Raw genomic sequence first — 56,833 nt, 5'->3', positions numbered from 1 at the left:
CTTGACTTGTCAAAGATGTGTGTTTACAATCTGAGTATACAATACAAACTTTTCATTAACTTGAAATGAACCCGGATTTACCATAGTATCAAATACACTGTATTTACCGTAGCATATCAAATGTATTGCATTTTCCAACGCAGTAGACCTGGGCACGACCAGGTACGCTTTTAATTCTTATTAGGCTAAGTAAAAAATAAAACATGTTTCACGTCCGGGTTTTCGAAAAAAAATGAGGAAGAGGGGGCTTTTTATTTTTTATTTTTTATAGCAAAGTTGGTGTAAATACCCATACGTAGAGCTGTTTTAGCGTACAATCCGTACATACAATAATGCCTGGAAAAAGGAGGAGGCTCTTTTTTATTTGTTGTTCTGAGAGTTACACCCCCTCTAATGATCACAAACCTTCCTAAAATGTTTCTTGTATCTTAACAAAGCTATAGAAAGCATCCCAACTTCCTAGACATATTTTTTGAAAAGTTATAACTGAATTTCAAAAAATAAAAATTTATTTGAGAAAACCTCAAAAAAGGAAGCGGGAGGGGACGTGAAACATGTTTATTTTTTTATTTGGCCTTACATTAGTTAGTTAAAAATAACCATGACATCATTGTCTGTGCCTGGTATAAACAAACCAATAAGTATGCGTACAGTGTTATTGACACCAACAAGTAAATAGATACTATGAGTTCTCAAGGTCCCTTTTTATATGTTAGTTCGAGCGGCGTGCCAAAAAGGCTTCACTTGCTTCCCCTCTCAGGTTGCCAAAAAAACTTTGCCCCCCCTGCACATACTATATGTTTGGGATCTCAATTTTACCCTCCACCCAGGGCTCATAATATTATTGCACATCCCCTTAGTGTTAGGGTAAGGGTAAGGGCTAGTATTAGGGTTATGGTTAGGATCAGTGTAGACCTAAGGGATTAGTGTTAGAGTGGGATTGGTTAGGGTAAGTGTTAGAGTGCAATGGGGGTATTCTATATTGTTATTTTGCCATTTATTTCTTTAAAAAATAAAATGATATGAAAAACAAAAAGAGACACAAATAGGATAAATAGGATTTTTATTTCAAAGGCACAATATACAGAGACAAAAACATTTTATAACCTAACAAATCTGAACCCGGATTTTCCTTTCAAATAGAACAGTTGCTGAGGTATTCCATTTAAAATCCACACTACCCCTGTGGAAGATTTTGGAAATATCTTCCACAGGGGAGTATAATTTCAAATGGAATGAGCACGATTAGCAGCTCCATTTGAAACTCACTCTCCCTCAGGGAAAGATTCAGGTTGAATCTTTCTCAGAGGGTGTATGAAATTAAAATGGAGCTGCCTAATGTGCTCATTCCATTTGAAATTCATACTCCCTCTGTGAAAGATATTTCCAAAATCTTCCACAGGGGTAGTGTGAATTTTAAATAGAATAGCCCAATACACAGACACGTTGGTTACCATGGCAGTGAAAATTGTTTCATTTAACTTGTTCATTCTTCTGCATCAAGGTCAAAGTTAAACAATTTCTTTTCTTTTTCAAAATCGTCAATCAGATATAAAGAGACATACACAACGATAGCTGCTGTGTGTAAAATATGTACAATATGATATAGTTTATTGTGCATATTTAACACATGGCAGCTATTGGAATTATGAGGTTGACTGCCATAGCTGCTATGTGTAAAATATGTACAATACAATATATTATATTGTGCATATTTAACACATAGCAGCTATTGGTTTGACAGAACAGCATGCAGCAACAACATCCTGTTAGGTATAGTTAGTTAACGCAGTCAGATTTACAAATAACTTGACAGAAGTCAGACGTATAAACAGAATCTTCATCCAGGTAAGTCCATAGTCAAATATGTGTATAATATATAGTGGGTTTGTGCACATTTCTTATTAAACCTGATTTTTTGACATACTTGTAATGCTTACACATTCCACTTACAACTAACTGGAATTAGCCAAATTTGTTTGTAGCAGAATAGAGCAGTTTTATAATAATATTATCATCCTATAATTCCACTATAGAGTTCCACAGTTAAACAGATTAAAGTAGATATTTTTCATTTGAACTTAATATTTTAGCTTTGTTTTGTGACATTTTTTTACCAGTACTTTTCTAGGGTACTATTTATAAGTTTTGTGAAACAATAACATAATTAAAATTTGTCAAAAATTATATCTTATAACTTTAAGCATATGGTCTATGCTTTAAGGCTAATACCTATGCTTGATTAAAGTGTAGAGAGAAGGCAGTTGCCTTAGTGACATAGTTTCTCTCTTTTATTTCTTACAGAAAATTCAACCAACACTATCGGAAAGGAGAACCGTTCTTCTTGATGAGAGCAGCCAACAAAAACAAGATGGCCGCCATCATCTTTGTCCTATCCCTCATTACCATCTGCTCTTCGGTTCCTATAAACAACAAAGACATCTGTCCAACAGGATGCAGGTGCAGTGTCCTGCAGGAACCCTCTTCAGCAATGACTCCAGCCATCTTTGACCAGATTGAGTGTTACCATGGTTACCTAATGACCCTTTCACCAAACTCAACATTATCTGAGTCTTTACCTCCTGTACGACACTTTCACTTGAATTGCGCAACCAACGACACCATCGATGGCGCTGTATCATTGTCAGATATTCCGCTTGCGCATCCATCCATCTTGGAAAAGCTGTCCTTCACATCCTGTGACATCACAACGAAGCAAGAATGGCCACATTTTAATTTGTCTTCCTTGATCATGCTGAAGTCATTTGAGATTACTCACAGCAACATTACTAGCTTTGAACTTCGGGTATTATTTCAAAGCTTACCATGTGATAATCTGGAAATCATTCGTCTCTCCAACAATATCGGTTTAGATTCATTGATGGCCAATTCAGGAATGGACAATCGAATGATGACAACACCAGAACCTGTCTACCAGAATCCCTGTTCCTCATATAACATCACCCTACTGGACCTCAGCAGTAATGGACTAACCCATCTTGATTGGTCAATTTTCCCTTTTGTCCACGTGCTCAAGACAATCAACTTGGAAAACAATAGTCTCTCAAATCCACCGTCATTAAAAGGATTTACGGAGATCAAAACGATCAAGCTAGCTCAAAACAACATATCCGACATTCAGCATGATTCCTTCATCGATCTTCCAAATTTGAGATCCATTGACGTATCCCATAATATGATCTCTGACCCCTACATGAACTTATCAGGAACACCAAACGTAAACATTGTTGACTTATCCTACAATGGTATAGAGTATTGTACAGTTGAGTTTTTCCAAGAACTCAATGCAGTTGAAGAGTTATACCTATCGCATAATGGTATGATAGCAATAACCAACACTACCGAGGACTATACCTTCGCCTACTGTCCACAACTTCGCATTGTAGATTTGTCGTTCAACTTACTCGTAGATATTGATTATTGGGTTTTTCAAAATCTTCCAAATCTGCACACAATTGATCTTAGCAACAATCGGATCACATATATATCACAGAATTTGTTTTATCAAGTGGGGAGTCTCCAGCATCTGAACCTTGCAAACAACAGATTTACCAATTTTCTGAAGTTTCCGTATCTGGTCACAGATAATTCCGTCGTTGATGTGGACATGCTGGGAAATCCCCTTGACTGTGATTGCAACATGGATCATGCAATACATTCTATTGGATATGATGAAAGTTTGTATTCAAACTGGCCGCACCATGTAGATTTTGCAAATCAACGTTTCTTGAACCACACCTTGCTATTCTGTAATAAAACCCATGGTTATGGCTTTGATTCTGTTCCCAGACCCATATCTGTAGCAGTCCTACTTGAATCTCAAATTCAAAATAACACACAATTTTTCTTGTGTGATTACGCTTGTCCATCTCCATGTTTGTGTTTTGGGTATCTAGATGCATTAAAAGAGGAGATCACCACTGCTTGTGTACAGCTCAACTTAACTAACATCCCAACAGATGTGTATAATGGTACTAAGGTTCTTGAAGTGTTAGATAATCCTATACAGCTTATTCCATCTCACATTTTTGCAGATTTAAATTGTTTGATAACGCTTAGTCTCCGTGGGAACAACATCACAATAATAGAATATGATGCGTTTCTCGGATTAGGCAATTTAACATTACTGGAACTGTCTGGCAACAATTTGAATGAAATAAAGTTGTCATATTTTGCGCACCTAAAACTCCTCATTCAGCTTGAACTCCAATATAATCATATCACGCATATTGATCCGGAAAGTTTTGCGCAACTCAACTATCTATATCATCTGGATTTGTCTTATAACAACTTGGCTATCCTTCCCGATCCATTTCTGCAAACAAAATATATAACATACCTAGCACTGAACAATAACTATCTAGAAACACTGCCAAATATTTGGATAGATATTAGCAATGTCAGTTATGCCTTTGAGATTCAAAATTACAGAGACCAATTTACACCAGAACTATTACTTGAATACAACCTGCTGACCACCGTTCCTCAAGGACTACTTGATACCAGCAACCTATATCCATGGGTAAATGTATTCCTCAACAATAACCAACTCACCCATCTTCCAAAACAATTATCCAAAACTAAAAATAGACATCTAAAAGCATTTACTCTCAAAAACAACAGTCTGACAACATTAACGGAAGGAATATTTGATAACTTTCAATCCGATATATTTCTTGATTTGCAAAACAATCCATGGAACTGTAACTGCAGCTTATCATGGCTACCCAACTTTTTGGCTGGGAATGAATCGCAGATACGCTACCGCAAGGTATATTGTGAAGTGATACTCGGTGAAGCTAAGCATGTGCCGTTGCTGAACTTAACACATGACCAATTTTGTCCACCTGCTAATCCAATGGATAATGGAGTGGTTGTGATAAGCGCTAGCAGTAGCATGGGGTGTCTACTTATAGTGGTTATAGTTGGGACCATTGTGGTATACCACAAACGACGGTATATCCGTCAACGTTTACGTCATTATCGTATTCCAGGATTGGCGCCAATTCCACCCACAAAATTTGAATATAAATACGATATTTTTATTTCTTATGCTTCACAAGACAGAGATTTTGTACTAGAAACACTGCGCCCAAAGTTTGTAGAGGAGAAGTTCAAAACGTATGTGTTTGAAATTAACAGTATACCCGGTACAAACCAGTTAGAAAGTATCCAGGAAGCGATTGAGGGCGCTCACCGAATCGTAATCATCATAACACAAAATTACATCAACAACGAGCAATGCGCAGAGTACGAATTCAATCAAGCATTGATACAATCAATGCGAGAGCGTATGGACACTTTACTCATTATTCAGTTAGAGAACCTTGACCCAGAAGTAGTTCCGATAAATATGAGAGAATACATGGGGAAGAAGAACTGGATCAAGTACAGGGAAAGGGACAATGCATTCTGGGATAAAGTTTTTGAGCAATTACCCAAACCACGGAATGATTTGAAACCTGATGCTATGGATATCGCTCTTCAGAATCTGCCACTTGCAGGTGGACCACTTGGAACTTATTTGTAACTATTTTTCATTGGATTATCTTAAATATCAGTTTTGATGTTGGAAATTGTAATGCTTAATATGTGACATGATCAAGGGGAATGAGTCATGTGTCGTTTTCTACATCATTTTCTGGCAGTCTACAAATGCTACATTTTGGAGCAAACCCCATCAAAATCGGACATTTGGTTACCGAATTATGAGCAACTCATCAATGGCTGAAAACAATATAAAACAAAAGAATTTGAACACTGTATTTGCCAATATCTCAAAAACAATATTAGTGACATCCAAATCATTCCACTTGATCATATAACATATCAACTTCTACCTGTCCCCCACCCCAAAAAAAGATGTTCTGGAATAATGTAACATAACACAAGGAAATGTATGTAATGTAACATAAGGAAATGTATCATATATAATGTAATGTAATGTAATGTAATGTAATGTAATGTAATGTAATGTAATGTAATGTAATGTAATGTAATGTAATGCAATGTAATGTAATGTAACTTAATTAAATGTAATGTAAGACTAACAACAATTTAACTAAAATCATATGTAATGTAATGTAAGGTAATGTAATTGTACGTAACATATTGTAACATAACATAATGTAATAAAGAGAAGTCATACTGCCTTAAAGCTCCAAAGCACAATGGTTGATGTCCATTAAGATTGAACCCAATCACAGCATATTTTAATTTGACCCCACACAACCTTTGACCTTGAATGACCTCTGCTTGATTTTCAACACCTTCTCCTCAGGTTTATGTCAACCAAATTTGAGCCCAAATCTCAGCAATTTTAAAATTTGACCCCTTGTGGCCTCATTTGACCTCTAGATGACATTTGACCTATTAACATCTCCACTCACCCAATGTTCTTATACCAAAAGATTATTATCACCACTTTGGGTTGACTTATAGTGGGAATTCCAATTGAATGAACGCAGCTTTCAATAGCGTGACGAATTTGTGCGTACACTGCGCGATGTACGCCAGCGTGTGCGACTGTGCGTGAGTAAGCGCGAAGTGAATCAACCATGCAAACGCACTTTTCGTGATTGGATAGCATTGTATCCAAGGTCGTGCGTTCGCATTGTAGTTTGAAATATGCAGTATACGATCGCGGTTGGATCGAGTGCAGCTGTTAAAAGCTGCGTTCATTCAATTGGAATTCTTACTATAAGTATGTCAGCAGAAGATATATGACCATTAATGGTTTTGACAAACACACACCCACCCACCCCACACAATGACGACAAGGTTGCTATGTCTGCACGCAATGTAGGTAATAAAAGTGGTTTTCCAAATAAAGTGTTGGATGCGTTCTGTTAGACCAATCAGGCCTATAAAATAAATGCAGTGTCAGACAAAAGAAAAACGGTTTCTCTGAAAAATAAATCTCTTTTAAAAGACCAAAAAATACAATTTGTTTTTTCTTTTATTTTGTACCCCAAATGAACTCATTTCTCTGAATAGATTTCGTAATGGAGTAAAATCAACATCAACATCAATTATATCAACACCGTTTTCATAACATTAACATTATTTCCACCCCAATAATTACTCAGGTGCATCTATGTGCCTTTTACATCACATTTTCTCTAAATTAAGATAAATTGCAAATTGCAAGCAGGGAAAGGAGGGGAAAAGAGTTCATTTTCATCATTGTTTGTTTAACTCCGGGCTATTTTGGTTTGGTATCCCAAAAGAATATCATGTCTTCCCATGATGCATTGGTATCACACAGGGAACCTTGCTATACTTGGTATAGCAGTACTGGGACAATGCATCATGGGAAGGCATGTTATTCTCTACTGTGTCCCTCTCCTGTGCCATCTGATTTGTAAACTATAAAATCCTGTCTTCCCATGATGCATTGATGACACTGCACTAAATCACACATGTAACCTTGTTATACTTGGTTTATAGAGGCACTGGACTAATGCATTATGGGAAGACATGTTATTATCTACTGTGTCACTCTCCTGTACCTTCTGATTTGTAAACCATAAAATCCTGTCTTCCCATGATGCATTGGTGACCAGTGGTGGTAGTACGGGGGGATTTTCCCCACCCCCCAATATTTTTATTGTCCCCAAAATCACACAAATTTCCACTTTTTGTGGCAATTTTGTACAAAATTGGTTGATTTTGCCCCACAAAATCTTAAATATCATGGCAGCCATCATTATTCATACCATAGGAGGGGACAAGACTTCTCGGGTGGGTGGGTGGGTGGGGGCATATGTGTAATGCGCTAGTTTATAGAAACACTTGACTAATGCTTGATGGGAAGGTGATATTCTCTGGTGTGATTGCATAAGAGCAACAGAGTCGTCACGTCCCTCGTTAATTTGTGGTCGTCTATTTTTGTTTGATTACGAAAGAAAACATGAGGTTCTCAAGATTCTAGGGAGTATTTAGCGCATGATGCTGCAATAAATATCCAGCTAACAGAGGTATTCAGATAGGATTGGCGTTAAAATCAATACAAAGATTTGTTTATTTAGTATCAATATGCTGTCCCTGCATGATTTGGTGAGTCATAAAGAATTGTTAAACAATATTAATTAGGCCAAGTAAAATAAAATACAAGTTTCTCGTCCCCGCCCGCCTCCTCCTTTTTTTTACTATTTACTATTAAAAAAAATATTTAAAAAAAAAAAAAAAAAAAAAAATCAATTAAAAAAGTTTTTAACTGTTTTTCCTACCCTTCCCCAACTCTAACCCACCCCAAACCTTACTACATGTATACCAACCCACCCAAGCCCAACTAGCCATACACCCTTGCCCCAACCCCCAAAAGGGAATTAGGGGTAAAAAAATTGATTTCACCTCAAAATCGGACCTATATTTAGCTTTTAAACTTAGTAAATGCATGAATATATTAATAAAGTTTTAATTACTTTAGTTAGCCTCATCTCATCAAAATGGCAATTTTTATGGCTAATTATAGGAAGAGAAAAACCTTTCACATGATTTTGGAAATTTAAAAAAAAAATCTAAAATTCTAAAAAATACAAAAAAAATACATTCAAGTGCAAAAGCTTTTTTCTTCTGGGTAAGAATTTTTTTCTTACGTGCAACAGCTTTTTTCTTGCAGGTTAGAAATTTGATAAATAGGCCCATGCATGCATTTTGTATATGATGACCTATTTATCAAATTTCTAACGTGCAATAAAAAAGCTGTTGCATGTAAGAAAAAAATTCTTACCCAGAAGAAAAAGCTTTTGCACTCGAATGTATTTTTGGGTATGTTTAGAATTTTAGAAAAAAATGTTAAATTTCCAAAATTATGTGAAAGGTTTCTCTTTTATTTTGTTAGCAAAATAAAGTAATTAAAACGTTTGTCAAGCTGAACAAATGTACATTTTCACTGTTTCTGAATTTTGAAACATGCTTAGCCAAGTGGACTAAAAATGTTACAAATCATTTGTTTTATCATACATTGCATCAGTATACTCAAATAGCACAATATCGGTGATTAAATATACATTGAACAGCCATATTTGGCATGGCGGCCATCTTGGAAAAAATAGCAAAAAATTGAAAAATAGTAAATAGTAAAGCCCTGCCTCCTCCTTTTTTGAAAAAGTCCGGACGAGAAACTTGTTTCTTTTTTTACTTGGCCTTAAAGAGTCACCTTTTTTTTTTTCAAAATTCAAAGAAATCTCTACAATTGACACTATTTGGCATTTTTGTTTATGTTTAGAGCCATGAAAGGTGGTGAAATATTTTCCTTTTAAAAATAATTTATTTTAAAACTCAATGAACTTACTGCCCCTTAAACCTAGGGAGGGAGAACCATCTAAATAACACTATACATAATGCTGTGCATGGAAAGCTAATACTGTGTATTGGGGGGGGGGGCACAATTTAAGAGGTTCATGTTTTTAGTAACGTCATCCGAGTCTTGCTTATGAATTTGGTGCATTCAAAACCTTATTTCCTAATCTATCAAAATATCAAACAAAGTACATTTTTGACAGATTCTCCCAGTTTTGAGCTAACAGCTCACCTTTACTTTTTACCAACAGTACCATCTTGATATTAACCATTAACTGAACAGATGTGTAGATCTCAATGTATTACAGCCAGGCTGGTACTGAATGATATCATCTCCATCCAGCACATCTCTGTTGTTTTGACACCTCCGGCTATCATCAGTAGATAGCAAATTTACTCACTCTTTTTGTTGATTTTACTCAAATTTACTCAGTTTAAATTTGAATCACCACAGTGGTTTGTTATGACACAGTGTGTTTATTTATGTGTTTATTAGAAGAAGGTGCATTAAGGGAACAAACCAAAAGATCGATGACGTCCTGAACGTAACTGATTTCGTTTAGGGGGGAGGGGGTAAAAATACTTGATTACGTTTGTACAAAAACATTGGTCTAAAAAAATGTGTTGTTATAATTATTATGTCAAAATTTTCAACATTTTATTATTACTTTTCTTGCAGGGAGGGAGGGGGTCGGCTAAGAAACGAAACCAGTTATGTTTAAAGGACGTCATCGAAATTTTGGTTTGTTCCCTAACTTTGATGATGGATATGTGACTCAATAGAATCAGGAAAATGGGTCAGTTTTAAGAAGTCAATATATAAAAATTCAATCTTTATCCTATTTGAGAATCTCATGATACCCAACTCTGTTGAGTGTTACCAATTTTGTCACATAGATTTTTAAAAAGAACTTTGTTGATGAGCAGGAAAAATATCCTATGTGTCATTGGCCCCTCAACATGTTTAACTCTTTTCACGCGGGTGTCGACTGCAGACGACAAGTTTCAATTTTTAGTTAAAAAATTTAAAAATTTCAGAAATGTCATTTTCATGACCATATTTGGAATCAGCATGAAAAAATGCATTAAAACGAGTACAAACAAGCCTAGTATTGATTCAGTAGTTTTTAAGATAGCTCTTGATATTTTGAGAAAATATTTCAAAACTTGAACTTTTTCTGTTGATGAAGCGCATGGCTAGCATGCAGAGCATTAAAGTAAAATCTTGTATGTAACATAGGCATAGATCCTGGGGTGATAAATCCCCAATATTTTACCAGGGGATGGTCCATACAATCATCCCCCCCTCAATGCTGACGCCTATATGTGGGTTTCTGACCAAATTAACCTCATATTTGGCCACTTTAGTGTGAATTTGTGCGCGTTGCGCACGTATATATTCCACTTTTGCACCATTTTTTATGTTTTTAAGAAGACAACAACCTTGTTGAATCTTTTGTCCTATTTGAGTACAGTGGCGTGTCCAGGGGGAGCTTTGGGTGCTGAAGCCCCCCGCACTTTGTTCAAAATCATGTAAAATCAGCCGTTTTTTGGCGATTTTAGCCATCAAGCCCCCCACATAAATCTGAAAGAGGGGCTGAGCCCCCCGCAGGAAAAGATCCTGGACACGCCGGTGGAGTATACCATCAATAAGGGCCCAAATACTCCATGTATTTGTTGAATGTTTGTGCAACAAGTATATTCAATCTGTTCAGTGTGCTTTGACTATATTTATAATTACACATTTATAAATATAGTGAAAGCTATAAACTGCTGTTTCAATAAAAGTATTTAAAAAAAAATGACTAGAAATAGAATGGAAATAGATTGAACATACTTGTTCCATCAAATAAAACTTCAATAAAATACTTCATATTTTCAAAAAGAATACTCTGCTCCTTTTGCAGAGATAATGCTTCAATGTGACAAGAAAACAATTAACATTAAATGTGACATGTATAGAATCTCTGAAAAAACAGGCCCCATAAACAAAACTTTATTCTTGCATTGGAGGAACCTTGACTGTCCCCTCTGCAGTCTGCATGACCTCTGGGTCAGTGCATGCCAGGATCTGTGGTTTGGTATATCTGATATAAAGCTCCAAACCTGTAAACTTGCTATATACAGTGCCTACATGTAGACTTTAGACACCTGTGTGATAGAGCATCTATAAGCTGGATCTATAGTGAAGGAGATAGAAAGCTATAGAGAGAGATTTCTTCACATTTTGTGTTATTATATTACAGGTATGTGTATTATCAAAACTTTGCTGTATTTTACTTTAGTAGGTAATAATAATATTGGGACACATGCTGGATCCCTGGATGGGGGCACATGCTGAATTTCTTGCCATACAAATGGCTTCAATTGGTCCTTCATTTTGCAAAATTTTCCAACTTATCAGGGGAACATCCCCCCTCAGACACCCCCTGCGTATGTATAAAGAAGTTACCCTTTCCTTTATACTTTGGATATAACCGGAACTTTATTATGTTTCAATTGAATTTATACAATAATATTGAAAACTTGTCCACGAATAGGAAATGAGCCGTCATGGTCATTTCACAAATTTTCCGTTTTTTCAAACTCAAATTTTAGACAATCATCATCATCATCAGTCGGCTGCGGAGCAGGCGACTACAAGCTTTCTCCAACTGTTGCGATCTTGGGCAAGCGAAACAATTTTGTTTGGCTGCAACATCCCTTCAGTATCTCCCAGGAGGTGCTGGACATACTGTAAGTACAGTGTCGCGGCCGTCCCGGTTTCCTCTTCCCATGTGGTGGAATGTAAAGGGCATATTCTTTCACAGGCTAAATGCGTCTTCAAGACGCAGTATATGGCCGAGAAATTTGAGTTGATGAATCTTGACTCTGGCAACCAGTGGAGTGGTGTTGGTCAGATTGTAGATGGTTTCATTTGGAATCCGATCCACACGCTTGATGTTTAACATGACTCTGTAATGCACTTATCAAATGCAACCCCGGCCCCTGGGGACCCGGGGATGGCCGGGTCGTGGGCCGTGGATTTTGGGTTTAAAAGTTCAAGTCCCGGGTAAACACCTGGCCAGTCCCGGACCCACCCGGACAAAACTCTCAGCCACTCCCCCCCGGGTGAATATCTGATGCAAGCGGATGCAAACCCGGGTATTCCCGGCCCAAGTTCCGGCCTTGAGCATCATAGGCTTGGATCTTAATATGGTTTTAATATGGTTTTAATATTATTGCGGCAATCGTGTCATGCGGGCTCAAATTTCGACTGCCGAGCTCTGGACATGCTGGGTGGATTCAAAGGCTTCAAAATATGTGTGTCCCATTGCAAATACGTCAGTTACTCACCATGTTGCGGAACATCTAAAACCGATAAACAAAATTATGTTACCTAGATTCTCGTCAATAGCGCAGAGCAGCATAATTATTTCCTCTCCTTCCTATATTAGGTTTAGGCCTATATACTTGCTCAACTGTTTGAGTATCAGCATACGGGCTTCAACGTGCACAGTTTACCTATGGATAGGCCCGAGATAGGCATGGAATCTAAAAATTTGATATAGACCTACCCTTTTGGTTTGGAATAGATCAAAGTACATCTGATGTCTACGTTTGGAAATCATAATGTCTCTAGTAATTATTGTTAAACGCTCCAACATGAAAATGTAATATCGTTTTAAAATTCTGTATATTAACACAATATATAGAATTCAATTTTTATATCATGTATGTAGCCATGTAGCAGTCGATCATCGAGATGTCATAGATTCTTTTATTATCACGGTCAGTTTTGTTTTTGAGTGTAGGCCTAATAATTTAAAACTTTACTCTCGGCAGGTGCTTAAAAACTTTTAAAAAACCCCAATACATTTGGCATAAATAAGCGTACAGCAGGCTCTCGTTTGCACATGCATATCCAAAAGCCAGTGTGGTCTGGTTAACCATGCTAACTTTAGAGTCCCGCTAAATAACAGATACATGGCCTACTGCAAAAAGATTTTGTTTTTGGAATGGATTATGAACAGTAACATTAATTTGGCGACTCAGTGGATTATTTATAGTATATATCCACGGCTCAAGTGCGGCCAAGTGAAAGGATTCCCGGTCCATAAATACGGGCATCCTTACTATCAAACCATGACCATGTTCACGGCCCATATTTTACTGGTTGGAAAACCCGGGTATGTTACGACATAATCCCGGCCCTCCCCTGGGTAAGTCCCGGCCCAATTTCCGGGGTTTTAGGCGACGTCAATTCTTATACCAGTCCGGCCAACACCGGCTCCCCGGGACACTTTTTGAATCAAATCCCGGGTCACATGATGTCAAGTCCCGGACCATCCCCGGGTCCCCAGGGGCCGGGGTTGCATTTGATATGTGCATAACAAGATGTTGCAAAGGCATTGATTTTGTTTTCCATGTCCTTGGTGATTACCCATGACTCACACCCGTACAGAAAGACAGTAACGCAAGTTGTCTGAAACAGCTTGATTTTTGTTTCGATTGGCAGGGATGGGCTTCTCCAAAGGCGTTCCAGTTTCCAGAATAGTGTCAAAATGGTCCACCAAATGGCCTCAATTAGGTCTTCATTTTGCAAAAGTTTCTCACTTTGGAGGGGGCACATCCCCCCCTCACACCCCACCCCCCTGCATCGCGCAAGCAATTGAATTTATACAATAATATTGATAACTTGTCCACGAATGGGAAATGAGCTGTCATGGTCATTTCACACATTTCTGCTCTTTCAAACTCAAATTTTACACAATAATAGTGTCAAAATGGTCCACCAAATGGCCTCAATTACATGTAGGTCTTCATTTTGCAAAAGTTTCTCACTTCTGAGGGGGCACATCCCCCTCAGACACCCCCCTGCATCGCGCAAGCGCGACACGATGACCGCTCCGCGGCCATATGGTTCGTCGCCCTCTACAAATCTCATCCCTATTTTGCGCCCCCCATATTTTTTTCTCTCTGGATCCGCGGCTGTGCAAGATAATGTTGCATTCAATTACTTTTATTGTCACTAATCATCTGATATTCTTAATTCTTTATGACCATTTTACTATTGAATACTTTAATTTTAATAAACATCAGTATAATTTTGAGTTCAACGAAATGGCTTCATCATGACTAATAATAACATATTTTAATAAAATTCGACTACCCCAACAAGTGTTTGTGAACAGTCCCTTATAACCATTTGTACTTGTACCTTATATTAACTGTCATATACCACCAGGGAACTACTTACAGTAGGGATGCCCACTCTCAATACAGTTTCCACTAGAACGATTTTTCATTTACTGTGTGCGTGCACTCACACACGTATTGTCTATGGAGAAACTGATCGATACAAGAAATCCCAGGCATGTTAAATGGCGTACATACTTGTTTTGATCCAAATGTAGGCCTATATCAGGGTGTTTCAAGAAATTCCTGATTCCACCAGAAAACATTCACCAAACTTTTTCCTGTTTGGTCAGTAAATAGAGAGGACCTTCCTGCATGAAGAGATCAACTTTTTTTAATGAAAAATTTAATGAGATGAGAACTACAACAGGTTGAAGTGACACCATTCCGTGCATCAGGTGTTCAAAGCATAATTATCTCCAAATTTGGAGTGAATCAGACAAGCAAACTTACATACTCATAAAATTTAACTATTTATGAAGACAAAATGTGTAGGATGTTAAGAAATTTAAGAATGTTTAAGCCTACATGCCCATCTCAAATCATGCACTTCCCGTGCACTTCTCACTACCATGTCCATTTCATAGGGAGTATAAAACCGGGGACCATCATGGCTTCCATGCACACAGTGTATTGCTCAATGTAGTAAAGATAACCTTTGAGTTGGAGCAAATTTCTCAAAATTGGTAGTGATTAATGTTACCAAACTTATGCCATGATGAAATATAATAATTTTTGAAGATAAAATGTGCTGACCTTAAAAGATTGAACAATGTTTAAGACTACCGCTTTTCATTTGAAATAATGCACTTATTGTTCATCTCCTCTAAGGAGATATTTTCCATGGCGGCCATCTATGATCATGCTTGAGGTTTCAACAAACAAACCATGGGTTTTGAGGTCTTATAGTTTTTGTTGTATGTCAACAAAATCGATTAAATTTTCAGGATGATCTTATTTTCATGTTGTTATAAGCAAATATAATGTTCCAGATAAGATAGTTAATAAATACATTAAGAAAAAGTACCTTAAAGTTGCACTTTCTGTTAGTATTCCTTTTTGGACTTTAACTTTTTAACATGTTCTAGCAGCCCTATATAAAACCGTGACACTCGAAAGGACATATCTCTGGAATGAAATGTCCGATTAAGATTATTTAAACGCCAAAATGTTTCTTTCATCAATTCCCATCCAATAAGTTAGGTCTGAATCAATTTAAAAGTACTTCAATTTTTAGTGGACATGCCTACTTACAGGGTGGTTAATATCAGTGGAGTAGCCAGTGGGGGTGGGGGGCGGTGCCCCCGCTCATCACGGCCATTGGTTCAAAGGCTGTCGGTAGATGGAAGGCGGTGGTGAAAAAAAATGGGTGAACAATAGATTGACTTTTTTACCCAGGTTGATAGAAAAAAGGGAAAAATTGTAAAAAAAAAGTTCAACATTCATGGCTATTTTGGAGATGTACAACAAAATAGTTTCTGATTTAAATAGTAACCAGCACACTGTTGGCATCTTCCTGGACCTCTCTTCTCTCGAAACTAACACATTGCAGTGTACATAGCATTGCCTTTGAGTGGTTCAGGAACTATCTTACGAATAGATCACAATATGGTTCTTTTAATAATGCTAAATCATCTCATGTGGCGTTCCTCAAGGATCAATCTTAGGCCCTTTACTTTTTATTTTATATCTGAATGGCATTGTCTACTACTCTAATTTTTTTTTTCAAATTCATAATTTTCACAGACGATACCAACCTTTTGGCTTCGTATAAAAGTTATCCTTAACTTATCAACAACAAAAAAATCTCGAGTTATGTAATATCTCAAACTGGCTGAAAGCAAATAAATTATCTTTGAACATAAATAAAATCAAATATATTATTTTTAAGAACAGATTTAGTAATTGGGTGTATCCAAACACAACCATATAATTATGATAATGAATCAAAGTGTCATCTATCAGATTTCTTGGTATCACTGTTGATGAGTCTCTCACTTGGAAGCAATATACAACATACATGTATGTAACTTATTATTGTGTCTAAATATACGTACATCACTTTATGAATTATTGAAAATAGATAATTTTTCTATCTTACACAGATATAATGCCAAATAGACAACCAAAACGGCAGTGGGATTTGCTGAATGACCCTGTTTGCAAGTATTGTAAGAGGAGGTTCATCAACAGCATCCCTCAGTATTTATCTCATCTTCGTCATCATAAGTTGACAATAACACCATACTGGTATAACAATCCTTGTTTACCACCAAAGGCAAGATGTACTACTCTCCCGTGGAGGGGCTGTAAGTCTGATTTGAGGTCAACTGTAACTTGTGCTAAGAAAAATAAACCAAGAGATGACAAAACTCAAATGCAAGCAACAATGAGCACCAAGAATGAACATGACAAGATATATAGAGCAGAAAAACCTTATAAATGTAGCTACTGTAATAAGTCCTTCAGTCGAATGGACAACAAGAATCGACATGAAAAGATACATAGAGGAGAAAAACCTTACAAATGTAGCTACTGTAATAAGTCCTTCAGTCAAATGGGCAGCAAGAATAAACATGAAAAGATACATAGAGGAGAAAAACCTTACAAATGTAGCTACTGTAATAAGCCCTTCAGTCTAATCTGCAACAAGAAACGACATGAAAAGATACATAGAGGAGAAAAACCTTATAAATGTAGCTACTGTATTAAGTATTTCAGTCAAATGAGTGACAAGAATCGACATGAAAATATACATAGAGGAGAAAGACATAAATGTAGCTACTGTAACAAGTCCTTCAGTCTAATCTGCAACAAGAAACGACATGAAAAGATACATAGAGGAGAAAAACCTTATAAATGTAGCTACTGTAATAAGTCTTTCAGTCAAATGGATAACAAGAATCAACATGAAAAGATACATAGAGGAGAAAAACCTTATACATGTAGCTACTGTAATAAGTCATTCAGTGGGAAGGGTGACAAGAATCGACATGAAATGATACATAGCGGAGAAAAACCTTATCAATGTAGCTACTGTAACAAATCCTTCAGTGACATGGGCAACAAAAAACGACATGAAAAGATACATACAGGAGAAACACCACATAAATGTAGCTACTGTAACAAGTCCTTCAGTAGAACAGACGAGAAAAATAAACATGAAAAGATACATAGAGGAGAAAATCCTTATGGCCAAAAATCAACATGAAATGATACTTACAGGAGAAAAACCTCATAAATGTATACTGCAACAAATCTTTCTCTAATGGACATGCCCAGGTCGACATGAAAAGATACAGAGAGCAGAAAACCCTATGAATGTAGCGACTGGAATAAGTCTTTTAGTCAAACGGGAAACAAGGAACAACTTGAAATAATCATAGGGGAGGAAACCCTTATGGAATGAAATCAAAACCTGACTAACGATTGTTTTCCAGCTCCGTCAAGTATTCAAGAATACATGACTAATAACCGTCATCCAATGACATAGCTCAGCACCCTTCATAATTCATTAGGTACAAATTGACCTATGGTGTTGGGTATGAGGTTGTGTACCCCGGTGTGTACCCACTGGCGTGTCCAGGATCTTTTCCTGCTTGGGGCTCAGAGGGGTTTTCACAGTTATGTAGGGGGACTTAATGGCTAAAATCGCTAAAGAACAGCTGATTTTAAATGATTTTTAACAAAGTACAGGGAGCTTCAGTACCCAAAGCCCCCCGACACGCCACTGGTACCCAACATATTAAAAGGTCACACAAGTGTCTTTACACATTGGCATGTTCGTACACCAATGCAGACATCTAGGTTAAATAAAATCTGTTAGCAATTGACCTTATGTTGTTGGGTACCCAATACATTCAAAGGTCATACTATGAGTGTAGAAGCATATTGGGGTTAAGGAACTGTGTCCTGGCACATTAGCATGTTTGAACACCAATGCAGACATCTAGGTCAAATAAAATCTGATAGCATTCTGTTAAGTCTGGTATTGTCAATTGACCTTATGTTGTTGGGTATGAGGTTGTGTACCCAACACATCCAAAGGTCATTCAATGAGTGTAGAAGCATATTGGGGTTAAGGAACTGTGTCCTGGCACATTAGCATGTTTGAACACCAATGCAGACATCTAGGTCAAATAAAATCTGATAGCATTCTGTTAAGTCTGGTATTGTCAATTGACCTTATGTTGTTGGGTATGAGGTTGTGCACTACTCGCTACCAAACCTGAGGTGAAACATAGTGTTAGAGAAAGTTCCAACTTAAAGTCATAAGGGGTTGTGCAATAATTATGAGCCCCGGGAGCAAAATGTCTGCCAAAAATTGATTGCCCCCCTTCCAGGCCCGCCCAAAACTCTTTGCCCCCCTTGCACATGCCAATTTTTTTTGGATCCCAATTTGCAAACCCCAAATGGTCTAGATATATGTTGTGAGCGCAGCGAGCAGGAAAATGTGCATATTAAAGTGTTTCTGTACTGTTGTCCTAAGCCGTTTTAGAGCATTTTATTTAAAAGGTGCCCCATGAACGTGTGCCAAGAATCGCTTGCCCCCCCCCCTTGGCTGGCCAAAAATTGCTTCTCCCCAATTTTAACATCCCCAGGGCTCATAATTATTGCACAGCCCCTAATGGGCTATTGTGCACCAAGAGCGCAAATATGTGATGCGATCAAGCAAAATCAGTCTGAACTCAGAAATATTCAATTTTCAGTTTCTTAGGAGAGTAAAAAGCATTTACAAAGCTAAATTTGGCAGGAAACCCCATTATTGAAGAACCAGTTCCAAAGATATGAGCAATTAAAGAGTTTCCAAAAACAAAAGGAAACAAAAGAGAATATTTCCTTTGTTTGGCTATATCTTAAAATCAATATTTCCAAGTTCCGACTGATTTTGCTTGATAACATCACATATTGGCACTTTTTATGCTAAAATGACCAAAATATGAAGTTAATTTGGTCAGAAACCCACATATGCAGGCTTCAACATTAGGGAGATGAATGTATGGACCATTGATTTCGTAATCCTAGCATCCTCTTTTTATGAAATTTTTCAGTAGATAGCTGTGAAAAAAGCTTATTTCCAAAATTTCAGTTTAATGCATGATTATGTGTGTTACACTGCTCCATAGGCCACTGTTGTAATTTCGTTCTGGTATACCAGAATGAAATTCAAATTTGACGATTTTTTTTCTGAACAAATTAATCTGCAAGAAAGTGTTGGTACATAAACATTAGGCCTATGTAGGCAGAGGTTTCAAGTGGTATATATTTGGGGGGGGGTTATCCACACCCCCTCTGATTTATGTCTATGCAGTTGTTACAGATTAAAAATGACTAAAAATATATATGGAAATAGAGTGAATAACAAATACTTGTTCCATCGAATATTTGACCTTGAAAAAAAAAATCCATATTTTCTAAAAGAATACTCTACTGCCTTTGCAGAGATAATGCTTCAATGATGCGACAAGAAAACAACATAAATGTGACATGTATAGAATCTCTGAAAAACTGGCCCCATAAACAAAACTTTATTCTTGTATTGGAGCAACCTTGACTGTCCCTTCTGCATGACCTCTGGGTCAGTGCATGCATACAGTCAGCCAGTGATACAGAGACCTGCCACTAGAGAGAGAGAGAGCTGAATGGATGTCTTATGATTTCTTCACATTAGAATATAGGTATGTGAATAAATTTATTAAACTTTGATGTATTGATCATATTTGAGTAGTTAGGAAACTTTGTACAAATGCTAGATTCAGCCGATTTCTTGCCATCATTGGATAAAGAAACTTGTAATCACTCCTGCTCTGTGTTGCTTCCAGTATGATGCTCATATCATGAACACTTCAACAGGTTATGCACAAATCAATTGTAGTCCCGGCCCCCCAGGGGCCGGGGATAGCGGGGACCTACCCGGGGATGTAATTTTGGAAACTGTTACAAACATGTACAGTCCCGGCTTAGTCCCCGCTGGGCGGGGCACTATTTCTGTGTACATCCCTGGGGTACATCCCGGCCAAGTCCCCGCCCCCTAGCCCCGGGCACCATGTTCGAAGTCCCCGCATACTCCCTGGCCCTAAATCTTGTGATTGCGTCGAGCAAGAACATCATCAACTTGCCGATGGCCATAGTTCTTCGCACCGCATATATTGCGTCTATCGTTGATGATCAAAATATTTTTAACACTACTTTAATACTTAAATTGTTTGTATAGAAATGATAGAACCAGCGCTCAAATGACGGATAAATGTGGGTTTCCGCCAAACTATTTACTATTCAAGTGCATAGAAATTTCAACATATCGGCACCAGTTTAATATCGTGAACAGTCATCATTGATTTGGCAATTGGCATGTGGCCTCAAAACCGAAATGGAGTTCTTTATTTATTTATGGTTTAAGAAAAATATCAATGTACCAAAGTCATGAGCAAAAACGATTTCTGAAACCATCTTATATAGGCTTAAATATTTTTTTCACCATATAGCTACATAGTTAACTAAATACCTTTAGAAGACATAGCCTATCGTAGCATTAAGATGGTTAATGAAAAATAATAACGGAAATCATCTTGTATAGGCCCATTCTTTAATTAATATGTAGCAGTTAGATGATTAATAAAAAAATACACATAAAATACAAATAAAACAAATTTAATATGCCTACAGATGGTCAGTTTCCGGCATATTTTTTCCTGACTTTCGGATTTTGTATGCACATTAATATTTTTCGTTATAACCATGCATTATAGCTCTATTGTGCAAAAAATTAGGCCTATAAGATCGGTTTCCGACATTGTTTTCGGATCGTGCATGCACATTAATATTTTTCATTAATGACGGAAATATGGCACGTCCCGTTTTTTAAAAACTTTGCATGGAATGCGGGACTGCCAGGGGACAGTGCAGGTCTGTATTTCGCCAAATACGAGCAGTAAAAATCTCTGAATAGCTAGGATTTAATATTCTTAATGCATATCGAACTTTTTGAAAAACGTACTTTGGGACAAAAATCCATTATCCGTACTCCTGTATTCTTGACCATTTCCGTACGAAATACATACAAATCGTAGGCCTACTATGGCAACCCTGGCTGTGTTGTCTGCTACTGTCTGAAAAACAAAATCATGTGAATCGGTGCTCCTATTTTGATAGGAAATGAACCAAATGGTGATCGCCTGTATTTCATGAGCTCAAAACAAAATTATCAAGAAACGTGTATTCCCGGGTAAATCGCTAGAACAGTCTTACTCCAGACATATTGTTTGCAATTCATACAGCTGTATGCCACCTCTCACGTTTTTATATTGGTGACTGTTCAGTGATTATCCATGACTTTGGTTTTGCCGCCAAGTGGCAGCCATCTTGATTTTGTGGATGATAGTTACTATTTATCATCATTTTTAGCTTAAAATTGTATGATACCTCTCCATATGGATCTGTAATATGCCTTATAAACCCAAGTACCCATGCGGTGTATGTGACCGTGCTGTTCGCTGGAAAACGCCCGCAGTTGCATGTGATGACTGTGAAGTTTGGTTCCACAAGAATTGTGTCCACATTAGTTCACATGTATTTAATTACCTGTGTACCACCAGTGCAAGTTGGCAATGTCCTGCCTGTGGTATCCCTAAGTTTACATCAAGCTTCTTCGAGTCAATAATTACCAACTCTGATACGACACTTTCAACATTAATTAATGAATCGCAGGAAAACTCTGATGGCGGATGCAGTATTACAAGCCCAATTGGCTTGCCCTCTGCTTGTTCATCCCCGAATGAGCCCAATCCACCAACTAAAGCTACCAGTTCCAACCCACCTGCAAATCTTGGTGTCCTTGTTATCAACTGCCGTAGTATTAGAAGCAAACTTGTTGAATTCTGGAACATCTTACACACCGCCAAACCAGGAATTGTTATTCTGACAGAGACTTGGCTGAATCCAAACATCGCCAATCATGAAATCTTCCCCCTGAATTAGATTATGAGGTGTATAGGAGGGACCGATCAGACAGCTGCGGCGGAGTTGCCATAGGTGTTGGCCCTGGTTTAGATGGTAAACTTTTGCTCACAGCTGATGACTGTGAAGCCATCTTTGTTCAGATTGACCTGAATATCAAACAGAACAGAATAAACAAAAGTGAATCCCTCATTGTCGGCGCTGTCTACCGCCCCACTGATAACAACGAGAGCTACATGACCTGCCTATGTAACTGTATGCAGAAAGTTGTCAATAGCAACAAAAAATCTATAGTGTGGATAGGAGGAGATCTGAACTTGCCTGACATTGAGTGGTCTAGTTTAACTATTGTAGGACACCAGTATACACAAGCAATTAACAACAACATGATTACTACAATGACGGAGTCTGGCCTTGACCAAATTGTTACCTTTCCCACCAGACTGGACAACACTTTGGATCTCTTCCTGACAAATCGCCCATCGTGTGTCAACAAGTGCCTACCAATCCCAGGAATAAGTGATCACGAGATTGTTTTTGTTGACACAGATATTAAACCCAAGCGCCGCAAACCTGTGCGGAGGAAGATTTATTTATGGAACAAGGCAGACATGGATATAATTCATCATGAAGGTAACAAGATGATGGAGGAGTTTGTTGAAAAATATGACACTTCATCCTCTGTTAGCGACATGTGGGACACCATAGAAACCAAGTTGTCTCAAATACTGGATCTTGTTCCTTCAAAACTCACTTCAAATCGCTTCAACCAACCCTGGGTCACTCGCAAAATCAAACAGCTCAGCAGGCGTAAACAACGTGCCTACAACAAAGCCCGCTCCTGTCGCCGTAAACACAAACATCGCCTTTGGGCCAGATACAGTGACATAAAGAAGAAAATGCAAAAAGCATGCAAGGCGGCGTACAATAGCTACATAAACAACATCATCTGTCCAGACCTCAATGCAAACCCAAAGCGTTTTTGGAGTCATGTCTCAAGCAAGCGATGCGACAACAATGGTGTTGCTCCTCTCCGTGGTCCGTTGGGTGCAACATATACAGGTAGCAAAGATAAGGCCAACATCCTTAACGACCAGTTTTGCTCTGTCTTGACCAAGAATGAAGATACTTCAGGCATTCCAGACCTTGGACCTAGCCCATTTCCACCAATCCAACAGATTGAGGTGTCAACTAATGGTGTCATCAAGTTGTTGAAAAAGATCAACCCTCATAAAGCCACCGGTCCAGACAACATCCCAGCCCGTCTCTTAAAAGAACTCGCTGATAGCCTCGGACCCATGCTTGCCATTCTGTACCAGGCCTCTTTGGATAGTGGTATTCTCCCTGATGTGTGGAAGTCGGCCATCGTCGCACCAGTCTTCAAAAAGGGTGACCGGAACAAACCAGCCAATTATAGACCTATTCCCTCACCTCCATCTGTTGTAAACTCCTCGAGCATGTCGTACATAGCTCAGTGATGCGCCACTTCGAGTCACACAACATCTTGACTGACCACCAGCATGGCTTCAGGAAGTCCCGCTCATGTGAGTCTCAACTCATCATCACGGTTGACGACCTTGCTCACAACATGGATAAAGGCCTCCAAACCGACCTCATTCTTCTTGATTTCTCCAAGGCGTTCGACAAAGTGCCACACCATCGCCTCCTCCATAAACTCAAGTTCTATGGCATCCATGGGAGCCTGCTCGTCTGGATCAGCAACTTTCTCCAGGGTAGAGTCCAGAAGGTGGTTTTGGATGGAGAATCTTCAGACCAAACACCTGTGTCATCGGGAGTGCCCCAAGGAACAGTCCTGGGCCCACTACTCTTCTTGGCGTATATTAACGACCTCCCAGACTGCATCTCTGTTGACTCCCATGTGAGACTGTTTGCTGACGACAGCGTTATTTACCGTGTTATTAACAACACCGATGATGCAACCCAGCTCCAAAACGATCTTGACGCCTTGCAAGAATGGGAAAGGAAATGGCTGATGGAGTTCCACCCCGAGAAATGCCAACTTCTTCGCATTACCAAACGCCGCAAGCCAGTGAATTCCACGTATTTTATCCATGACCATCCTCTGGAGGCAGTCCCATCCGCCAAATATCTGGGTGTTGAATTCACTGACAACTTATCCTGGAACAGACAAGCAGACTGCACCAGCAAGAAAGGCATGAAATCCCTTGGTTTCCTACGACGCAACTTGAGCTGCTGTCCCGTGACGTCAAGACCCGTTGCTACAATACATTTGTCAGACCAGTTGTTGAGTATGCCAGCTGCGTATGGAATCCTACCACCAAGAGAAATATCACCAAGGTTGAGTCTGTGCAACGCCGCGCTGCCAGGTACATCATGAACGACTACTCCCGAGAAAGCAGTGTTACATCCATGCTGAATGACCTCGGATGGGAATCTCTACAACAACGAAGAGCAATCTCCAAAGCCACCATGATGTACCGAATCGTCAACCATCTCATTGACATTCCTGACAGCCAGCTGATACCCTCAAACACCACCACCAGGGGCAACTCTCAGAGATTCCATGTTCCATTCTCCCAAGACAGCTTTACTGCAAGGCTCTTTCTTCCCGACACTATCCGTCAGTGGAATGCCTTGCCCCAGGAAGTTGTCGAGTCGCCAACCCTAGACGTCTTCAAGTCCAGAGTGTGTGGCGTCTCCTTCACCTAACCAATCCACTTTCCAGTCATCTTTTTAAGCTGCACATTCACCTTGTATATAGGATCAGCACTCTTTGTCTGCACTTACTTGAATGCACCACAACTAATGTGCGAGTATACTCCAGCGGAGGTTTCTGCACAGTATCGGAAGATGATGATGAACAGACTAGTGTTTCCCCCGCATACGACCTGGCACAGTTGTGAGTACTCTTCTATTACGTCCCGGGTACACTCCCGGGGTAGATCCCGGCCTGTTTGAGAGGCATTACATCCCCGGACTCGCCCCGCTACGTTGAGCTGTTACATCCCCGGCCAAGTCCCCGGGTAGGTCCCCGCTATCCCCGGCCCCTGGGGGGCCGGGACTACAATTGATTTGTGCATTATTATTATAACTTTTAAGATTTACTAATCCAATTACAGGGGGGTTGATTTTATTACTTGGATGTGCCCACACAGGAATTAAATGGTATTCAATACAACACATCTTGATGCGACAAGAAATCAGCATTAAAATGTAACATGTATAGAATCTCTGAAAAACAGGCCCCATAAACACAACTTTATTCTTGTATTGGAGGAACCTTGACTGTCCCTTCTGCATGACCTCTGGGTCAGTGCATGCAATCCAGCCAGTGGTATATAGAAGCCTGTGACCCTGCACTGATATAGCATAGGGAAGGGGAGAGATCTGATAGAGGACTGTGGGAAATTGATGTCTTATGATTCCTTAATCCTTCACATTTTATGTTATTACAGGTATGTGAATTAACTAAACTTTGATGTATTAATATTATATTTGAGTAGTTAGGAAACTTTGTACAAATGCTGGATTCAGCCGATTTCTTGCCATCATTTGATAAAGAAACTTGTAATCACTCCTGCTCTGTGTTGCTTCCAGTATGATGCTCATATCATGAACACTTCAACAGGTTAGGCCCTTCACATTAAATTCTTAGTTTACTGTTAACCGCCCGTGTCCAAAATTGAAAATTGCAAAATATTTAATTATTTTATTTTTATTTTGGATTTTCTCCTTTAAAATAACTTTTAATGACTTTTACTTGCTACTTTCTAACTAGTAACATGCATCATATCAACAATAATGATGAATAAACAAACAGCATAACTGCACCTGATACTATATGTGTAAAAGTAACCATATTAATAAAATAATTAAATGCCGACTCCCATCAAAACGGTTTGATAATTGGTTGTGATAATTAATACTAAATAAAGAAAATAATAGATAATTAAAAATTAATAATTAAAAGTCACCTCGTCCTATTTTTGTCTCGCCTGATAAGGCAGGAGACTATATAATCACTTTTCCGTATGTAGGGGTGTATGTATGTATGTGCGTGCGTTTTCACCAACGAACGAGGACACCCACTTGACATTTCAATTATAAACTACAGACACACACAAAAGCGAGGCGTCCTCGTTTTTTAACGCTTAATGTAGAGGGCGCTATACAGCTCAAAATTGCATAGGGGTAAGGTCCCCCATTGCCGATAATATGTCAAAGTCCTCGGTTAGTCGATTAAATGTCATGTTTTCACACAAAAGTCCACGATTAAAATGTGAAAATTCAAATGTATAAGGTCCTCGGTTTTACTGTGAAAAGTTAGGTGTCCTCGTTTGGCGGTGGACACGGGTGTGTATGTGTGTGTGTAGGGGTGGGGGTGCGTTTGTAAATGACGTCAAATGAGGACCTACATATGGATACACACCATAAAACAAGGACACACCTCCAAACGAGGACGTCCTCGGTTTGAAACTATGTCCAGGATGACGTAAATGATGCAAATATGCATATAAGATAGCATATAAGACAGGTCCCCATAGCGGGTATAGGACGGGTCTCAGTTGGATAGTAAGTTGTCAGGTGTGTTTTGCGTGAGGTCCACGGTGTGTCGATTAAAAGGCGGGTGTGTAAGTCCTCGGTTAGACCCTCCTAAAGTCGAGGTCCTCGTTTGAACGCATTTACAAACAGGGGGGTGTGTGTGTATGTGACAAATTTGGTTAAAGTTTTGGTTAAAGTTTGCTTTCCGCCTATTTTCTCGGAGACTATGAGTCGCACGTTCCTCAAACTTGGTGGGTGGGTGCATCTTGACCCGAGACAGAACCGGTTTGTATTGGTTAGTGGGTCAAGGTCACTTAGGTCATCTAGGGGTCATCTGAGGTCAAATCAGTAAAACTGTCGTATGGCCATGAAACTTGGTGGGTCCAGTCAACATTTAAAGCCAAATTTTTGGAAGGTCATTTCGAGGTCACCAGGGGTCATCTGAGGTCAAATTAGTAAAAAGTGTTGGATGGGCATGAAACTTGGTGGGTACAGTCAACATTTAAAGCCAAATTTTTGGAAGGTCATTTCGAGGTCACCAGGGGTCAAATTAGTAAAAACAGTCGTATAGGCATGAAACTTGGTGGGTACAGTCAAAATTTTAAGCCTAATTTTTGGAAGGTCATTTCGAGGTCACCAGGGGTCCATCTGAGGTCAAATTAGTAAAACCTATCATATGGGCATGAAACTTGGTGCGAACAGTCAACATTTAAGGCCAAATTTTCAGAAGGTCATTTCGAGGCCACCAGGGGTCATTGAGGTCAAATTAGTAAAAACTGTCGGATAGGCATGAAACTTGGTGGGTACAGTCAACATTTAGAGCCAAATTTTTGGAAGGTCATTTCAGGGTCACCAGGGGTCATCTGAGGTCAAATTAGTAAAAAATGTTGCATGGGCATGACACTTGGTGGGTACAGTCACCATCAGCCAGATAATCGTGCCCAGCCGATAACCGCCAAATTCATTTACCTCTACCAAAAGTAATTGAAAAAGCAGGCGGTCGGAAAAGCAGTAGCTTTGCTCCAAAGCCAACCTATTTTCCATCCAATTGAAAGAAAAAATGAAAAACCATGCCATATGCCCTCTGACACTAATAGTAAAGACCAACTGCAGGTTCTGGCTCGGTGAGTGGACTTTCGCGGTTGGTGGGTTTTGTAGACCAATATCTCAGGTAGACAGTGATCTTTACTTCATAGTGGTCCTACTGCATATTGGTCCTACTTACTTGTTGGTGACTTTGTAGCTTGCCTATAGTGAAGCTTGCCTTCGGCAAGCTCTGTACATGTACATGTACTGCTGGGAGTGGTATTAATTTTTTACAGAATGGTCTAAACCAGGTAGGGATTGGCCTATATACATTTTCTTCACTAATACTAGTCACTTGCTTGGGTTTATTTTACTTGAGATCACTGGATCTTCTAAGGTACTGCGAGGGCTCTGATCAAGAGCTAAAAAAGCAGGTGAGACTCGTGGTTTGAGAACCGCCTTGTTAAAATCTTGAACAGTAAACTCGGAATCAATTGTGAAGGGCCTTATTATTATAACTTATGAGATGCCCACACAGGAATTAAATGGTATTCAATACACTCACCCCACATCTTAGATGATTTTTCTGAAGTATATATTTTGGTCACCTGGAATTTGCACATTTTTGGGAGGTGAAGTAAGTTGAGTAACCATAGCAACTAGGTCCTTACTTAGGCCATTTGGAAACTATGCTGTGTTACTGATATAGTATATACTTTGTTGGTGTTGCAAAATATGTCACATCAAGATTTTTTGGCTCAGCTTGATAAACTCCTCAACAAAAGTTTGGAAAGTTTTTTCAAGCATCTGTATCTCAAATTATTTGTGACATATTCATATCGTGTTGCATATCAATGGATAGCTACAATACTCCACTTTACAATGACACCCAATTTGAAACAATATCATTTTTCACGGCTGACTACACGCCTTGTGAATGTAGTGGGGTATCAAACAGAATTTGCCAAATTGACCATTATTATATGCCGCAAGCTGCAATCCCATATCTTCACAATCTCATGATCTGGGACCTAATGCAATCCTCCAAGATTCCACCGCTCACCCCACAGAGGCACGGTAGTCAACAACTACCTTCAGAATATGGGAGTAGAACCGAAATGGCCTGCCATCAGGCCAGACCCGGGGGCCAGACCTCAACCCGATTGAACACTTGTGGGACCAGCTTGATCGTGCTGTGCGTGCCAGAGAAGCCAATCACATGCAATCACATTGAATGACCTGCAACGAATCCTTGCTGAAGAATGGAATGCCATCCCACAGTAACGTGTAACCTGGTCAGTGAGCAGCAAGGTGCCTGACTATTGTGGCTGCCTGTGGTTTTTCCACCCGCTATTGAGGTTAGTGGCTAGCGTTGTTTGAGCACAGAATAATGGTCAATTTGGCAAATTCTGTTTGAAACCCCACTATATTCACAAGGCGTGTACTCAGCCGTGAAAAATGTTATTGTTTCAAATGGTGTGTCATTGTAAAGCGGAGTATTGTAACTATCCATTGATATGCAACACGATATGAATGTCACAAAAAATGTGAGATACAGATGCTTGAAAAAACTTTCCAAACTTTTGTTGAGGAGTTTAGATTATGAATATATAGTTGGTGTGTATGTGTGTGACATGTCTGTAGGTTTAGTTATACAAGTGATTAAGGAAACCTTTAAACAAGATAAATCATAGTGTTCTACCTTAAGAAAATATCATGAAGTTCAGAGTGTTCAGATTATACAATTTTCTGATTTATTTACAGCCTGGATTCACAGACTTTCTTGATTTGCCTTTGACTGATTTAAGAAACTGGGTGTTGGTCTCATTGCAGCAGCATCATTTGATTTATTTGCAGTCAATTTATTCAGAAAGAGTTGATTTCCTCACAGGTAATATTAATCATTATCTTAGGCCTAAAACGTATGGAGTAAAAAAAAAATGGCTACCTACCCACTTCAACAAAACCGATATTTTGCTTTGTGATGTAAGCATCCTTTTAAGGTATCCACGAAAAAAGCTAATTTTCAAAAGGTCAGTTGTTTCGGACATTGAATTTGTGGGTTGTGCATATAAATTATGTGTATTGTAGCATCTCATAGGCCGATTTGTAATGCGTGCATATAAATTATGTGTATTGTAGCATTCCATAGGCCGTTTTGTAATGTGTGCATATAAATTATGTGTATTGTAGCATCCCATAGGCCGTTTTGTAATGTGTGCATATAAATTATGTGTATTCTAGCATCCCATAGGCCGTTTTGTAATGTGTGCATATAAATGTGTATTGTAGCATCCCATAGGCCGTTTTGTAATGTGTGCATATAAATTATGTGTATTGTACCATCCCATAGGCCGTTTTGTAAATCATGCTTATAAATTATGTGTATTGTATCATCCCATAGGTCGTTTTGTAATGTATGCATATAAATTATGTGTATTGTAGCATCCCATATGCCGTTTTTGTAATGTATGCATATAAATTATGTGTATTGTAGCATTCCATAGGCCGTTTTGTAATGTATAATTACAGTAATTGCAGTAACCCATAGGCCACTGTTTTGTAAATTCTGACTGCTAACAACTGGAACATACACATTTTGATGATATCTTTATCAAACGACCAAATCTGCAAGAAAGATATTGCAAACATTGTAATAGTCCAAGGCTCCTCCTGATGGTATAAAAAACTAAACTTTTTTGAGTAATTTGGAAGATGAGGCTGTCATTCATGATTCATGAAGTGCCCCTTTCAAATTGTCAAATAAGGTAGTCAATATATTGAGAAGTTTGTTTTGCATACTTTAATACCTCATTTAGAATAATGGGACATTATTTCCCCAACTTATACAATACCAATTTGAATGAAAAAAGAGAATATTAATTCAAAAATGACAAAATATTCATAATATTCCCATTGAACACACATTATGAACATATCCCAGTGAGCTTTAATACATCACGTTGTAATGAGCCCATTACAAAAGGCAGTGGAAATCATCCAAAATTAATAATAAAGTAAATATCCAAAATTGCCATTTCGAAACACTACCTTAAATTGCCATTCAAATGTGTATAATGTGGGGGAATAAGATTGCATCGGGCCTAATGACTTATCATAATACACAGATCAAAATCCACGTTCTATCTACCACTTGACTATTTTTTGTGCAGTATATTTTATATTCTTACTATGTGGCAATATTTACACAAAGTACCATACATCACTATTATAAGTTATCAAAAATAAATATTTTTTCTATCTTACACAGATAAAATGCCAAAGCGACGACCAAAACGTCAGTGGGATTTGCTGAATGACCCTGTTTGCAAGTATTGTAAGAGGAGGTTCATCAACAGCATCCCCCGGTATTTATCTCATCTTCGTCATCATAAGTTGACAATAACACCATACTGGTATAGCAATCCTCATTTACCACCCAAAGCAAGATGTGCTACTCTCCCGTGGAGGAATCATAAGTCAGATCTGGGGACAACTGTAACTTGTGCTAAGAAACATAAACCAAGAGATGACAAAACTCAAATGCAAGCAACAATGAGGACCAAGAATCAACATCAAAATATACATAGAGAAAAACCTTATAAATGTAGCCACTGTAATAAGTCATTCAGTCAAATGGGCAGCAAGAATCGACATGAAAAGATACATAGAGGAGAAAAACCTTACAAATGTAGCTACTGTAATAAGTCATTCAGTGACATAAGCAACAAGAAGCAACATGAAAAGATACATACAGGAGAAAAACCACATAAATGTAGCTACTGTAATAAGTCCTTCAGTCAAATGGGTGACAAGAAGCGACATGAAAAGATACATAGAGGAGAAAAACCACATAAATGTAGCTACTGTAATAAGTCCTTCAGTAGAACGGACAAGAAAAATCAACATGAAAAGATACACAGAGGAGATAAACCTTATAAATGTAGCTACTGTAATAAGTCCTTCAGTCAAATGGGTAATAAGAATAAACATGAAATGATACATAGAGGAGAAAAACCTTATAAATGTAGCTACTGTAAGAAGTCATTCAGTCAAATGAGTGACAAGAATCGACATGAAAATATACATAGAGGAGAAAAACCTTATAAATGTAGCTACTGTAATAAGTCCTTCAGTAGAATGGGTGACAAGAATCAACATGAAAAGTTACATAGAGGAGACAAACCTTACAAATGTAGCTACTGTAACAAGTCCTTCAGTCAAATGGGCAACAAGAATCAACATGAAAAGATACATAAAGGTGAAAAACCTCATAAATGTAGCTACTGTAACAAGTCCTTCAGTCAAATGGGCAAAAAGAATCAACATGAAAAGGTGCATAGAGGAGAAAAACCTTATAAATGTAGCTACTGTAATAAGTCCTTCAGTCGAATGAGTGACAAGAATCAACATGAAAAGATACATAAAGGTGAAAAACCTCATAAATGTAGCTACTGTAATAAGTCATTCAGTCAAATGGGCAACAAGAATCAACATGAAAAGATACATAAAGGTGAAAAACCTCATAAATGTAGCTACTGTAACAAGTCCTTCAGTCAAATGGGCAAAAAGAATCAACATGAAAAGGTGCATAGAGGAGAAAAACCTCATAAATGTAGCTACTGTAATAAGTCCTTCAGTCGAATGGACCACAAGAATCAACATGAAAAGATACATAGAGGAGAAAAACCTTATAAATGTAGCTACTGTAATAAGTCCTTCAGTCGAATGAGTGACAAGAATCGACATGAAATTAAGATACATGGAGAAAAACCCCTGGGAAAAACCTAAATAAGTCTTTCAGTAGAATGGGTGACTATTGGAATCGTCATGAAAAGATACATAGAGTAGAAAAATCCTTATAAATCGTCGGTCGCAACACATAGTGGCATACGAAGGACAAAATGCGTCTCCGAGCAAAATGTTTTTGAAGGATATGCAATAAGTAACGGAGTCGATACTCCTCCACTGTTATCTCTCAGCTGCCCAATTCCATTTGAAATTGATGTTTTATATTCAAACTATTAAACTTCATATTTAATAGTAAACAAGGAATAACTATATGACAGGATAATAGCTAGCTCTAAACCTATACGCCACTATGTGAAACGGAAAATATGGAAAATCACTCTATGTGTTGCGACAGGCGAAATCATTCTATGTGTTGCGACCCGATGAAATGTAGCAAGTCCTTCAGTCAAGTGGGGAACAAGAATCAACTTGAAATAAATATAGAGGAGGAAAACCTTATGGATTGAAATGACCACCCAGTTATCAGAGGTCATTGGTATATGAATATTCATGAATGCATGCTTAATAACCACCATCCAATGACATATATTATCAACACCCTTCAAAACTAAAGAGGTCCAAATTGACCGACTAATATGTTGGTATGAGGTTGTATACCCATAGACCCTAGAAATTGAGTCTATGGTGTACCCAACACATTCAAAGATCATTAAACAGTCACCATAGGGCACTAAAAAGGCACTAAATTTAAATGCCCATGTGACCAATGTGTGCAGCCATACCAAGACCACCAAGTGATCAGCAGATGTGCTTCAATGCTAAGAAATAGGGATTTTTCAGACAAATATAATATTTTCACAAGAAGGTAGATTTTGGTCTCTTCAAGTTTGAAGCTTTGTTTTATGTTGGGATTTTCAACTGGTACTTACTCAAATAAATATCTGAGTTTTGGACCAACATATTGCATATTAGTTGAGTTTACAGTTTTTGTTAACATTTTTAACTATATAGAATTATAAGATGCACTGAAACTTCCAATCCATTGAATGGGTACAGGGTTTAATAGGAAACATGTAGCAGACCCAAATTAAAATATCTTCACCCCCACCCCCTGCACCCCCTCAATAAAAAACAAAAATAGATCTTTTAACTTTTGTGCAAATTTCACATGAGAAACAAAATATGTTAGAAATATGCCACAAATACAAAAAAAACTACAGTTTCATGAAATATGGCTATCAATTTCTGTTGGAAAAGATCAAATACAGAGCTCTTTGTGCACTACTTTAGAACTAGCCCTGTTCGCAAACCGCAACCCCCAACAAATAGCGAGCGAAACAGAAACTCTTAGATCGTCAGACAGATGTATTTGAGTCCAGCACAAAGCCTGTGCTACACAAGTTTTGCTGTATCTCAACACAGAGGCATATTGGGTAACATTTCCAAGACGGCAAAATTGATAAAATCATCCCAATGATCCGCTACCAAAATAACCATTACTATACGACTACATTGTTTCATCCACCTCCCCTACTTTATCAAAAAGTGCTGTTGGCAAATCTAAAAACAAAACAATGTTTTTTGTTTAAAATGATATGTAGGTCAGAAGAAAACTAGATCAGAGACAATTCCATTAGAAGAGAGATACAGGTGTAATTCAATTCATAAAATGAATTGGTATAACACTTACTGATGACAGTAATCATGGTAATCACTATGCACATTGTACCATATTCACTATACACACACATCTAGGCACAGGGTTAATCAAATTCATAATTTGGTAGCCCAATTGGGTGAATTCAAAGATTTTTCCATGAGTCTTTTTACCATATCCTGTCCCATGTATAAGCACATTGGGTGACTTTCCTGGCATTGGTCCCACTGATTTTTGGCATATTTTAGAAAGCATGGTTACGGAAAATTATGTAATTTGACCTGAGATTCTGGCTTCAAATTATTGGCAACTCTTTATATCATAATTAATCATGTTAATACAGAATGATGACAAAGTCTGATGCTCTTTCCAAAAACCCACATAGAACTTTAAGAATCATCATTTTAGAACATGTTTGACCATTTTGGTACAAGGCCCATAAGAAATCTGTCACATTTCTATATGAAAAGACAAAATAACTATTTTTTGTTATATCATTAAAATGTTTTTCTTCTATTTCTAAGTTCAACAAACTCCCCATTGTTCACCAATTTGAATCAACTGATGACAGAAGCTATAATAATATTTATCAGGTATATTTGTCTCAGATTTTATCAGGGTGCTGATTTTGCTTCCTGTTTTAAATTAATTGTACATTGAAAGAGGTATTTTTAATGATCAAAGGAAACTTTAATACCACTTTTTCAAATGCTCCCAAAATTGCAAGAGATACATTTTGTTCTGAATCAGGCTTTAATAATTAGATAGCAAAATCCATATTTTCAAAAGGAATACTGTCAATACTATACTCTCTATGTGGAGATAATGCTTCAATAATGTGACAAGGAATCAACATTAAATGAAAAACTGGCCCCATAAACGCAACTTTTTTTTGTATTGGAGGAACCTTGACTGTCCCTTCTGCATGACCTCTGGGTCAGTGCTGGCATTAAGCCAGTGATACATGTATTTAGGCCAGTTACTGATAGAGAACATAGATAGTGAAGGAGAGAGACTGCAATATGGACGTCTAATATTCCATCACACATTAAGCCAGTGTTACATGTATTTAGGCCAGTCACTGATAGATAGTGAAGGAGAGAGAGACTGCAATATGGACGTCTAGAGAGCATAGTGAAGGAGAGAGAGACTGCATCACTGCAATATGGACGTCTAATATTCCATCACACACAGGTATGTGTATTTTAAATATTTTTAGTTAGGAAACATGCAAACAATGGACAAATGTTGGATTTCTTTCCATTTATTGGATAAAGACACTTGTATCACTCCCGGTTCTTACATTAAGGCCCCTAACAGTCAATTTTGAGTTTCCCGTCACATAATTTCTGAAAACAAGTGAGGTAACTTTTTCATTATTCATTATTCATTATTTTTCTGCCTTTCATTATATGACCAAACACGCATGTAAAATGCGTTGTTATTTGCCGCTCACTCACTTGAAGATGGATGTTTAGCCCAAATGAGATTCAAAAGTATATTAAAAAGAGTCTGCAAGGTTGACAGCAAAATGCATGTTTTGATTTTGATTTTTCCACAAAAAATAAAGGGATATTCATAATTTTGTTTGCAAATATAACCAGTTTTTATCGGTATTTTTTGGAAAATCACAATAATGAATTCAAGTGAGGGTCAGAAAATGAAGTGAGGGCGGGTGACGGGAAACTCAAAATCGACTTTCCTTGGCCTAATATGCAGACTGGCAGACTGCAGACTGTGGCAGACTGGGTTAGAATATGAGAATCAAAATATACCATTTGGTATACTAGTGGTAGTAACGTCAGGTTAGAACTACCCCTAATGGTGGACAAAAATTATCAAGGTCATGTCAGGGTCATACAGGCTCAAATTACCACAGATTGTTGCAGGTTCATAAAAATTGGTGTGAAGGACCCTATAAGCACGACAGGTTCGTTTTGCATACCTGCATACTGCATATTTCTAGAGTTTCTTAGTGGCGAGTTGTAAGCATCAAATGTTGCAAGATTGGGCATATATCGTAAACAAAATATAAACACATAGGCCCTATGATATAAACACTTTTGTTTGACCCTGGGCAGACATCTCAAAATTTGCGAGAGATGCTATAAATTAGATTGGATGACTGTGCAATGCTGGAGCTTTGTGTTATGGGTGTGAATTAATTTTCTAGGTGTCTGCATCTCAATTTGGAAAAACATTCAATCTTAAATGATTCAGTCAGCATCACCTTAACATAAACTATTTCATTTAGCACATGGCTTGGCAAAATATTCTCCAAAATATACACATTGTTTATTTCAATTATGAGTGTAGATTTGTGACATCATATCCCATAATGCCTACCGTATCTTTGAATGATCTATGCTTTATATGTACTACAGTTACAAGTGGAATGTCCCACTGAATGATGGGACATAATATGAAATCCATATTTTTGAGCTATGACCTGACACCATAAAGACATCTAAAAAACATGCCAATATTGGAAATAGTTTGAGTTCAAAATATATAACCTGAACCCTAAACATTTGGTGAAGCGGTATTGGGGGAGTCGTATAATTTAAACTTAGTATCATAGGCCTACGCAGGGTTGAGGTATGGTAATTTTATACATGGAGGAGTATTCATGAACTGCATGATGAGGTAGGTTTTTTTTCAATGTAAAATTTGCATTGTTAGTAGTTTGAATCTATTCCTAGTCTTTAGGAAAGTCCTTTATTAGGAAGGTCCCTTTTCTTTTCTCTTCTCAAACATGTGATTATGAGGGATAAACCCCTTAGAAAAGACTTGGAAGTGATTCTTGTTACTTTAATATTAATAAACTTACTTAGGTCTATGTATGAAGTTTTCCTAAAGCATTCCAAAATATTTGAAAAATCTAGAAACTAAAAATAAAAACAATCTGACAAATCTCAGAAATTGAGGAGGGAGGGTACGAGAACCAAAACATTGATTTTTTTGGCCCAAAATGGTGCCACAGTAAAGTTACTTCCTGTTTTATAGTTGAGAACAAATGATACAATACATTGCTTGTTTGCAATGATACATTTTAATACAAAAACGAAATGGTAGATAAACCATACACATGTGGTTTAGAGGAAAGTGTTTGTAAGTTTGATCACAGTTGTTTGATCATGGTTTGATTAATGATCATATGTAGCCTTGGGGAGGTCCAGTGAAACTGTTAAGGTGACAGTGCATCTACTACATATCTTGGGTTCTTTTTTTCTCCAATGTATATTATCGAAGTTAAAACATAACACTCATTAACCTATAAAAATGAAAAATATCAAGAAATTAAATGGAAGTGCATACACACCCATCCACCCCTCTCCATAAACGCCATCACCACAAAGTTCGCACCAACATCACCAAAACATGCTCTCCAAATAATGTAGCTTTAATATACTCGCCACTAAGAAACTCTAAAAATATGCAGTATGCAGGTATGCAAAATGAACCAGCCGACTATAAGCATGCTATAAGTGAGACAAAAAATGTCTGATGTAAAATCGATAATATGTTACGTATAATATCTGGTAGAAATATTATTATCGATTTTACGTCATCAAACATTCGTGGGGGAGGGTAAAATTGGAGGGGGCAAGAAATTTTTGGCAAGGGGTGGAAGCAATTTTTGGCAAGCCGAAAGGGGGGGCAAGCGATTTTTGGCACACATTCATGGGGCGTCTTTTAAATAAAACACGCTAAAAAGGCTTAGGAAAACAGTACTGAAACGCTTTTATGCAAATTGTCCTGCTCGCTGCGCTCGCAACATTTATCAAGACCATTTAAGGTTTGTAAATTGGGATCCCAAAAATTTGGCATGTGCAGGGGGGGGGGCAAAGAATTTTTGGTGGGCCGAGAGGGTGGGGCCAAGCAATTTTTGGCGAGCCGTTTAAAAAAATTTAACCCCCCCACTGGGGGCCTCATAATTATTGCACAGCCCCTAAACATTACTGGAAATAGAATGGGAATAGATATACGGTAGATATGTTACATCAAATATTTTACATCCAATAAAAAGTCTGTCACTAACACTAAGATTTGACAACCACTTTCAATCCTATTTATCATAAATCTAGGCCACCACACACTATGGACCACAATGACCGCATCCCAATGGCATAGTCCAATAACCTGAATTAAACAATCATAGTGCAAAATTTGACCTGAAGTTGCAGAGTATGAGTTTTTATTCCCATATTTTGACAGGTCATTCCATGAATGTACAAATGTATTGGGGTTAAAGAACTGTGCCCCTGATAGATGAGCATGTTGTGGATCCTAGTGACACTATTATCTTTCAAACAAAACTTACCCCCCCTCCAGCTCCCCCAAATACACCGCTATTATAATACTAGGATCACAAGAGGATGAGGGTCAACCCATTATATTGCTCAATACAATAGGGTATTTTGTTAAGGTGGTACTACACCCCTGGCCAATTTTGTGCCTATTTTTTGCATTTTATTGGTTTTCCCTAATTTTTGACTGTAACTCCACAACTGTTGTCTGTGCTGAAATAAAATTTCCAGTGCAGTAGTTGTAGTCCTTGCCCCTATAATATACATATCTTACTTGTCACCATTGCGCTATAATTGTTGAGAAAAATGCAAAAATAGGCACAAAATTGGGCAGGGGTGTAGTCCCCCCTTAAATAATTGAATTGAATACATTCACTTATTAAGTATGACATTGGGATGTACCTGTTTACACAGCAACTGTTGTAAAAAAAAAAAAAAGTTTTATAATGATGGAAAGTATTTCATGAACATGCAACAATCCAGTCTGCCAGTCTGCAGTCTGCATAATGTAAGAACCGTATCACTCCTGCTCTTTGTTTTCTAGTATCATGAGTAAGATGTTCAGTCAAGCCCTTGCAACCATTAGTGTTCATGTTTCTTATATTCTTTCTTTTATAATTATAACCATTTGTACTTGTACCTTCAAAAATACCCCCATCATGGCCATTGGTTCAAAGGCTGTCGGTAGACGCAGTGTGGTGAAAAAAAAATAATGGGTGAACAATAGACTTTTGTACCAAGGGTGATAAAAAAAATGGAAAAAATGTAAAAAAAAATGCTACTTTGGAGGCGTACAACAAAATAGTTTCTGATTTAAATAGTAACCAGCACACTGTTGGCATCTTCCTGGACCTCTCTTCTCTCGAAACTAACACATTGCAGTGTACATAGCATTGCCTTTGAGTGGTTCAGGAACTATCTTACGAATAGATCACAATATGGTTCTTTTAATAATGCTAAATCATCTCTAGTTCATTCCACAAGGATCAATCTTAGGCCCTTTACTTTTATTTTATATCTGAATGACATTGTCTACTACTCTAATTTTTTCAAATTTATAATTTCCGCAGACGATACCAACCTTTTGGCTTCGTATAAGTTTTATCCTTACTTTATCAAAACAATAAATCTCAAGTTATGTGAAATCTCAAACTTACGAATAGATCACAATATGGTTCTTTTATGCAAAGTTAATTTGCTAAATAACTATAAGGACTATTTAGCTGAAACTTGGTACATAATGTAGTATAAGTAAAATAGAAGTATTACGTTTAGCATTTTGCTAATTTTAATCTGCAGAATTAAATAGAGTTCATTTTATTTTTTTCAAGAAATTAACCCTAATTAATTATGCAGATTAAAATTAGCAAAATGCTAAACATAATATACTTCTATTGTGCTTGTACTACATTATGTATCTAGTCTCAGCTAAATAGTCCTTATAGTTACTTAGCAAATTAACTTTGCATAATTGGGAGTATGTAATTTGATCTTTGGCCTCGCTTTCAGTGTTTCTGCTCCGCTAAACTGGAGTTAGCAGAGTCAAATGCCGCCAACGGCGACAAAGTGGTCAATTACGGAAATCGTCTATAATCAAATATATGGTTTTTAAGAACAGATTTAGTAATTGGGTGTTCCCAAACACAACCATATATATTGATAATGAATCAATTTTAAAAGTGTCATCTATCAGATTTCTTGTTATCACTGTTGATGAGTCTCTCACTTGGAATTGCAGCAATATACAACATACATGTATGTAACTTATATTGTGTCTAAATATACGTACATCACTTTATAAATTATTGAAAATATATCATTTTTCTATCTCACACAGATACAATGTCAAGTCGACGACCAAAACGGCAGTGGGATTTGCTGAATGACCCTGTTTGCAAGTATTGTAAGAGGAGGTTCATCAACAGCATCCCTCGTTATTTATCTCATCTTCGTCATCATAAGTTGACAATAACACCATACTGGTATAGCAATCCTCATTTACCACCCAAAGCAAGATGTGCTACTCTCCCCTGGAGGAATCATAAGTCAGATCTGGGGACATTTACTGTAACTTGTGCTAAGAAAAATAAACCAAGAGATGACAAAACTCAAATGCAAGCAACACCGAACAACAAGAATCAACATGAAAAGATACAAAGAGAAAAACCTTATAAATGTAGCTACTGTAACAAATCTTTCAGTCATATGGGAAATAAGAATCAACATGAAAAGATACATATAGGAGAAAAAACCTATAAATGTAGCTACTGTAATAAATCCTTCAGTGGAATGAGCAACAAGAATCGACATGAAAAGATACATAGAGGAGAAAAACCTTATAAATGTAGCTACTGTAATAAGTCCTTCAATCAAATGGGTAATAAGAATAAACATGAAATGATACATAGAGGAGAAAAACCTTATAAATGTAGCTACTGTAATAAGTCCTTCAGTCAAATGAGTGACAAGAATCGACATGAAATGAAACATAGAGGAGAAAAACCTTGTAAATGTAGCTACTGTAATAAGTCCTTCAGTAGAATGGGTGACAAGAATCGACATGAAAAGATACATAGAGGAGAAAAACCTTATAAATGTAGCTACTGTAATAAGTCTTTCATTCATATGGGTGACAAGAATAAACATGAAAAGATACACAGAGGAGAAAAACCTTATAAATGTAGCTACTGTAACAAGTCCTTCAGTCAAATGGGACATAAGAATCGACATGAAAAGATACATAAAGGAGAAAACCCTTATAAATGTAGCTACTGTAATAAGTCCTTCAGTCGAATAGACAGCAAGAATCAACATGAAAGGTTACATAGAGAAGAAAAACCTTATAAATGTAGCTACTGTAATAAGTCCTTTAGTCAAATGGGCAACAAGAATCAACATGAAAAGATACATAGAGGAGAAAAACCTCATAAATGTAGCTACTGTAATAAGCCCTTCAGTCAAATGGGTGACAAGAATCAACACGAAAAGATACATAGAGGAGAAAAAACTTATAAATGTAGCTACTGTAACAAGTCCTTCAGTCAAATAGACAGCAAGAATCAACATGAAAGGTTACATAGAGGAGAAAAACCTTATAAATGTAGCTACTGTAATAAGTCCTTCAGTCGAATAGACAGCAAGAATCAACATGAAAGGTTACATAGAGGAGAAAAACCTTATAAATGTAGCTACTGTAATAAGTCCTTCAGTCGAATAGACAGCAAGAATCAACATGAAAGGTTACATAGAGGAGAAAAACCTTATAAATGTAGCTACTGTAATAAGTCCTTTAGTCAAATGGGCTGTAAGAATCAACATGAAAAGATACATAGAGGAGAAAAACTTTATAAATGTAGCTACTGTAACAAGTCCTTCAGTCAAATGAGCAACAAGAATCGACATGAAAATATACATAGAGGGGTAAAACCTTATAAATGTAGCTACTGTAACAAGTCCTTCAGTCAAATGAGCAACAAGAATCGACATGAAAATATACATAGAGGGGTAAAACCTTATAAATGTAGCTACTGTAACAAGTCCTTCAGTCAAATGAGTGACAAGAATCGACATGAAAAGATACATAAAGGAGAAAACCCTTACAAATGTAGCTACTGTAATGAGTCCTTCAGTCGAATAGACAGCAAGAATCAACATGAAAGGTTACATAGAGAAAAACCTTATAAATGTAGCTACTGTAATAAGTCCTTTAGTCAAATGGGCTGTAAGAATCAACATGAAAAGATACTTAGAGGAGAAAAACTTTATAAATGTAGCTACTGTAACAAGTCCTTCAGTCAAATGAGCAACAAGAATCGACATGAAAAGATACACAGAGGAGAAAAACCTCAGAAATGTAGCTACTGTAACAAGTCCTTCAGTCATATGGGCAGCAAGAACAAACATGAAAAGATACATTCTGAGGAGAAAATCCCCTAAATGTAGCTACTGTGACAAGTCCTACCGTCAAATTTGTGTCATTTGTGACATGAAGATAGAGAGAGCAGAAACCATAGAGGGGAAAAACCTTATAAATGTAGCTACTGTAATAACTCCTTCAGTCAAATTGGACAAAAGAAACAACTTGAAATAAAAAATACATGGAGGAGGAAAACCTTATGGAATGAAATCACTGTCTGGTTCTGTCCAGTTGTCAGAAGTCATTGGAAAATGAATATTCATGAATGCATGCTTAATAACCGCCATCCAATGACATAGATCAACACCCTTCAAAACTAATAACAGGTCCAAATTGACAAACTAATTTAGCATGAGGTTGTGTACCCAAAGATCATTAATGAGTGTACATGCATATTGGGGTTATAGAACTGTGTACTGACAGATGAGCTTGTTTGGAGTATGACTTTGTACCATCACAGAGTACTACAGAGTACGTATCAACAGTCAAAGTCCCCATGCATTGCATGCTGTGAGTCCCCGCATATTCATGAGGTCTGATTGTTCGATTGTGCCGTGTGTCTAACAATCATGCCAGCACTGTATATACGCAATAGAGCGTTACATGTCTCCGCGATTATGCGATGGACCAAAATATGCGGTACGTGCATAGCAGATTTGCCTGTCGCATTTCATGAACAATTGGCCCTCATTATAGGGAGTTTTTGGAACTTCGATTGCTTGTACGCAGTCTGTTATCTATTTGTTAGGGTTAATGTACATAAAGACCAGTGATTACACTGACAAAACTATATAGCTGCTTCACTTCTGGGTGATTTCAAAAACTTTTTGATACCCTCTTGTATAGTAGAGACAATATCTTCACCTAACTTGGTTATAGTACTTGTGAGAAAAGTGTAAGGTAGTGTATAGTAGAGACAATACCTTCACCTAACTTGGTTTATAGTACTTGTGAGAAAAGTGTAAGGTAGTGTATAGTAGAGACAATATCTTCACCTAACTTGGTTTATAGTACTTGTGAGAAAAGTGTAAGGTAGTGTATAGTAGAGACAATACCTTCACCTAACTTGGTTTATAGTACTTGTGAGAAAAGTGTAAGGTAGTGTATAGTAGAGACAATACCTTCACCTAACTTGGTTTATAGTACTTGTGAGAAAAGTGTAAGGTAGTGTATAGTAGAGACAATGCCTTCACCTAACTTGGTTTATAGTACTTGTGAGAAAAGTGTAAGGTAGTGTAGAGTAGAGACAATACCTTCACCTAACTTGGTTTATAGTACTTGTGAGAAAAGTGTAAGGTAGTGTATAGTAGAGACAATGCCTTCACCTAACTTGGTTTATAGTACTTGTGAGAAAAGTGTAAGGTAGTGTAGAGTAGAGACAATACCTTCACCTAACTTGGTTTATAGTGTGTGTGAGAAAAGTGTAAGGTAGTGTATAGTAGAGATAATACCTTCACCTAACTTGGTTTATAGTACTTGTGAGAAAAGTGTAAGGTAGTGTATAGTAGAGACAATACCTTCACCTAACATGGTTTATAGTACTTGTGAGAAAAGTGTAAGGTAGTGTATAGTAGAGACAATGCCTTCACCTAACAGTTTATAGTACTTGTGAGAAAAGTGTAAGGTAGTGTAGAGTAGAGACAATACCTTCACCTAACTTGGTTTATAGTACTTGTGAGAAAAGTGTAAGGTAGTGTATAGTAGAGACAATACCTTCACCTAACTTGGTTTATAGTACTTGTAAGAAAAGTGTAAGGTAGTGAATAGTAGAGACAATACCTTCACCTAACTTGGTTTATAGTACTTGTGAGAAAAGTGTAAGGTAGTGTATAGTGGAGACAATACCTTCACCTAACTTGGTTTATAGTACTTGTGAGAAAAGTGTAAGGTAGAGTATAGTAGAGACAATGCCTTCACCTAACTTGGTTTATAGTACTTGTGAGAAAAGTGTAAGGTAGTGTATAGTAGAGACAATACCTTCACCTGACTTGGTTTATAGTACTTGTGAGAAATGTGTACGGTAGTGTATAGTAGAGACAATGCCTTCACCTAACTTGGTTTATAGTACTTGTGAGAAAAGTGTAAGGTAGTGTATAGTAGAGACAATGCCTTCACCTAACTTGGTTTATAGTACTTGTGAGAAAAGTGTAAGGTAGTGTATAGTAGAGACAATACCTTCACCTAACTTGGTTTATAGTACTTGTGAGAAAAGTGTAAGGTAGTGTATAGTAGAGACAATGTGTCATTTGTTTCCATGTAAATACCGTCACCTAACTTACAATCATCGTAAAAAGTCTTGGAACGCTTGCGTGTAAATAATGGAAAACTCTCATCCCCTCTCCCTCGTTCAATGTTGAGAAATGCCAATGTCTTCAGCGGTTTCCCAATGTGTTCCAACATTGATTGATGAGGAGAGGGAAGGGTAAATCATTGTTGTAGATGTCATGCTTGTTCCCAGGCAAAATATACGTCATTTCCATGATCATGTGAAATTCTGCACAGAATTTTGACAGAGTGTACCAAGTGTTCCAAGGACTTTTTTCCAAGATTTTAGTTTATAGTACTTTTTCAGCTTTAATACATGTAGCAAAAAAAAACAAACAAAAAAACAAAAAAAAAAAAAACAAAAAAAACATGAAAAAAAAAGGCAGCTTTAATTTGTACACAATGTCTGAACTATCCCAAACTAAATTAGATTCCCTAGATTGGCAAACCGAATTTAGGCATAAAGCTGTTTCATTTCAGTACAGTAAAATCAGATGTATGAAGGAAAAGACAAGACCTGCTGCAATAACATAACGTTCCCCAAATTGAGCTCTTTAAGTCTGATTTTCAAGTGGTTCTGTTCCTGTGTTTGTTATTAAATAAACTTGACAAAAATATGCCTGGAGAAAACGATGCACAAACAAACGATGCTCACTGGAGGAAACGATGCACAAACAGACTATCCTCACTTGTTTTATGAAATGTTGCTATAAGCGGTAACCTTGGTAACAAGAAAAATATGCAAATTTATATAACTTGATAAGCATTCCTTAATTTATACAACTTTCATATGCAAGTAGCATCATTGCTTGAGCATAAGTTCTGTGGTAGGCATTAGATCATAATCTCCGTACATTTTGGGTATAGTGAAAAAAAAGCATAATTTCTGTAATTCTAGCATTAGGAGATGTACAGTTCTTTGCCATCTATTTGCCAGCATTCCTTTTCTATTTGACCCTCAGGATAGATTTTGGGTATAATCATGGATTATCAAAAATAGTCTATGCTATAATGTAATAAGCATTCCTGTAATTATTTAATATGCATGCATATGAGAAAAGAAATAGTCTCATAGTAAAGGCTTAGTTCTGTGACATCTATTTGCTAGCATTTCCTTTTCTATTTGACCCTCAGAATGTGTTATGATAATGCTGAAAAGGCAAATGGAAGTCATTGAACTGACTTTTATATTATGAAAACCCAAAAACATTCAATTTTTATTTTCCCCAAATATAATTAATCCTCAAAATAAAACATGACTGGAGTTTTGAGACTGAAGTATGTTTTCTATTCTTTCTTTGTGAATAAATGACATGGTTATTATGCTTATAAATGAATGATAATAATTACATTGGATGGTGCAGCAATACTGGAGGCTGACATTCAAGTTCTCATTGTATATTCTCAGTTATCCTATGCCACCTGTCTGTGGGTAAATGTGTTGCATGTCACCATGTAAATACAATGCCAATTCCAAATATGCAGTGATCATCATCATAGCCTTTTTATTAACCTTTAACAATACTATAGATTGCAAAATTTAGTCGGTTTATTTGTTTTATTTCCCAGATAGTCCTCAAAGTTGCTTTTTTGAATGATGAAAGTAGCCATAAAAAATGAAGATAATTATAGCAATATAACAAAATGATCCGATATGCTATCTACTGAAGATAACAAAATACCATAGTGGACTTGAATCTGAATATAGCAACACATTGAAGTGGTGCATAATGCTATCCACTAAAGATAGCAACTTATCAAGAATTAGCTACAAATTAGCATATATCTTAGCATCACCTTCTTATTTCAAATGACAAAAAACATGAAAAAAACAATGATGAAGATGAAAATAGAAGGAAAAATATTTGATGTAAACATAAGAGGGAAAAGTTGTTTCACGTAAGTTAGGTAGAATTATCATAACAAATATGACTGTAGACTCTATTGACAACATCGATATCGGAAGACACACTGATACTGAGATAGAGAGATATGTGATCTAAATCATCTAATGAATATACAATGATGAAACTAGGAGTGTAAAGTCATTTATGCTACTGCCTGTGTGTTAACTATCTTAGTGTCTGGGGAGGTTGAGATTAGGGGTTATGCACTTAAGGGATCTAAAATGAGCGTTTATGGCGTTTCGACAGTATTTTTTGTGGGACATGAGAGCACCTCAGACGTATAGAATTGCATTCTGAATACGAAGCATGTCTTTCTGATATCAAATATTTTATATTTTTTGAAAATCACGATATAATACAAATTTTATGACAAAATATAAAAATTGATATTTTTCAAATTTTGATATATAACAGTCCTCGAAGTAAATTTCATAAATCTAATGATATATTCTTAAAGTGTATGTAGCTGGGAGGAAAAGCCGACGATCAATTGAAAATTTTGACCTTTCATATTGAAGATATGGATTTTTTTCCCCAAAAGACCTAATTTTTTGTGGGTGTTTTGGGAAAAAAATCCATATCTTCAATACTGAAAAAGTCAAAATTTTCAATTGATCGTCGGCTTTTCATCCCACCTACATACACTTTAAGTATAAATCATCAGATTTATAAAGTTTACTCAAGTACTGTAAAATATCAAAAATATCAATTTTTAATGATTTGCCATAAAATGTGTATTACGTTGCGAATTTCAAGAAATCAAAATTATTTGATATCAGAAGGACATTCTTCGTATTCAGAATGCAATTCGATATGTCTGATGTGCTCTAATGTCCCACAATAAATATTGTCCAAACGTTCATACCCCAGCCCTTAAATTACCAAATTACTACAAAAGACTGATGCCACATCTTGCTTGGGGCTAAAAGCTTGCAAAATAGGAGCAGCTGACTGGGCACAAAAAACATGGCTGATGGAAATGGATGAGAGATGTGGTTACCATGGTAACACAACCTGATGCAAAATGCTCCGTATCTCCCTATGGTGTTATGTTGAGGCATTTGCTAGTTTTGATAGAATGCTGTTTGTATTCTTTTGAACATGTATGATGCGGGTATCACAGAACACGATGGTGGCTAATTTCGTGAAAGTCGTACCGTTGTGCGATTCTTTTTCTTTCTGGTATGTGATGAGACTCGCAGTCAAATGATAAATTGCAAAGACAAATGTTATAGATCTGACTTGAACTCTCTGGAGGTGAATACACACATTCACTACGTATGTGGATTCCATGAAAGACACACGATATTGCAGAGATAACCCGCAGGTTTGAGAAGTTGCAATTTACACTTCTATAGCTTGTATTTTATTGTTTGTTAATTTGTTTCTGTCAAACACACCTGAGTTGATGCGCTCCTTTGTTCCGTTTCATTTTGAACTGTGGTTATGACAAAAACTAGTTTTTTGAAATATGGCTATCAATTTCTGCTGAAAAAGATTTACAAAGCACTTAGCATGCTTAGTGCACTAGTGTAGAACTAGCTCTATGCACAAACTAAACAGTGAATGAAGCAAGCAGCAAGCATATCCAGTGCAGTGGCGGTGCCAGAAATGTTTTGCTGGGGGAGGCAAAAGGTGGGAAGATCCTCCGAATGGGGAGGGGGGGGCATTTTCACCTAATTTTGGCTAAAAAGTGGCTTTTCACCTCTCTTTTCAATTTTTCTGGGGGGAATTGAGGGGCAGAGCTTCTGTCTGGGGCATTTTCTCCCATGCCCACCCCCACCCCCGTAGCATCGCCACTGATTCAGCGAGCTTGTTTTGAAAGAGTCCAGCACAGAGCCTGTGCAACACTACATGTATTTTTGCTATATCTCAACACATTGGCGTATACTGGGCAACATTTTCAAGAAGGGCAAAATTAGCAAAATCGTCCCACTGTCAATGATGACTGACCCACTTCCAAAATGACCATTATACTATAAGACTACATTGTTTTATCCATCTCCCGGCCCACTTGATTATAAAGTGCTGTTGGCAAATCTATAAAAAAAATGTTTTGTTAAAAATGATATGTAGGTCAGAAGTAAACTAGATCAGAGACGATTCCATTAGAAGAGAGATGCGGGTGTAATTTAATTCACAAAATGAATTGGTATAACACTTACTGATGACAGTAATCACTAACACTTGTATATATTATCTTATTCACTATCACTTTGAACCACAATAACCTCATCCCTATTGCATAGTTCAATAACCTCAATTAAACAGTCATAATGCAAAATTTGACCTCAAGTTGCAGAATATGAGTTTTTGTACCCAAATTTTAAAAGGTCATTCAATGAGTGTACAAATGTATTGGGGTTAAAGAACTGTGCCCTGACAGATGACGGTTTGTGGATTCTAGTGTATACACATACATCTATAGTCCATATGCCTTCCTCGAGGCAGTAAAGTAAAATCAAATTTTGTGATTTTCTCAAAAAATGCTCATTTTTGCAGGAATCTATGCTAGTTGGATTCCTTGCATCATTTCCTTCCTGAAGATGTGTATTTTTATATCATTATACGTTTTAAGATACAATAAAAAGCAATATCTAAATTACTGACTTGAGGAAGGTATATGGACTATAGGAGCTTATAGGTGCAGGGTTATCAAATTCATACTTTGGTAGCCTAATTGGGCCTATTTCAAAGATTTTCCCTTAACTTTTACTATATCCTGTCCCATATCAACAAATGGTTTTAAAGAAAACTAATTGGATGACTTTCCCGACATTGGCCCAGTCATATTTGGCATGTATTAGAAAGCATGCTTACCAAACAAACAAAACAAAACATTGGGTGACTTTACCCTAATTCAGGTTTATAAAATTGTTGCCTACTCTTCTTAAACTAGTACCATATTAATACAAAGTCTGATGTTCTTTCCAAAAGCCACAAAGGACTTTTACTAATCATCATTTTAGCACTTGTTTGACCATTTTGGCCCATGACTGGTTAAGAAATCTGTCACATTTCTATATGACACCACTCAACACAATAACATTTATCAGGTCTGCCTTTTGAAATATCATTGCCAAATAATCACCAATTTCCAAGTTCAGCCAGGGATTCTCATATCCCTGGTTCAACAAAGACCCCATTGTTCTCCAATTTGAAACAACTGATGACAGAACCTATAACAATGTTTTCTCAGGTGATGATTTTGCTTCCTGTTTCTAATTATTTGTAAGTTGTAAGAAGTATTTTTAAAGATTAAAGGGTGTGAACACCACATTTTTAAATGCTCCCAAATTATATGAGATATACCACATTCTGGTTGTATCTTTACACATTAATTATACATGTATATCCAAGTCCCCCTTGCAGTTATGACCCTTGCCCCACCCCTCATATATTCTTAAATGACCTACATGTTTAAATGGACAAGGTAATATCCCCCTCCTCCTTGTATCCCCACCCCTTCAATATATGGAAGTCCAATTTATCCACAAATAAGCATTAGGGCATGAAACATAGAATATCTTTAGTGGGTCATAAATATACATGTAAGTCCAACTTGCACTCTAGTTTCAGCATAGTAAGGTTTAAATATTATAACATAACCTCCTTCCTCTTACTTGCAATCACACTTGCATTGTTTAAACACTAATTGTTATTTCATGAAATCCCTGGAGTATTTTAACATATTGTCACTACAAGTATTGTCAGACCATCTGTGATGTATGGAGACGGAGTGAGATAATTCATCAACACCATTGTGAACCAGAAAAGTGGTAAAACTACTTTTTGGCCAAAATCATAAAATATTATTAACCCTAACTGAACACAAGGTTGTTTTTTTGCTATCGGCAGGGAAAGAAGAAACGAAAAAGGAGAGAAGATGAACAAAGAAGTCACTTGGTATCCCTGGGATTCGAACTTTGGACCCCTCGCATGCCACACCAACCTGTGGTCACATAGGTGATGCTGGCCAGCAGTGAGATAAGGTTAATATAATTAAAACCAAGCTTTTTATTTTCATTTAAGATAACAGTGGTAATAGTAGATCAGTGCCAGTTGCAGATGATGGTTAGGGAGGATAACATCTCTTCAGTACTTCAGTAGTAACAGATACATGCATTCCCAGGGGATTCATGTTGAAACTTTGAGATATATGATCTCAAATGGCCAACTTAAACATGGACTCTCTATAAGCTCTGTGTTAGAAGTAAACCTTACATTTGGTTATAGCCCCATGTGCAGAAGACTAATTGCTCAATTCATCACTGGAATAGGCCTGCAACGACAGATGAACATGGAGATAAAACTAATCGGAGCGTATGTGTGTCACCTTATCCAGAGTGAAGCATACATGTCACCTCATCAGAACGTACTCCTCTCCGCCCGCCAGACCACACCTGTTTCTCCACTTTCAAGATTAGCTACAAAGTAATCATAAATGACTTTAAATATTCACTGCTCTCTTAATACAAACTTTTATACCCCAAATCCACACCATGTTCCATCAATGTCAATATATCAAAATAAGATATTAATTGGAACGGATGTTGTTGGTATGGTAAACATATCATAATGATCTATCTGGTTTCATTCCACTTAAAGTTGAGATCAATCTTAAATGACTCAGCACGGTGAAGGGGGGATGAAGCGTGTGATTGGTCAATTCAAAAACGATATTGATGACTGCCAGATGAGTGTCATGGCAACTGCTGGTGTATTATTGTTATTAACTAAAATGTAATGAATAATTTGAATGAAAATTCAATAATGATTAATTGGTAAGAAAATTTCCCTTTTACTTATGCACATTTTTTGTCACCTCAGTATGAAGAGGTATATGTCATTTGAACAATGTAATTTTAACTTATGTGCAATATTGTGTTTATTTATGCTTTAGATTGTATTGCCAGCTCATTGGTTATGTTTTTGTCCGGGGACTAGGCCCCTCTTTGCAAACTTTTCTAGGGTCTTTTGTCCTCTCTTTTATAAGAGGACTTTTCCACCTTGGGATTTGGTTTGGAGAGGGAGTTTGGCCCATTCGGTCAAATGTGTGTTATTATTTGCTCTTTAATCTCATATTTATTGCGTGTTGTATATTGTATATTTTATATGTGAGCTTCACAGCAATTCAGCTTTTAGCTGCGAGTGTGTTTGAATAAACCATGAATAATAATAATAAAAGAGTTATTGTTAAGCTTCAGCAGTTTCACAATTATGTTTAATCAAAACAAATGACTGTGATCATAACATTTGAGACCATCTTTTTGATGTTTTGTGTTTCCTTTTTGCATTTTATATGTTAGTTCTTCTTGTTCCTCGTCTACACTGTAAAAAACAAGTGATAACACTTAATAAACACTAAAACACATTTATTTTGATATTTTACACATAAAAGTATGAGGTGTTGCATACGATTAACACTATAACACAGTTATAGGGTGTTTGTGATAAAATATATACACTCCAACACATTTATATCACTGATCATCACTAAATCCTTCTATAAACGTGTTATAGTGTTACCTTTATGTGTAGAATATAAATATAAACCCATTTTAGTGTTTATTAAGTGTTATCCTTTGTTTTTACAGTGTCTTGATTCTCCTCTTCTACACCCAAAAATGGTGCAAAATGAAAATGGATTTCCTCCAAGAAACTTGATTTGATTCAACTGTTATTAATAATAATTTAGCTAGAATAATTCTCTCAGCAGATATAAGGACACCAACTAATGATTTAATAAATACATTGCAGTGGGTTAAACTTGATCAAAGATGGCATAATACTCTATTAATGACTATTTTCAAATGTTTAAAGAATGAATATCCATCATACTTATCTTCTCAATTTGATTTTGTTCATGATAACCATAATCATATAACTAGAAATCATACTTCTAATACATTGATTGTACCAAAATTTAAATCAAATTCAGGTCAACGTACTTTTCATGTCAGGGCAGCCTATGCATGGAATTCTTTGCCACCGACAGTAAGAGCTCAGATGGAAAATATGACTTTAGGCCAATTTCAATCAAAAATTAAAGAAATTTAGGCCTGTCTTTATCTATATTTTATTCATTTACTTGCTTGATTTTTGTATATATAAATATAATTATTGTATTTCTGTATTTTGAATCATGGTATTTATAATTATCTTGTAGTTGATTTGTAATATATTGTAAATACTGTATGATACTTTGTAAATATTGTGTATCGTAATATATTTTGTTGCTATATAACATGTATCAATGAGGGCCTGCTTGAAAAGCAGTGCTTGTCACTGAAGCAGTATAACCCTCAATAAAGAAAGAATCTATATAATAATACGCTATTCTCTGTCTCTCTGTCTCTCTGTCTCTCTGTCTGTTTGTCTGTCTGTGACTGCTAATGTGAGGCCGTTGTAGGTCGTACGGGGCCCAAACTTGGTGGGTGGGTGTAGTTCTGTCCCGGTAAGAAGAAGTTTATGTTCGTTAAGTCATCTGACCCCGGGTCCCCCTCCCAGGGGTCATCTGAGGTCAAATTACTAAAAACTGTCATGTGAGGCCATCATAGGTCGTACAGGGCCCAAACTTCGGTGGGTGGGTGTAGTTCTGTCCTGGCAAGAAGAAGTTTATGTTTGTTAAGTCATCTGACCCCAGGGCCCCCTCCCAGGGGTCATCTGAGGTCAAATTACTAAAAGCTGTCGTATGGGCATGAAACTTGGTAGGTACAGACAACATTTAGCCCCATGTGCAGAAGACTAATTGCTCAATTCATCACTGGAATAGGCCTGCAACGACAGATGAACATGGAGATAAAACTAATCGGAGCGTATGTGTGTCACCTTATCCAGAGTGAAGCATACATGTCACCTCATCAGAACGTACTCTCTCCGCCCGCCAGACCACACCTGTTTCTCCACTTTCAAGATTAGCTACAAAGTAATCATAAATGACTTTAAATATTCACTGCTCTCTTAATACAAACTTTTATACCCCAAATCCACACCATGTTCCATCAATGTCAATATATCAAAATAAGATATTAATTGGAGCGGATGTTGTTGGTATAGTAAACATATCATAATGATCTATCTGGTTTCATTCCACTTAAAGTTGAGATCAATCTTAAATGACTCAGCACGGTGAAGGGGGATGAAGCGTGTGATTGGTCAATTCAAAACGATATTGATGACTGCCAGATGAGTGTCATGGCAACTGCTGGTGTATTATTGTTATTAACTAAAATGTAATGAATAATTTGAATGAAAATTCAATAATGATTAATTGGTAAGAAAATTTCCCTTTTACTTATGCACATTTTTTGTCACCTCAGTATGAAGAGGTATATGTCATTTGAACAATGTAATTTTAACTTATGTGCAATATTGTGTTTATTTATGCTTTAGATTGTATTGCCAGCTCATTGGTTATGTTTTTGTCCGGGGACTAGGCCCCCTCTTTGCAAACTTTTCTAGGGGTCTTTTGTCCTCTCTTTTATAAGAGGACTTTTCCACCTTGGGATTTGGTTGCGGAGAGGGAGTTTGGCCCATTCGGTCAAATGTGTGTTATTATTTGCTCTTTAATCTCATATTTATTGCGTGTTGTATATTGTATATTTTATATGTGAGCTTCACAGCAATTCAGCTTTTAGCTGCGAGTGTGTTTGAATAAACCATGAATAATAATAATAAAAGAGTTATTGTTAAGCTTCAGAAGTTTCACAATTATGTTTAATCAAAACAAATGACTGTGATCATAACATTTGAGACCATCTTTTGATGTTTTGTGTTTCCTTTTGCATTTTATATGTTAGTTCTTCTTGTTCTCGTCTACACTGTAAAAACAAGTGATAACACTTAATAAACACTAAAACACATTTATTTTGATATTTTACACATAAAAGTATGAGGTGTTGCATACGATTAACACTATAACACAGTTATAGGGGTGTTTGTGATAAAAATATATACACTCCAACACATTTATATCACTGATCATCACTAAATCCTTCTATAAACGTGTTATAGTGTTACCTTTATGTGTAGAATATAAATATAAACCCATTTTAGTGTTTATTAAGTGTTATCCTTTGTTTTTACAGTGTCTTGATTCTCCTCTTCTACACCCAAAAATGGTGCAAAATGAAATGGCGGATTTCCTCCAAGAAACTTGATTTGATTCAACTGTTATTAATAATAATTTAGCTAGAATAATTCTCTCAGCAGATATAAGGACACCAACTAATGATTTAATAAATACATTGCAGTGGGTTAAACTTGATCAAAGATGGCATAATACTCTATTAATGACTATTTTCAAATGTTTAAAGAATGAATATCCATCATACTTATCTTCTCAATTTGATTTTGTTCATGATAACCATAATCATATAACTAGAAATCATACTTCTAATACATTGATTGTACCAAAATTTAAATCAAATTCAGGTCAGCGTACTTTTCATGTCAGGGCAGCCTATGCATGGAATTCTTTGCCACCGACAGTAAGAGCTCAGATGGAAAATATGACTTTAGGCCAATTTCAATCAAAAATTAAAGAAATTTAGGCCTGTCTTTATCTATATTTTATTCATTTACTTGCTTGATTTTTGTATATATAAATATAATTATTGTATTTCTGTATTTTGAATCATGGTATTTATAATTATCTTGTAGTTGATTTGTAATATATTGTAAATACTGTATGATACTTTGTAAATATTGTGTATCGTAATATATTTTGTTGCTATATAACATGTATCAATGAGGGCCTGCTTGAAAAGCAGTGCTTGTCACTGAAGCAGTATAACCCTCAATAAAGAAAGAATCTATATAATAATACGCTATTCTCTGTCTCTCTGTCTCTCTGTCTCTCTGTCTGTTTGTCTGTCTGTGACTGCTAATGTGAGGCCGTTGTAGGTCGTACGGGGCTCAAACTCGGTGGGTGGGTGTAGTTCTGTCCCGGTAAGAAGAAGTTTATGTTCGTTAAGTCATCTGACCCCGGGTCCCCCTCCCAGGGGTCATCTGAGGTCAAATTACTAAAAACTGTCATGTGAGGCCATCATAGGTCGTACAGGGCCCAAACTCGGTGGGTGGGTGTAGTTCTGTCCTGGCAAGAAGAAGTTTATGTTTGTTAAGTCATCTGACCCCAGGGCCCCTCCCAGGGGTCATCTGAGGTCAAATTACTAAAAGCTGTCGTATGGGCATGAAACTTGGTAGGTACAGACAACATTTAGAGCCAAAACTTGGGAAGGTCATTTAGAGGTCATCCAAGGTTACCCAGGGGTCATCTGAGGTCAAATTACTAAAAACTGTCGTATGGGCATGAAACTTGGTGGGTATAGACAACATTTGAAGCCAAAATTTTGGAAGGTCATTTTGGGGTCATCTAAGGTCACCTACGGGTCATCTGAGGTCAAATTAGTGAAAACTGTCGTATGGGCATGAAACTTGGTGGGTACAGACAACATTTAGAGCCAAAATTTTGGAAGGTCATTTTGGGGTCATCCAAGGTCACCCACGGGTCATCTGAGGTCAAATTAGAAAAAGACTGTTGTATGGGCATGAAACTTGGTGGGTACGGTCAACATTTAGAGCCAAATTTTTGGAAGGTCATTATGGGGTCACCAGAGGTCAAATTAGTCAAAATTGTCATATGGGCATAAAACTTGGTGGGTACAGTCACCATCAGCCAGGTAATCGCGCCCAGCCGAGAACCGCCAAATATGGGTAACCGCCTAGTAAATAATAATAATAATAATAATACCATGCTGTATCAAAGATATTCAGCTCCACAATCCCATTTGCTTCATCCTATTTGAGGATTCGTAGGTGCGATACATGTATCAATTTACATTCTTATATTCTATCAAAATATCAAAGTTCGTTTTTCTTTTATAGAAATATTGAAATTAAACAATTGCGTCCTTTAATTCTGGGTAAGATTGTGGTTTCAATATTTTTTAAACTTTTTTCCTGACTATTTTGACATTTAAGAGCCATTAATAATGCCATGAAGGCAGGTACA

General features: G+C 37.0%; 4 protein-coding genes across 4 annotated transcripts; all 4 read left to right on the top strand.

Moving 5' to 3' along the window:
* The first annotated feature begins 1,808 nt into the window (after positions 1–1,808).
* LOC140169614 (uncharacterized) lies at positions 1,809–5,864 on the top strand. The gene is made up of 2 exons (XM_072192879.1): positions 1,809–1,848; positions 2,305–5,864. The coding sequence occupies exon 2, from the start codon at positions 2,348–2,350 to the stop codon at positions 5,549–5,551; it is 3,204 nt and encodes a 1,067-aa protein (XP_072048980.1). The 5' UTR covers positions 1,809–1,848; positions 2,305–2,347; the 3' UTR covers positions 5,552–5,864.
* Positions 5,865–22,697: 16,833 nt separating this feature from the next.
* LOC140170544 (uncharacterized) lies at positions 22,698–23,939 on the top strand. The gene has a single exon (XM_072193892.1). The coding sequence runs from the start codon at positions 22,698–22,700 to the stop codon at positions 23,937–23,939; it is 1,242 nt and encodes a 413-aa protein (XP_072049993.1).
* A 7,348-nt stretch (positions 23,940–31,287) lies between these two features.
* LOC140170542 (uncharacterized) lies at positions 31,288–33,592 on the top strand. The gene is made up of 2 exons (XM_072193891.1): positions 31,288–32,383; positions 33,540–33,592. Exons 1-2 carry the CDS (start codon positions 31,288–31,290, stop codon positions 33,590–33,592), a joined length of 1,149 nt encoding a protein of 382 aa, XP_072049992.1.
* Positions 33,593–35,525: 1,933 nt separating this feature from the next.
* On the top strand, positions 35,526–50,897 carry LOC140170541 (uncharacterized). Its single transcript, XM_072193890.1, has 3 exons — positions 35,526–35,614; positions 40,568–42,034; positions 50,851–50,897. Exons 2-3 carry the CDS (start codon positions 40,573–40,575, stop codon positions 50,895–50,897), a joined length of 1,509 nt encoding a protein of 502 aa, XP_072049991.1. The 5' UTR covers positions 35,526–35,614; positions 40,568–40,572.
* Positions 50,898–56,833: the final 5,936 nt, after the last annotated feature.

The sequence above is a fragment of the Amphiura filiformis genome, chromosome 14, assembly GCF_039555335.1.
Source record: "Amphiura filiformis chromosome 14, Afil_fr2py, whole genome shotgun sequence".
Lineage (NCBI taxonomy): Eukaryota > Metazoa > Echinodermata > Ophiuroidea > Amphilepidida > Amphiuridae > Amphiura > Amphiura filiformis.
The sequence above is the reverse complement of the archived record's forward strand: the minus strand, read 5'-3'. Positions and strand labels throughout refer to the sequence as shown.

Bases quoted from the DNA above. Each gene is read 5' to 3' on its own strand.
- LOC140170544 (XM_072193892.1), top strand. From the start codon at position 22,698: ATGACCTGCCTATGTAACTGTATGCAGAAAGTTGTCAATAGCAACAAA.
- LOC140170542 (XM_072193891.1), top strand. From the start codon at position 31,288: ATGCCAAAGCGACGACCAAAACGTCAGTGGGATTTGCTGAATGACCCT. The intron at 32,384-33,539 runs GTAATAAGTCCT...CAATGTGTGCAG, and splicing joins ACCTTATAAATGTAGCTACT to CCATACCAAGACCACCAAGT.
- LOC140169614 (XM_072192879.1), top strand. From the start codon at position 2,348: ATGAGAGCAGCCAACAAAAACAAGATGGCCGCCATCATCTTTGTCCTA.
- LOC140170541 (XM_072193890.1), top strand. From the start codon at position 40,573: ATGTCAAGTCGACGACCAAAACGGCAGTGGGATTTGCTGAATGACCCT. The intron at 42,035-50,850 runs GTAAGAATCAAC...TTTTCATTTAAG, and splicing joins GTCCTTTAGTCAAATGGGCT to ATAACAGTGGTAATAGTAGA.